The following is a 51191-nucleotide window of genomic DNA, read 5'->3' on the forward strand; positions in this document are numbered from 1 at the left end:
TTACTTTGGGACTACGAAACGATATTCCGGGAGATTCCCCTACACATTTACATTTGGGACTACGAGACGGTATCTCGGGAGATCTCCTGTTGTATTTCTGTGTATTGAGATGCTACATTCTATAAATTCATTCTTGTTAAATTTCAATTTTTATTTTACTGCGATATTTCATTTTTTCCTTGCTTTATTATCATATTCCAGTAAGGCCCGGACCTGACCTCGTCACTACTCTACCGAGGTTAGGTTTGGTACTTACTGGGTACCGATTGTGGTGTACTCATATTACTCTTCTGCACATGTGTTTGTGTGCATATCTAGGTACTTCTTATCAACCCCGCTACTAGCTGACAATGCTTGCTGTTGTACGGAGACTTCAAGGTATGTCTGTCGCGTCCGCATACCTCGGCCCCCCCTATATTCTCTCCTATGTCATTTACCTTCCTTACTTATGTTATTAGACTCTGGTGTATAGAGATACTAGTTTTCTTCTGTAGCTTGTGACTTACAATTTTCCGGGTTTTGGGATTACTGCGTATTTTGAACAGTTAGTTGTTTAATTCATGTTTTCATTTCATTATTCCGTAAATTTTAGGCTTACCTAGTCATAGAGACTAGGTGACGCCACGACGTCATACGGAGGGGAAATTGGGTAGTGACAAGTTGGTATCAGAGCTCTAGGTTCATAGTGTCGTGAGTCACAAGCCGGTTTATTAGAGTCTCGTGGATCGATACGGAGACGTCTGTACTTATCTTCGGGAGGCTATGGAACTGTTAGGAAAATTTCACTACTTTGATTCCTTGTCGTGCGAAAATTGTTGACTTCAAAAGTTCTAAACTTATGTATTTTATTTTCTCACAGATTATGAGGACACGTACAAGCGGATCTGATGACCAGGCACTCGCGACCCTGCTAGAGTCGCGAGAGGCCGGGGTTGGGGTAGAGGCCGAGGAAGTCCACGTGGTGCAGCCAAAGCACTCGCACAAGCTGCTACAGAGGATCCCCCCCAGTAGCTCCAACTGGAGGACAGACACCTGAGGCACTTGTTCCTGCACCAGCCCTCTGGGAGACTCTAGCCCCAGTTTCTAAGCATGTTCAACACCTTAGCTCGGGCTGGTTTGATTCCACTTGCTCCTGCCACATCTCAGGCCGGTGGAGGAGCACAAACTCCAGTCGACGGTACTCCAGAGCAGTGGGTTCAGGTCGACCAGGTTCCAGAGATTGTACCAATGCAGCCGGTAGCTCCAGCTCACCCTGAGGTTAGGGCAGCAGCTTCTGAGGTGGAGCAGCTCAGACTTGAGAGGTACAAGAAGTACCACCCACCTACCTACCTTCAGTGGATTGGCTACAGATGATGCTCAGGGTTTTTTGGAGGAGTGTCATTGTATTCTTCGTACTGTGGGCGTAGCAGAGATGAGCGGGATTTCTTTTACTACATTCCAGCTTAGAGGAGCAGCCTATCATTGGTGGCATACTTATGAGTTGAGTAGTCCGGTTGAGGCAACTTCACTTATATGGACTCAGTTCTCGGACATATTTTTGAGAGAGTATGTCCCTCAGATCCTCAAGGACTCATGGCGCGCGAAGTTTGAGCAATTGCGCCAGGGTGCTATGACTATGTCAGAGTATGCAGTTCGCTTCAGTGATTTGGCCCGACATGCACCGGCCTTGGTTGCCACAGTTCGAGAGAGGGTTCGACGGTTGATTGAGAGACTCCACCCCAACATCCTGATTAGTATGGCTAGGGAGTTGGAGATGGATATTTCTTATCAGCAGGTTGTGAGTATTGCCAGGAGATTGGAGGGCATACTTGCCCGGGATAGAGAGGAGAGGGAGGCAAGGAGGTCTCCAGAGACTGGTTATTATTCTGGAGCTCGTGTCCCAGCAGCTCGCCATGGTAGGGGTTATGTGAGTCGCCCCGTTCATTCAGATCTTCCAGCGGCTAGTGGTGTTCAAGCTCCTTCTAGACCCCAGGAGCCTTATTTCGCATCTCTAGTATCTAGTGTGCCTCCTACATGGGGTTTTCCTAGCGACAAGTCCAGCAGACCTAGCCTGAGCCAATCACAGCAGCCACGCCCTCCCAGAGCTTGTTTTGAGTGTGGCGAGACTTGCCATATGGTGAGGGATTGCCCCAGATTTAGGAGGGGTGCACCTCCACAGACTTCTCAGCCACAATGTGCCCCACCGGGTCCTCAGGCCATGATTACAGCACCAGCTACAACCCCACTTACTCAGCCAACTCAAGGTGGAGGTCGGGGAGGTAGAGGTCGGCCTAGAGGGGGAGGCCAGGCCAGATATTATGCCCTTCCTGCTCGTACAGAGGCAATTGCTTCTGATTCTGTCATTACAGTTATTGTTCTAGTCTGTCATAGAGATGCGTCAGTATTATTTGACCCAGGCTCAACATATTCCTATGTGTCCTCTTATTTTGCCCCGTATTTGGGTGTATCGCGGGATTCTTTGAGTTCCCTTGTTTATGTGTCCACTTCTGTGGGAGATTTTCTTGTTGTGGACCGCGTGTATCGGTCGTGTTTGATTGCTCTTAGTGGTTTTGAGACCAGAGCTGACTTATTATTGCTCAGCATGATAGATTTTAATGTTATCTTGGGCATGGACTGGTTGTCGCCCCATTATGCTATTCTTGATTGTCACGCCAAAATCGTGATATTGGCTATGCCAGGTTTACCGCGATTAGAGTGGAGAGTTACCTTAGAGTATACTCCCAGCAGAGTTATTTCATTTCTTAAAGCTCAACAAATGGTTGAGAAGGGATATGACGCATATCTAGCTTATGTGAATGATGTCAGTATTGATACCCTTGCAGTTGAGTCAGTTCTAGTAGTGAGGGACTTTCCAGAGTGTTTTCCAAGATTGATTTACGTTCCGGCTATCATTAGTTGAAGATTCGGGAGCCAGATATTCCGAAGACTGCCTTTTGGACTCGGTATGGTCACTACGAGTTCCTTGTGATGTCTTTTTGGCTGATCAATGCCCGACAACTTTTATGCACTTGATGCACAATGTGTTCCGGCCTTATCTTGACTCATTCATCATTGTGTTTATTGACGACATTCTGGTATACTCCCGAAGTCGGGAGAATCATGAGCAGCACATGAGGACTGCGCTTCAGACCTTAAGAGAAAATAACGTTATATGCAAAATTTTCAAAGTGTGAGTTTTGACTAGACTCAGTGGCATTTAGGGGTGTTCAAAACCGAACCGAAACTGAAGCTTAATGGCTTATTGGATGTTCAGGCCTTAGCCAGCTAGTTTGTGAGATTGGATATTTATGAGCCGAGTCGAGTATTGGCTTGTGTGGTCTCTCGGTCTTCCCTTTATGATCATATCAGGGAGCGTCAGTATGATGACCCTCATCCGCTTGTCCTTAAGGACACGGTCCAGCACGGTGATGCTAAGGAGGTCACCATTGGAGATGATGGTGTATTGAGGATACAGGGCAGTCTTTGTGTGCCCAATGTAGATGGTTTGCATGAGTTGATTCTCCAGGAGGCTCATAGTTCGCGGTACTCTATTCATACGGGTGCCGCAAAGATGCATCAGGACTTGAAATAACATTTCTGGTGGAGAAGGATGAAGAAAGACATAGTATAGTATGTGGCACGATGTCTAAATTGCCAGCAGGTGAAGTATGAGCATCTGCGACCAGGTGGGTTGCTTCAGAAGTTGGAGATTCCAGAATGAAAATGGGAGCGGATCACTATGGATTTTGTTGTTGGACTCACACAGACTCAGTGGAGGTTTGATGTAGTTTGGGTGATTATGGATAGGCTGACCAAGTTGGCTCATTTTATTCCTGTGATGACTACCTATTCTTCCGAGCAACTAGCTCGAATCTACATCTGTGAGATCATCATGCTTCATGGAGTACCAGTATCTATTATCTCTGACCGGGGTACGCAGTTTACATAACGGTTTTGGAGAGCTGTACAGCATGAGTTGGGTACTCGGGTTGAGTTGAGCACATCATTTCACCCTCAGACGGATGGACAGTCCGAGCGCATTATTCAGATACTGAAGGATATGCTCCGTGTTTGTGTGATAGATTTTGGGGGTGCTTGGGACCAGTTCTTGCCACTTGCGGAGTTTGCTTACAACAACAGTTATCAGTCCAGCATTCTGATGGGACCATATGAGGCTCTGTATGGTAGGCGGTGTCGGTCCCCAGTGGGTTAGTTCGAGCTGGGCGATGCCAGATTATTGGGTACGGACTTGGTTCAGGATGCTTTGGAAAAAGGTTAAGGTGATTTAGGATAGACTTCACACAGCCCAGTCCAGACAGAAGAGTTACACGTACCGAAAGGTTCACAATGTTGCATTCATGGTTAGAGAGCGGGTCTTGCTCCGGGTTTTTGCCTATGAAGGGCGTTATGAGATTCGGAAAGAAGGGCAAGTTATGCCCAAGGTTCATTGGTCCCTTTGAGGTGTTGCGGCGTGTTGGGGAGTTGCTTATGAGCTTGCCTTACCTCCCAGCCTAGCAGGAGTTTATCCGGTATTTCATGTTTCGATGCTCCGAAAGTATCATAGTGATCCGACTCACGTATTGGATTTCAGCTTAGTCCAATTGAACAAGGATCTATCTTATGTTGAAGAGCCAGTGGCTATTTTAGAAAATTACTTCCGTGAAGGTTAAAGAACATTGATTCCGTGAAGGTTCAGTTGAAGGGACAGTCGGTCGATGAGGTCACTTGGGAGACCGAACAAGATATGCGCATCCATTATCCTCATCTTTTCACCACTTCAGGTATGTCTCTATGCTCATTCGAGGACGAATGATTGTTTTAAGAGGGGGAGGATGTAACAACCCGGCCGGTCGTTTTGAGAGTAATAGCCCCGATCCCCTATTTACTGCTTCTCCCATATATATTTCTGCTATTGTGACTTACCGGGAGGTTTCGTTTTGGGTTTTGGAGTGTTTTGGGGAACTTAGTCCATAAATGGAGGTTTAAGGCTTAGAATTTGGACCATAGTCGAACTGTATGAAAGACGACTCCAGAATGGAATTCCGTCGATTCCTTTAGTTCGTTTGGTGATTTTGGACTTAGGGGCGTGTCCGGATTGTGTTTTGGAGGTCCGTAGTTTTTTAGGCTTGAAATGGCGAAAGTCAATATTTTTGGAGATTTTGACCGGTAGTGTACTTTTTGATATCGGGGTTAGATTCTGATTCCGGAAGTTGGAGTAGGTCCGTAATGTTGAATATGACTTGTGTGCAAAATTTGGGGTCAATCGAATGTGGTTTGGTTGGTTTCGGCATCGGTTGTCGAATTTAGAAGTTTCAAGTTCTTTAAGTTTGAATCGGAGGTTTGAGGGCTCGAACAAGTTCGTATGGTATTTTAGGATTGGTTGGTATGTTTGGTTGAGGTCTGGGGGCCTCAGGTGAGTTTCGGGTGGTTAACGGACTTGGAATGGAAGTTAATTTTTTTTTGAAGTTTGGTCTTTTGCTGGAATGATCGCACCTGTGAGGGTATTAGCCGCAGGTGTGAGGCCGCATGTGTGGAAGGTTGAGCGCAAGTGTGGAAGGGGTGGAGATTAGCAAAGGTCACAGGTGTGATGGTTTCTTTGCACCTGCGATAGCGCAGATGCGGACCAGTAGTCGCAGAAGCGGAGGTAGCCAAGGTTAGTCATTTTCGCAGGTGCGCCCACATTTTTGCACCAGCGGGGCGCGCAGGTGCGAGCCCAGGCTCCGCAGGTGCGGAAATGCCTCGGCAGTGTTTAAAACCGAATGGCTTCGTGATTTTTGTCATTTTTGACTTTGCAAACTCGGTTTAGGGCGATTTTTGTGAGCATTTTCGAGGCATTTCTTGAGGTAAGTCCCTTCTGCTTATTTTTTATCATAATCTTGCTTCCCCATTTGTTTTTCCACCTAGTTAGTATGTATTTAAGGTGGAATTTGGGAGTTTGAGGCTAGGGATTTGGAAAGTTTGATTTGTGGATTTGAAGGACCATTTGATGTCGAATTTTAGTAAATTTGATATGGTTAGACTCGTGAGTGAATGAGCTTTCGGATTTTGTGACTTTTACCCAATTCTAAGATGTGGGTCCGGGTCGACTTTTTAGGACGAATTTCAGAATTTTTGTTAAAGTATTGATTTTATTAATTAGATGAGTGTATTGTGGTTGTATTTATGATATGTAATTGCTTTTGGCTAGATTTGGGCCATTCGGAGCCGGATATTCGTGAAAAAGGCATTGTAACCGATTGATTGAGCTTGGTTCGAGGTAAGTGGCTTGCCTAACTTCGTGTGGGGGAAATCCCCTTAAGATTTGGAACTATTGTGATATGTGAGCGTCGTGTACGTGAGGTGACGAGTACGTACACGGGCTAGTTGTGGAAAAAACCCGATTTTCTTACTCAGCAGCAACCTGTTTTCCTTTTATATTGAGTTATACCATTTTAATGAGTATTAATCTATTTTTATTCTTAATTGAGTTATTCCAATATGTGTAGCTATCCTGTTTAGTCTAATACAACATGTCTACGTGTCTTAACTGCTTATGTGAACTCTGTGCAACATGCTTAGTGAATATTCTGCTTCTTCCTTGACTGGTACTTAGTCTAAATCGTAAGATTTCGTGATGTAGTTGTATTTCTATTATTTGCGCTGCATATTTACTTTGGGACTACGGAACGGTATTCCGAGAGATCCTCCTGTACTGCATATTTACTTTGGGACTATGGAACGGTATTCCGGGAGATCCCCATGTACTGCATATTTACTTTGGGACTACGGAACGGTATTCCGGAAGATCCCCCTGCACATTTACGTTTGGGACTACGAGACGGTATCTCGGGAGATCTCCTGTTCTATTTCTGTGTATTGAGCTGTTACCTTCTATAAATTCATTCTTGTTAAATTTCAATCTTTAGTTTACTACGATATTTCATTTTTGCCTTGATTTATTATCATATTCTAGAAGGTCCCGGACGTGACCTCGTCACTACTCTACCAAGGTTAGACTTGAAACTTACTAGGTACCGATTGTGGTGTACTCATGCTACTCTTCTGTACATTTTTTGTGTGCAGATCTAGGTACTTCTTATCAGCCCCGTTACTAGATCAGAGTGCTTGCTGCTGTACGGAGACTTCAGGGTATATCGGCCGCGTCCGCAGACCTATGAGTTTCCCTCTATTACCTCTACGTCATATACCTTCCTTACTTCTGTTATTACACTCTCGTGTAAAAAGATATTGGTTTCCTTTTGTAGCTTGTGACTTACGATGTTCCGGGTTTTGGGATTACTGTGTATTTTGAACAATTAGCTGTTTAATTCATGTTTTCATTTCATTATTCCGCAAATATTTGGCTTACCTAGTCATAGAGACTAGGTGATGTCACGACGTCATACGGAGGGGAAATTAGGTCGTGAAAGATACAAGAAAAAGGCTTATCATGATTTTTGGCCTCCCATCGGCCCTATGACAAATCACGCCATGAGCGGCGAGCGCTCGGCGTATGTAGAGGTCGAAGCCAGGTCCCGTACCCAGTTCTTGAGGTCAGGAACTGTACCGGGCATCCAAGGAACCGCTGCATCACAAAAAGGGGATATTAGTGAGAAAGAAACGAAGAGGAAAAACAATAGGAGATAGTAGCGGAGTTACAGTTACGCTTCATGTTCCACTTCTCAGAAAATGGCATTTTCTCGACCGGTATTAGGTCCGAAGTCTTCACTCAAACGAACCTACCCATCCAGCCTCGATCCTTGTCCTCGTCTATGCTCGAGAACAGAACCTTGGTAGCCCGGCGCTGAAGTTTTATTAACCCACCTCGAAAGAGGCGGGGGCTGTACAATCGAATGAGGTGGTCGAGGGTGAAAGGCTTCCCCTCGATTTTGTTCATAAAGAAATGGATCAAAATAACGATCCGCCAAGAAGAAGGATGAATTTGGCCTAGGGTTATTTGGTATTAACGGCAAAAATCAATGATAACGGGGTCGAGAGAACCTAACGTGAAAGGGTAAGTATACACACTTAAAAACCCTTTCACATGAGTCGTAATATCTTATTCAGGAGACGGGATTACCACTTCTTTGTTCTTCCAGTTGCAATCATATCTTATATTTTCGAGATGCCCCTCGGTTATCGAACACAGATACCTCGATACTGGCTTGCATCGGCCGTGAACCGACTAGCCTTTGTTGACCTTAAAATCGGAGGTAAGAACACACGCCCCGGGAACACACTACTCAGGTTGTGGCTCCACCGGTGTTTTGTCGGTGGCAGGCTATGAAGAAGAAGCTTTTTCTTTTTGAGGAACGATTTTTTATGTTCTTACCATTTTGGTTTTGAAGATCGAGAATAGAAAAGGATGACAAATATGTGGTGTTTTGAACAAAGGTTTTGCAGTGAAAACCACAGAAGGAAGATTTTGCAATAAAAATCACAGGCTTGCAGATAAACTCAGAAGATGTGAGAAAGAGCTTAAAAATTTTGGAAACTGGAGATGTAAAAGTGATAAATGGTAAAAAGAGAAGCTATTTATAGATTGGGGAATGGCGGTTCAATATCAGCAGTGTCCGACCACCGTCTGACACGCATTTAATGCCTTGGTAAACGGAACCGACGGGACAACTATCACGTACGTCATGGTCGGGTTCGATACAAACGTCAGTATATATCTGATCGAGCCATTGGGAAATCATATCGTTTCTCGCCACATCCTTCCCGAGAAATGAGGGGACTATCTGTATACGGTCGAAACCGATTTCGGCCTTTCGTACGACTGATGAGATGGGAACATAATGGACCGAAGAGCGTCTTCATAATTTTGGGATAAGATCCGAAGCCGGGTTACCTAGCTTAGAGTTTCAGGGACCGATCAATACCGAGCTCGAATCCAAATCGAACCATGATGCGAAGCAATGTTACCGAGCTCGAGAGCCAAAGACCGACTAATGTTGAGCCCGAATCAATATCAGGCCCCTAGTCAAAATCGAGCTCGAATCAACATCGAGCTCGATTCAGTATTGAGCTCAAGTCAATATTGAGCCTATAGACAAGAGTCGTTACAGCCGCACTAAAGGAGAGAATCTCAGTAGGAAAAACGGGGAAAGTTGATTTGTCATGGTTCCCACTATGTATTTTTAATTATATCTAAAGTAGGGACCCCACTATAACAGGGATGGCTACTATCTCTGTAAGGGGGCATTGAGACATTAAGACACCATAACTTAGATACTGTGCATAGGCTCCATATTGAGAGATTATCATTTTGAGCTTTATACATTATTTTCATCTTGCTTACTTATAAATCATCCTCTCTTCAACCTTGTTTGTATTTTCATTCTTGATAGTCAATATTCGATATTTTCGCTTATACGATTTGTATCAAGTTATACTGCGTACCCTTAGAACTACATACAAATTCAACTATATCCGTTTTTCGGGTAAACAAAGAGGGCCACCCAGATTTTATTGTCAATCATTCTTTGTGACCACGAATGCACAGGGTAAGCTAGCAGCTATATGGCGATCGCATGACTTAATGTTGCGATCATACAAGAGGGATTGTAGCGGCTTAAATAGCTGAAGCTCAATTTTCAGCAGCCATTTTTACTCTTTTTGGAGACTTTGAGCTAAGATATGGGATATGAAATATAGGAGTTTTAAGCTAAGATTTTAGGTACGAGTTCGTTGAACTAATCTTATTTTTATATGTGATTTTTATACGATTTAAGCCGCTAAAGTATGAGATTCAAAGGCTAAAGTTAAATATTTAAGACCTAGACTAGAAATGAGTAAAATAATACTTTGAGCATGAAGATGATATTAAGATTGAATTTTGATTATCAATTTGAGTTCCATAAGTTATGGGTAACGACATTGTGAACATTATTTGAGATTTGACAAAGTTGACGGGAAATGGTGTTAGTATTGATCAAGAGATGACTTCAAAGCACCCTAAAAATTTTGAGAATAGTTCTCCTAGACTAATTTGGACCCGTCATTCATGATTTTGAATAGATTGGGGTAATTGGAAATTGTTTGAACAAGATTTGGTATTTCAAGTAAAGGTTTCAAGAGAAAGCTTTTTATTTTTCAGGCAAGTGAGACTTTAGCCGTTAATTTGCTTGCTTTTCCTTCAAAAATATGCCATATGTGTTGATTGTATGCATTCAAACTATCTAGATCATGAGTGTAGACAAGTGTGAGATTGATTGACTTGTTTTGAAGTATCTAAAAGTAGACGGGTTCTAACATGTGTTTTTATACTACTTGATACTTCTAGTAGTTCCTAGGCATGTGATATTTTTTTAGCTGTTTAAAAAACTTTACCACTCAGTTAGCTTTCAGCAAATATTTTACTACTTTGTGATACTCGTTTAGTTGTTTAGCAGACTTTGTCACTTAGCCAACTTTTAGTATATGGTTTACTTCTTTTTGATAATTGTAGTTGTTGGCATGCATTATGTAGCGCGGCGCCTTCTTGAGATTCCTTGGAAGGGCGACGTAAGGTTCAGCAACCGATATGCGTGCAGTTACTATCCGCCAACTGGAGTCCCCTCTGTACACTAGACGAGAATGTCAGTGCCATACATGAAAATCAATGTCAAGAGCAATTGGGAGAATAAAAAAGAGAATTGAGAATGAAAGAAAGCTTGATTGCAATAATGAAACCTATTATAGAAAGGCAGCATGATGTCGAGGGAGAGAGACACAAGTACAGAGAATTATTTACTTGCTTGAAAGTTTGATTGTTTGATCCCCCTAATAATGCTTAAAAAAAATAAGTTACAGGACTTGACCTAACTAAGCTAGAGAGGTATAACGGAGATACAGGAAGTAAAACTACTTTATATTTATAACGAAAATGACTTAGATTCCTACAAGATAGAAGCAGGTCCGTTGGCATCAACCTTGTCTTTAGCATCAAATTCTGCGCGTGCGGCACTGTTGGTATCTGTTTGTGGCTGGGCACTGGCAATGGCTATCAGTGGGGCGGCATAGGCACAAGCGTGCTTGTCACTTGGCGCGGTCAAGACCACGGGGTCGTCCATCGAGATAGGTATTGGGAGGCTTGCTAGGACGCCATGGGGCGCGTCCAAAGGGTCATGGGGCATGGCTGGAAAGCCGCCCATGACATTCTCCCCCACCTGAGTTGGCGACGTCCTCGCCTCCTCGGCACCTTACTTGCAAGATAATCATCGATCAGGCTCTTGTAGGATTTGAGGTTTGTTCCCCTCTCAAAGTATTCTCCTCTTTATCACAACTCTGCCATTTCACTAATAACTCTTGGTGATCTTTCCTTGAAGCACGAACCACTCGATCATCGAGAATAGCTTCTACACGCCTTTTCTCGGTTGAATTAGGGCCTCGAATACTGGGTATTGTGAGTTGACTCTGTGAAGGGTCCTCCATGTCTTCCCGAAAAGGTCTCAGAAGCCTGACATGGAAGACTGGATGAATCTTCCACCAGGCTGGGGTATCCACCCGATATGCAACTATCCCAATGCGCTTCTCAATGGTCAGGGGTCCAATGTACTTTTGCAATAGGCGACGGTCATGGACCCATGTAAACAAGTATAGCTTTGGGATTTTTACCATCACTTTGTCTCCTACTTAGTATTCAACAAAGTGACAATTTTGACCAGCATGCCTTTTCATTCCCTTTTAGGCTTTGACAAGATAGCTTCACACTATCTCCAAATTTCGCTTCCATTCCTTTGAGAAGGTAGCAGCTCGAGGATATTTCGAAATATTTGGGGCATTCACAGTGTGTAGGAGTAGCGGTTGATGTCCGATAACAATTTCAAAAGCACTTCTATTTGTACTAGAGCTCTTTTGTGAATTGAAACATAGTTGAGCAACCTCCAAAAGCTTCACCCAATTTTTCTGCAATCCGGTAACAAAGTGGCGGAGGTATTCCTCCAGAATGCCATTGAACCGCTCCGTCTGGCCATCAAATTACGGATGGAAACTTGAACTGTGGCTTAACTTTGACCTGAGGCACTTAAAGAGCTGAGTCCAAAAGTTTCTAGTGAAGCGAGAGTCGCGATCACTAACAATGTCTTTAGGCAGACCCCAATATTTGACAACATGAGAGAAGAAGAGTTGAGGTGTATCTTCTGCTGATATATATTTTGGGGCTTCTATAAATGTAGAATACTTGGAAAATCGATCTACCACAACCAAGATAGTGTAAGATCGCTAACCTTGGGCAATCTGGCGATAAAATCCAATGAAACACTTTCCCAAAGTCTCTTTGGAATAGGCAATGATTTCAAAAGTCCCGCTTGTGTCAAGCAGTCTGACTTGTCTTTCTAGCAGACTAGGTAAGTTTTCATATACTGCGCAACATCATCATCCATTTGACGCCAATAATAAGCACGACACAACAACGCTATAGTGCGTTCTTTACCTGGGTGGCCGACCCACAAAGTATCATGGAATTCCATCAGAAGAGTCCTTTGCAGATCGTCTCCTTTAGGAACATAAATCGATTCTCTTTCACCTTCAGGAATCCATCTTCCACGTAGAACTGGTGAGTCTTACCTTGTCCTACCAAATCGACCAAATACTGTGCAACATGATCCTTGGAGAGTAGATCATGTAACTTGTCTTTTATAGTGGTGACCACCTCGCTCTCCCTTAGGGTGGCAAGTAGGCACACCGATGTTAGATCAACACTCCGACTAAGCGCATCAGCAACTTGGTTGGTCTTCCTAGTTCAGTACTCCATGTTGAAGTGAAATTCCACTAGGAGTTCCTGCCACCTTGCCTGTCGGCCATTCAGCTTTGGTTGGGTCATGAAATGGTTAATAGTTATGTTGTTTGTCTTGACCACGAACAGAGTTCCCACTAGATAGTGGCTCCAAAGGTGTAAGCAAGCCAATAGTTCTTTTTCGTGGGCGTCATAGCCCCGTTCTGCTTCCTTTAACTTCTGGCTCTAGTACGCCACTAGATGCCCCTATTGTAGCTAGATGCCCCTATTGTAGCAAGACTCCGCTTAGAGTATAGTTAGAGGCATCCTTTTGTACTTCGAAAGGCTTGGCCAAATCAGGGAGGGCCAAGACGGGTCTACTAGACATAGCCATTTTCAATGCGTTGAAGGCCTCTGCTCGCCTGGAACCCCGTTCCCAAGGCTTAGCTTTCTTTAGGAGTTTTGTCAACAACACTCCAATGAGAGAGTTATTCTTCATAAGCCGCCGATAAAAATTGCATAGGCCAAGGAACACCCTCAAGACGTGGATATCCTTAGGCGACGACCAATCTGTGACAACCTGAATCTTATGTTGGTCTATCTTTATTCGCCCATCCTTGATGACATCTCCGAGGAAGTCAATCTGTTTTTGGGCGAATGAGCACTTGGATAGCTTCACATATAATTCGTGTTTCCGCAGTCAGGCTAGGACCGTCCACAGGTGCTCCATGTGTTTCTCCAACATTTTGCTATATACCACAATGTCGTCCAAGTAGACCACTACCAATTCATCAATGTACTCTCGGAAGACTTGATTCAATAAGGTGCAAAATATGGCTGGAGCATTAGTCAAGCCGAATGGCATGACCAAGAAGTCGTACGACCCATATCTTGTCACCCAAGTCATCTTATGTTCATCTCCCTCAGCAATCCGGACTTGCCAGTAACCTGTCTTCAGGTCTATTTTTGTGAACACTATAGCACCACCCAGTCTATCGAACAGGTCTGCCATTAGTGGGATAGGGTACTTGTTCTTCACGATGATTTTGTTTAAGGCCCGATAATCCACACAGAGTCGTAAGGTGCCATCTTGTTTCTTTTGGAACAACATAGGGGACCCATTAGGGGACTTCGAGGGCACAATGATCCCCATGTCCAGCATTTCCGTCAGCTTTCTCCGAAGCTAGGTGAGTTCGGGTTGTGACATTCTGTAAGGCGCCCGGGTAGGTAGCTTGACACATGGCACCAACTCAATCTCACGATCCACAGTGCGCCTAAGCGGAAGTTGCTTTGGCATGTCCTGTGGCATTATGTCTTCAAAATCCATTAGCAGCTCTTTCACGGGTGCATGAATGGGACCCGAGAACGTTCAATATACAATAGAGAGGGTATCCAGGAATGTAGATTCATGTATTTTGACTCCCTTATTCAACTGCAAGGCCGAGATATTCTCTGAGGCCATATTTATGGTTGTGCATGGGATAATGCAGGGCTTGACCCCATTTGTTCCCATCATAAGTAGCATGTATGCATAAGGTGCAAAAATAGTGTTGGTTTGCCTCATAAATTCCAATCCAACTATCAACTCGAAGTCATCTATGATCACCACACGTAAGTTGCATTTTCCTTCATAAGGACCAAGCTTACCACCACCATTTTGGCTATTCCACCCATTGGCTAAGGCTGTGAGTTGATAGCATTTACACGACCTCGGCCCTTTTCCACAACTAGACCAAAGTGCTCTACCTGATTTGAGGCTAAGTAGTTGTGAGTAGCACCCGTGTCTATTATCGCCCGAATGGGCTTGCCATTAACTTTTATTTCAATGAACATCAAGGTTTTTTCTTGGTTAAGAGGAGACCCCTCACCCGCCTTCTTTTCCCCTTTCTTGGTGGTTGGGCATATGGTCCTTCTTCTTACGGATACCGGCACTGGTTCCTGCTAAGGCCTCAGAAATAGAACAAACAAGTATGTTGAAGGCACCTATTGGTTCTGTCTGGTCGGCATCATATGTGTCATCATCCGTCCCATCATCAAAAGTTTGATGGGCATTCATTTGTGCATGTGGGCATTCAATGTTCTAATGTGGCCCTCCGCAATGACGGCATCCTGATGGGGGCTTCCTCCCCCGATCATTGTTATGAGATATATCACTATTGTTGCCTAAGGAAGGAGTCTTAGATTTGGTTGAACTCCGATCTCCTCCACTTATGCTAGGGCCACCATTTCTAGGCTGGTCCCCTTTATATCTTCTACAGACATGCGATTGAGGCTTATCCTTCCGAGCTCCCACTTGATAGTCCCCAAGGCATTTCACTACTTGGATCGCCATGGGTAAAATATCAACCCTTTGTCTTTATAGCTATATACGTGCATAAGGTTTCAAACCTTTCGGGAATGTGAAAAGTTTGGCTTTGTCCCCCATATCCCATATGTTTAGCATGAGTGCGAAAAATTCCTACACGTAATCCCGCACTGACTTGGTCTGGCAGAGCTCTCGTAACTTTCTTCGCGCATTGTATTCAACATTTTCGGGGAAGAACTATAAGTGTATGACTGCCTTTAGGTCTGCCCAAGTATCAATAGTATCTTCACCAGCCCTGATGGCTTCGAATTTCACCCGCCACCAGAGTTTAGCATCACTCTGAAGATACATGGCAACAATTGCTAACTTTTTTGCTTCTTCTAACTCTCCCATGATATCGAAATATTGTTCGATGTAGAAGATAAAGTTATCCACTTCCTTAGCTTTCCTAGCCCTATTGTAGGGTTTTGGCTTAGAGGTCTTCAGCTTTTGTGGCACAGGGTCAAGGTTCATAGCACCCCCGATGTGGTTTCTGCCGCCTCAAAGCAGGCGTTGTAAGGCATCGTTGACAACATTGAGTTGGCCTGTCCAGTTGTCTATGGTTTGCTGCATGTAAGTCACTCTGTCTGCCTCTTGTGCCCTATAGGCTAAACCCTCGGTCCTCTCCTATTGGAGGCCCTCGAATTTACCAAAAATTTTATCTACCTTTGTGGTTGCCGCTTACCGGTCTCCTTTAGAGCCACGACTGATGTTTGTGATGTCACATTCGGCATGTTGCATTCTGCGGTCCAGGTCATCCAACCTTTTCACTAGGTAGGGTTCTTAGATCAGGCATCGTATTCATGATAGATTGTAATACGTTAACAGTCTCTTTGAGGGCCGTAATACGGTCCCCATGATTTACCATGGTCAGAAATGGTGGTAATGGCAATGTGTTCCCTCGTACGATGTCGAGCCTAGGCTCTGATACCAACTGTTACGCGACGCCTTCCTGAGATTTCTTGGAAGGGCGACGTAAGGCTAAGCAACCAGTGTCCATGCAGTTACTATCTGCCAACTAGGGTCCCCTCCGTAAGCTAGACGAGACTGTCAATGCCGTACGTGAAAACCAATGTCAAGAGCAATTGATAGAATAGAAAAGAGAATTGAGAATGAAAGAAAACTTGATTGCATTAATGAAAGCTATTACAGAAAGGCAACACGGTGTCGAGGGGGAGAGACACCAGTACAGAGAATTGTTTGCTTTCTTAAAAGTTTGACTGCTTGATCCCTCCTAATGATGCTTAAAAAAATAAACCAAAGTTATAAGACTTGACCTAACTAAGCTAGAGAGACATAATGGAAATACAGGAAGTAAAATTACTTTATATTTACAATGAAAATGACTTAGATTCCTACAAGGTAGAAGCAGGTCCGTTGGCAGCAACCTTGTCTTTAGCATCAAAATCTGTGCGCGCGGCGCTATTGGCATTTGCCTGTAGCTGGGCGCTGGCGAGGACTATCGGTAGGGCGACAAAGCACATGCGCGCTTGTCACTTAGCGCGGCCAAGACCACTGGGTTGTCCATAGCGCTAGGCATTGGTAGGCTTGCTAGGACGCCATGGGGCGCATCCAAGTTCGTGATGGGGCATGGATGGAAAGTCGTCCATGACAATTATTACGTTTCTAATAGTGGGTTGAGTTTGGCCAATGACTCATGGCCTCATAGATAGCAGGTTGAGTTTGATTAGACTTATTCATCATATCATATTTGAGCTTGAGCTTGCGTAAGCATAATTATGGCCTTATAGCATTTTTAGAATTTCTACGGCACGTAGAACCGCCATGTTTACTTATATTATTTGTATTCATGATTTCAGATTCAGTTTCTTTACTTGTATATTATTTATATACCTGGATTGCTTTATTTATGTATTTTAAAAAAACTTGTTTCACAAGTAAGCTAGGGAAGTGAGTTGATGATTTGCTAGGTCTTTTAGACTCTTCGCAGTTCGTGAGCGTATGCTATTGACTAATGAATTCAGCGTTGACCAGTTATATCCAGTTGAAGTGAGTCACTACTAGATTGTGAAAACATCTATTAACATACTTTAGTATAATCTTTGAATCTTTGTTGCGTCCCATATTTTATACTCAAATTTAGTAGCTCTCTGACTTACCCGATTATTGAGTTTATGAGATGTTTGACACTTGTTTTTCATTTTCGCATTCTTATATATATCAGAAAGCTTTAATAGTATCTCTTTGTCCTGTCGCCGCCTAGATGCCAGATTTTAAGTCGTGACAATTGCTAACCAAGTCTTAAGTCCATAATTAAATTATCCAATATTGCTTACTAAGTACTAACATATTACAAGAAAACACAAAAAAGGGATAATATTCCATCTATTAAAAGTCAAAACAAGCTCCTCAAAAGGACCTCAATGCGTTGTAAGTAATCTTTGAGTTTGAACTCCTGTTCTTGTTACTTTTAGTATCTTTCATTGAGTTCAAGCCTCAAAGACCAACAAACTTACTTGGAACGCCTTGATCTTAAACAGGTTCGAAAAATCTTAGTTCAACCTTATCAGATAAAGAGCTAGACAAATTCGGTCGTGCGAACCAATGCCATATTAACTGTTCTAGTCAATAAGTTATATTCCTTGTACCTAAAGCAAAATATCAACCAGAAATAACATAAATAATATAAAATTTTATATCAAAATTATTTTTCCCTCATCAGGAGTCTCCTCAGTCAGAGTTCGTCGCATCGGACTTGCTTAGTGCGGTTTACATTTTCTGTGCGGTTTGCGAGCTATTACACAGTAAGCATGATACCCAATGTGTACTCGAAAGGGTAGCCGCTGCGAGCGTTTTTGGTTTCCAAAAAAAAAAATCAAATTTTATATTAGAATTATTTTCCTAATCTAAAGTAATACTGACAACAAATAAAAAAAGATACAAATAACTCAAATATTAACATTAGTGTTTTAGGATTCTATCCATATCATCTGCTAGTACCTATTGGCTACGGTCTATGCAATTGCAACCTATCACGTGCTGATCTCTCTCTCTCTCAAAATCCTGTCCAAAAACTATACGTACTATACTTATTACTACCGATATCTATAAATAGCAATCTACACAAGTCAAAATCACCCAAAAGCACACTGGGCAAAGATCTGTACACTTTCGCCATAAAAAAAATCCACAAAACCCACTTTACTTCAAATCAATTATTTTACTCATCTATAGGTCATTCATTCTAATTAGTTCACAAAACAAATCAATCAATATTATGAGGAAAAGGGAAAGGGAAAATCCATGTGGTGTTTGTGGGCATTATCACAAATATGAGGAAGGCGAAGTTTGTGGGATCTGTGGGCACCGAATGCCTGCTGTTTCTGAAAAGGGAATTCAAGTCCGTGCGTTCCCTTCTGAGATTTTGCCTGAGTTTCTATTTTTGGGTAGCTATGATAATGCTTCTCGCGCTGAGCTTCTCAAGACTCTTGGGATTTCTCGTATTCTCAATGTTAGTAGTATTCTTTTACTAATTTGTCCTCAATAAATTTGTCACTTTTGGATTTAATTTGTATACACTATACACTGACACTCCACAAATTTGTCACTATTGATTTAAGTTATATACAATGACTAGGCTAATTACCATATTTATTAGATTATCAATTAATGCTTATCAAAAGTCTACCTTATAATAAGTAACCTGAGTACCTGATAGCGTAAGTAATATAGTATTTAAACTCGTTATTTATTATTGTTGGTTTTTTGGGTATTTCTTGGATTCTTGTCATTTGCGAATAGTTGCTTTGAGCCATGGTTAATTCTTTGAGTTGAGTTGCTTTTGGAATGTAACGGACCTAAATAGAGCGGAATGGATGAAAAAGATTCATATAAAAATAACCCAACTAATATGGGGTTGAGGCTTAGTCTGTTGGTTGAATGATTACATTGCTTTGGGAGCAAAAGTTGAAATATTTAACGGTTTTGGGTGAAGTAGCAATCAGTAGACTTGTTCTGCTTAGGCATTTTTTCTCTGATCAAAAGAGTGTGCGTGTGGTTGAGGGATTTGGAGATCTAGTGAGTATTTCATGCATTAGCTTTTTAAGATATGAAATCACTCAAGTCAATGACTTTAATTCCTTAACACTTTGTCTAGAGGGAGCTAGGATATAGGGGTGATTTAAAGGCAGGGTCAGAATTCTTACATATTAAAATTTGGTTAAACTTTTTATACACACATATAGACGGCTTATAAGCAGTGGTTGCATAATGCACCTGCTGCTTATTTGCTGGATCTACTGGATTTGCCTCTAGTAGGACGGCAACTTACTCGAACTTCTTGGTCATTTAGTACCTTTTGCCATGTCTCTCTCTCCCCTTCGGTTTTAAAAATGGGAGAGCTTCTGCCATATTTTGATTAACCAAGAAGCAAACATCACTTAAACTTTCCACGACTCGCTCTCACAGGATCCAGTGATGGGAGAGAAACTGGGAATTGAGTTTATCACTTTTGTTTTTCAATACTTATCAATGCCTTTGTTTGGATCATGTAAGAAATCTTCCTTACTGGTTAATACCGTCTGGATAATCATTCACAAGTTTCAGACCTAGCTTTGCCTTTGGTGCTTTAAAGTTTCAGGGAATTAGGGTAGTGATTTTAATGTTAAAGATGACCTTTCCTTCTTATGAGGATACTTCTTGAAGGAGTAGACAATAGGAATAATGCAAGGGTGGAAAGAATTATCTCATAAGGGACCATTAGGTACAAAGAAACATGCTGTCAGCTAGGTGCAGAAGAGAAGCAAATTGGTCCTCTCTTACTTGAGCATCTAGTTTCTTTTCATTCTTAGCTTTGTGAATTTGCAAATGTACCCTCAACTTAAATGAGGTACTAACTAGCAATGATTTTTTGTCAATACAATTTGTACCAAATATACTTCATTCAGTTATCAGATACTGTAACCCGTTGAAGGAAATGCTAAAAATTGCAGAAATAACCAGGAATTAGTTCTCTTTAACAAAGCACACGTTACATTTGAGTACCAGCCTTTTCTCTAGGAAAGGATCTGTGGATATTTCTGTTTGTAATATTTTATTGCTTACCACTTATATAAAAGATCAAAACTTAATAGTTTTTGCCACTTAGCCAAGGAAGGATGCAAATGTGAGCCGATGACAGCCTGTGCTAGGTGAATGTTTGGGAGTTCTCTTTGTAGGTATATGCTTGTGGGTTTGCATGGGGGCTTGGTTTGATCTGTAATTTATAATTCATAGTTCTTCAAATCCTCAGTTATGAGTAATGATTCTGAAAACCCTTTTTATTGGTTGTCGGTATTTGATGACAGAAAGCTTAATGCTGCTTAATAGGATTACATCTTCTTAAGCTCGTGTCTAAGCATGTGCATGAGAAAACTTCAATGTTTAATGTACTCGTATAATAAAATTTTCTGCTGGACCATCTTCAGATGCATTGTTTGTCTGGTGGCAAAAGGTCATGAGTCAATAATGTGCAAAACATACCAAGGGCTATAGAAGTGATCAAGATAGTATGAACTTTGCTAAAGTTGTCTCTGTAACTTTAGCAGTTATTGTCATGGCTGTCACATGTGAATGTGCTTGTACTTATGGAGTATGGTGACATAGGTCCAATCTTGTAAAAGCGGAATTGCTGTTTATCTCTGAATAGCCAAGAGGGGAAGGGAAATAAAATGCCATCATAATTCATAACATATTAGCTTGGATTTTTTTTGTTGCACTTTCATTTTATTCAATAAGTAAGTTTTAACATACCAAAAAAGGAGAAAACAAAAACCATTTAGAACAATGGAGCAAGTTGTTGTTGTTGCTTGACCGGCTGTAGTGTGTCCTGTTTTTACCCGTACATTATCGATAGGGAACCTTTTTTCTTTTATTTATTTAATTATAGGGTAACCTAGCATCAAAATCTCTACTAGGAGCCTGAGAATGGCCTTTTCCACTTTGCTCACTTGGTTACTCGAACTTCTAGCATATCATGGTTGGAGGGCCCTTGTCATTAGGCAATATCTTCCATGTCATTATTGATTGGGGATCTTGATTAGTTTACATGCGTCACTAGTTAATGAAGGAAAAGGTGAAGTTTGCAGTTCCATTTTTTCATATATATAATGGAGATTCCGAGCCAACTTGCATACACCTCGACTGTTCCACTGAGCACTTGCATCCTCTCAACAATAAAGATATCGAGTAATTGTACCCACCGAGGCTTAGTAGATGCAAAGGAGTCAATTAGCTTTTTCCCCCCTGTTGCTTGTTGGATCCGAATCATGTTCACACCCTTAGGTGCGAAGTCTGCAATTCCTTAGAGAAACTTAGCAGTTGAATATTTATATCACATAATAACGAGAATCTAATAGGTTTTTTATATTCTCAACTGAGTTGAGCTACGTTATCTAGGGATTGGACTGTTAGATGTAATTGAAACGTTACAAAGAGATGTGCATTGCTAATTTACTTCCCTACTCATTCTAGTACGCATGGTTGTTTTTTCTCTAATTTACATCTAGAACAAACTGAAATATTCTAGTTCTCCTCTTGCCATTCTAATGTTCACTTGCAGTTGGTCTTAAAGTTTATGAAGTGGAAAGCATGGTTAGGGATAATGCCTTTGCAATGTGGACGAAATGTTAGAAGACATAGTTATGTTGAATGTTGACAGTACCTGACTTGGAAAGGGTTTCTCTAGCCAAATTCATGTCATTCTTTGGACTAGATCCAAGGGATAGGGGGAGGGCTTTCGAATATTTTGCTAAATGATACTCTACAGTAGGAGATAGAAGCAGTGCGAAAGGAGACCTTGAAAATCCTATCTGGAACTTGTTCAGTGGCTAAAAGGCCTTTTATGGCTATGGATGATCTGTTTCTTTAAAAAATTATGATCTTTCTATTTACCTGGGGGAAGTAACTTTTATTATTTTATTTGTTATTTTTTATTTGATCAGACAACTCCCATCATTTTCTTTAAATTTGATATTAGAAGATGGATGAATAAATGAACAGATGGGTAAACAAAACGAAGCTATTGTACTTTAGACTATCTATAAGAGGAGATCTACGAAAGAATGTGAGGGATTTAAGAACGTGCTCCTTGTGTAGTGGTCATGTTTGTTCTCGTTCTCAAAATAGAAAAGGGAGGGGGGGATGTAAAGGATTCTTTGGCTCGTGATAGAGATACACACATATACACACGCAGGGAGAGATTTTTTCCAGTGGCGGAGGGGCAGGGTTGGGAAGAGTGGATTTTTGTGTTTCCATTTTTTCCTATTTTCTTCTAAAAAAAAACGAATATGGCAAGTCTTTAGTTTTTGGTAATGCCACACATTTGAACCTTTTCCCAAGACAAATGTTGCTGGTCTCACTAAGAACATTTCTTTCTTTCTATATTTATTTGTATGGTATTTTGCTCCTTCATATGGACTCGGCTAAACGAACTAGATATATGTGCTTTTGGCTCCATAAAACCATAGTGGAAAGTATATAGTTTTCTCTTGAATCGTATTAGATGCTTCTTTTTTCTTTATGGTACTTCAGAAATTATTCAATGACAAGACTTTCATGTGCTCTTTGTGGCCCATGTTCTTGATTGTTGACACTGGGTATTCACTTTTGTTTGTCTATGTGCAGACAGTACCTGCTTGTCAGAATCTTTATAAAAATTCCTTCACTTATCATTGTCTTCAAGATGACCAAAATTTGCCATTTGATGATGCTATCCAATTCTTAGGTGAGTATCATTCTCTTTACTTTGTTAAACCTAGTACATCTAAGCTTGATTTGGAGATCTATGAGACATTTCTTTTGTTTTTTTAATGAAAAGGTAGTAATATCTATGAGACCTTTCTCTTTAAAGTAGTTCTTTAGTTTGGTCAATTATTTTGATGTTGCAATCCTCTTTAGGTACCTAGTTGATTGGAAATTATGGGGTGAGGATTGAATTGTGTGAACAACTAATAATGCATACAACTATATCTCAATCCCAAAGTTGGGGTTGGTTATATGAATCATCATTGTCCATGTCATTCCATTTAAGCATGTCTTTGTCCAATATTATTATTAGTTTCTCTAGCTGTCTAACACTAGAAGTTTTCCACATTTTTTTCTGGCACATAAATCGCAGACAAGGCTATAAGACTCTTAGCGAACATTGGACCTAAAGTAATGTACTAAGATGACTAAAATCTTATCCCAAATAATTTGTATCGTCTATATAGATCTTTTCTTTTCATTGTACCCTATTTTTGTTAGCTCTGCATGAATTCCAAGATGTTGTAGGTCTATAGACAATTTCATTCCATGTGATTTTAGGCCTACCTCATTCCCTTTTAACACCTTCAATCTCCAAGATTTTACACGTATGGACCGATGCCAGTGCATATGCAGGTCGACGTAGGACATGACCAAATCATCTTAAGGGACATTCTCTCATTTAATCCATCATTGGTGCTACTTGCACTTTTTGCCGAATATGGTTGTATTTAATCTTGTATGATCACACATCCATTTTAACATTCGCGTTTCCACGACACTTGTCTTGTGGATATGTTGGATTTTGAAGCTCAACATTCACTCACACATGGCATTGCTGGTCTGACAAACTAATAATCTATCACCAAACAATTTTGTTGACATTGTAAAATTTGATTTTTGGGCTGTAATGTTGTCTAATGGAGTGTTCTTCACCATATGAATAAAAATAATACAACAATTATGGTATAAATAATTCCGGCTAATCCCGAAATCAAAAGTAACCAAACACGGGATAAAATAATTCCGTATTTTATCCGGGATTGTTATCCCTTATCCCACAAACCAAACGACCCCACGAAGGTATATCCTCTTGCTTTCCATGAGATTGTGAACCAGCTTCTGGGTTCACTTCCTCATCTATAACCTTCTTCTTTTGTATTTACATCCACTGCTTTGCCTCTTTAGTTCATCTTCCATCTGCCTCTGAAGGTACAAAAAACCACAGTGGGTTAAACTACTATAACTGTATTAGGTTGACTTTTATCCTCTGCTCGACATTGAATAGTAGCTTTCTCTAGTTGAATGTTGAGCCATGTAATGTTTGATCATCACAGATTCTTTTACAACAGGTTCACCTGGAGAGACGATCTTGTTTTTCTTGTTTTTGAACATTCTAGTAAGGTTCTTTATACATGTATTTCCACATGACAGCAATTAATATGTTTCAACTCAAGCCTCCTTTACATGTCTCTAGCTGTTGCATCATTACTAACGTCTGCCTTGACTGCTACAGTAGAAATCATGCTTATGACCTCAAGCTTGTACTCCAGTGATCTTTCATGTTTTTTTGGAGGCATTGTGCTGGCTAATCTGAGAATATTTCTTTTTGTGCAGAACAATGTGAAAAGGATAGGGCTCGTGTTCTTGTGCACTGCATGTTAGGCAAAAACAGGTAAGGAGATTGATTATTAATTTTGCACATAAACCTTTTTACATTTTGCCTTTTTTCTTTCGTGTTGTGCTTTATCCTTTTCTCCTCCATTTTCTTGTTCTCCCTTTGTGGTTTTCCACAATTAAGGTACAGATGTGAAACTTGTGCTCTTTTTTCAGCTTCCTCTCAGAAACTTAAACAACTTTTCGTGCTAAAACATAATATTTTTTCACTGAGAATGATAAATGCATTAAACTTTTATAGCAGTTTTCTGGAGTGGCTTTCAATTGATTGTACTTGCAGAAACCACCATTTTGGTTTGTGCGAGGTTTTTATATGTAAGACTCAATAGACTTGTGCTTTTTTGATAGGTCGGCAGCCATTGTAATTGCTTATTTGATGAAAAGTAAAAGATGGAACCTTGCACAGAGCCTTCAGTGGGTGAAAGAGCGAAGACCTTCTGTTGACCTAACTCAAGGTCTGCTATCTTTATAAGGATTTCTCCTCTTACATTTTACAGTTGAAAAGCTAAAATATTAAGCTACTAACTCTACACATTCTGCGAAATGCATCTGTGAGATGACAAACCCTGGTATGCATATAGTTAAAGAGGTCGGATAGTTGATCTTGATTTTGGATGCTATTTTCATACTCGAATGGTAAATTGAAAAAATAGGGATGGGAAAAACTGCACAACATTAGTGCATAGTTGGTGGAATAAACTGTGACCAAGCTAATGCAGTTAAGTCATTATGAGTGCAAGCGTTGTGACTTCTAGAATTAGAATCAGAGCCCGTTAACCTTTGTGTTGGTGTTTCTTTCTTCACTTGGGCTGTGGCTGCTCTTTGAAGCTGATATTAGTAAAAAAGTTTACTTCCAGCTTTGTGTCTCTCTGACACCTTCTTTTCTTTATGTCTACAGAGGTCTACCAGCAGCTACAGGAGTACGAGCAAAAGATCTTGGCGTCACTTGAGAACCAGCCCTGCCCCGTCATGCCAGCCTTCCCTTCTCCTGTGACATCCTTCAACTTTGGCTTCCCAAAGCCCAGCGACCCCATTCCTGCTCCAGCCTTCAATAATTCTAGTGCTCCTTCACTTTTTGCCCGTCGTGGTTTTGACATTCCTACACAGGAATTCACTTTTGGAGCTGCTCATAATCAGGTTAACGTCTCACAAAGCCCTCTGAGTGCCAACCAAAATCCAAATGGTAGCGACATCACGATGGATGGTTCGTGATACTACGTGCGTTTTGCCTTGTGAAAATCCCTCAACTTCAACGAGTATTCAGAAAGTTATGCCAGCTGCTGATGTCAAGAGACAGTTTTTCAGAAGTTTGGATGTAAAGTGGGAGTAAGTGCTTTATACATCACTAGATGTAGAGTTTGACATCCCTGTAACTTAAGGTGCCATAAAATGGACTCGTTATTCAGGAAATCCAAGTAACTCTTGCCTAATCTGTACGAGATATTAAAGCTTTCGTGTAGAAAATGACTGTTAAATTACGGCAAAGGTAGGTGAAATTTGTTAACATTTTCCTTTTATACCAAGTCTTCTGCTGAGCAGTTGCTTCACATGCTTGTGTTAAGTATAGTTTTAGACTCCAAAAAACCTACTCAACCATTTCTACGCAATACATGTCTATATTTTATCTGCTCAAATCTTTAGAAATACTCTTAGTGTCTCTCATTATTTCCTCCATACAAAGATGTTAGAAAAGAAGTGCTACAATATCAATAGAATGAAAATAATGATATTTAGAGTCTCAAATGCCAAGTTCTTTATTGATAAGAATTAAAAGAATTTCAACTTCCCCTAATATCATTTTTCAGCACAAATTTTTTATATCACTTTGTGATGGCCAGTAGCGGAGGCAGGATATTTTCGACAAGGGGATTCAAAAAAGAGAGAAGTTAAAAAATTTAAAAAGACTGTGGCAAGTGGGAATCAAACCAGTGACCTTACAAAGGTTTAAAACCTTCTTGACCACTAAGCTATGCTTATGAGCTATGTCAAGGAAATTCAAAATACAATATATAAAAGAAAAAAACAAAATTTGCCTTATGGGGGTTCGGGTGAACTCTAAATCCGCCCCGGGTGATGGCATTACACTTTGTTTAAACTATTTAAACATTTTCAGTTCTTCCCATATGTATATCATAGAAGTGTGTATCATTTTCACTTCTTATTTTAAATTGTCGTTTATGGGAATTAACATTTTTCTCGTTCAAGTGTACGTCGACAAAAAAAATGAGATACTTGAAACCAATTCATATTATTTCTCCCTTAGATGTATTTAACTACTTAATTTACTAGGAATCTAATTGGAATTAAGTGACAATAATCATACCCCAATTCCTTCTCTCTTTATTTCCCTTTATGCCGTCCAAATAAACGGAATGACAAACATCATTAAAAATAACAATAATAAACTCAGTATAATTTCATAAGTGAACTCTAATGATGATAGAAATGTTGTTTTTGATATACACTCGGCTCAAGGAAAGATGAAAAGAAATCAGTAATAACAAGCAACGAATGACAAGCACGATTACAATCCGAAAAATTCAATTGGTTATTTATTTCAAAATTTTAATCTATGTTTCACGTCGAAAAAAAAAAGAAAAAAGAAAAGGGAACAACTGAATAAATTAATGACCAGCAACGAAGATCTCTGGTCCAAACTCTTCATTCTCATAGAAATTTCTGTTGAGTGAATCAATCCCAGCATCATCATCATCTTCATGATTTATTTCTCCTCCATCTTTTGTCCCTGACACCACTTTTGGTGTTGGATTTTGGCTTGTTACTGTATTGTTTTTTTGGTCCTGGCCATTAACAAGGAGAGAACAAACCAAGATTGTAAGGACAGAAAATGCAAGAAATTTTCTGTCCATATTTGTCAAACTTTTTATATTTGCTTGACAAGCTGGGGGAGTTTGGAGTTTCTTTCTTTGTTGTTGGTAGTTAATAAAGTTGGAAGAAGTTGGAATATAAAGAGAAAGTTATAACTGTTTTGAGGAAATTAAGGAATGGCATTTGCAACCATTGAAATGAGCCTTTTTAGAGTACTTATCCGCAACAAAAAATTTCAAAGGTATCCATTTGCCACTAGTTTCATTATGTAGAATGATGTCATTTGTGTGGCATACTCTCTCTCTTTTAATTCGTTGTAAAAAATGACATCATTCTACGTAACGAAATACTTTAATTTTAAACTTCTTATTTTATTTGTAATGATATATTTCTATAGTTATAAATTTTTTATTGCACGTTTAAAATTACAAACTGTGAGGGTATTTTTAATATGTATTAGAAGATTTTCTTTATTTCTTAAAATTTATTAAAGTTACCTAAATAACCCCGAAGTTAGAATGTGCAACTTCTTCAAAAATGCATATGAATTGATTCCATATCAATTCCATTTCTTCAATTTAATAACAGTCATATGAATTGATACAAATGACTGATTCAAGGACAGTTTGGTCCAAAATAGTCACTTAACGGTCAAAGTTCAACGCCTCACTTCTTACAATTAAAATTGTTATGAAAGAAGGATATTCTAATATTATAGCGGTACTATTTTAATTGATATTGTCATTGAACATACCCTGTAAAACAATTTTAATTTTTAATCAATATTCTCAAGTATAAAGAGAAATTTTGCAAAATATTTAACTGCTTAGGAGTGCTTTGCCTAAATTAGCTATTTGTTTTTGGCAATAAAAGATAGTTTATTAACAACTAGTTAGAAGAGTAATCGTACATTAGGGGCGGCAAAATGATTAAATGAAAATAATTAACCATTCATATTATCCACTAAAAAATGGGTTGGATAATGAACTATTTAAAAACGGGTCAATTATGGATAAGAACAATATTATCTATTTAGAAAGTGGATAACCAATGAGTCTAACTTTTATATTTGTAAAGCCTCAAATTGGGGGTTGCTCAAGTTAGGAAGACTAAGAATTCTCCCAAAAGTGATCATATGCAAAGAAGTCATGGATAATATGATTACCCATATTATCCGTCGGTTAATCCGTTTTTTATCCGTATAAATAGTGGTGGCAAAATGATTAAAAGAAAATAGTTAACCACCCATATTATCTACTAAAAAATGGGTTGGATAATGAAAATTTTAAAGACGGGTCAAATATGGACAAGAACCATATTATCCATTTAGAAAATGGATAACCAATGGGTAATCAATGGATAACCAATGGGTAATAAATGGATAACCAATGAGTTTAACTTTTATATTTGCAAAGCCTCAAATTGGGGGTTCCTCAAGTTTGAGAGACTAGGAATTCTCCCAAAATTGATCATATTCAAGAACTCATGGATAATATGGTTACCCATATTATCTGCTGGTTAACCCGTTTTTATCCGTATTAAATATGGATCGGATCGGATAATTTATCCATTTTTTCATTACCCATTTTTTATCCGAACCATATCCGGCCCGCCCCGCCCGTTTGCCACTCCTACGTATAAAATATGGGTCTGATCGGATACTTTATCCGTTTTTTCATTACTTATTTTCGATCCAAACCATATTCGACCCAACCCACCCATTTACCACTCTTACCGTACATTGTCCTCCCATTGGGAGCAGACTTATTTGTACTAGTACTAGCACTATTACAGCCAAAAGATGTCATAGCAGAGTTTTCAACATAGCCAAATTATTTGAAACAACAACGTTGGTGGTATTGATCCTAGTAGTAGTGATGCCTTCCTTATCAGCTTGGATTGCATCCATTAGAAATTCTGGTACGGATGAATATACTTGAGAATAGTAGACGTTAGCTTGCTTGACTCCTTGTTGTGCTAGTTTATGTGCTACTTTGTTTCCTTTTAGGAAGTTATGTTGGATAAGTGGATTCCCCAATCTCCTCAACCAGTACCTGCAATCAGAGATTAGTGCATTATAGGGTGGATAATTTGAAGTTTCAAGTAGGATTGGTACGGATGTAGAGTTCGTTTCAATTTGAAGGTTGGTCAAGTTATGATCGTTTGCTAGTTGCAATCCATAGCATAATGCCTGTAGTTCCATGGATAGTGGAGATGGACCATAACTGATTTTACTAAATCTCATTATCCAATCCCCATTATTATCTCTAAATACTCTCACTTGCTTAAACTTACCTGCAAAAGCCCTGTCAATACTAAGCTTTATTTGGTTCATGGAAGGAGGGTCCCACTTAGGTAGTACTGTTAGGGGTCTGTCTAGGTTACGACAAGTGATGTTACTACAATGGAGGTATTCAAGGCTTCTAGAGATTACAAGGTTTCGATTAAGAGGTTGGCAAAGACTATGGAAAGTGTTCATATTCCTATTTAACCACAAGTGCCAAATTGCAAAGGAGAAGAGGCAGTTCCAAGTTAAGGAGTGATAATTAACCTGCGGGTCACTTTTATAGAGAGCTTCAAGCCAATGGGTATTTTGTATGTCTAGTGATTGTGTGTTAATGCCCAACTCTTGCCATAAGGAGGTGGCCATGGGGCAGAAGAGAAATATATGTTGGGGCGATTCTTCTACTAAGTTACAAATGGAGCATTATATTGATATACTAATACCAATATGACTTAGGTAGCTATACCAATTGGCAATTCAATAATTTTAACAATTTTTTATAGGATAGTCAAATCATTTTCAAAAAGTAGTAATGCAAATAGACATATCACTTGCAACTCAAGAAGTAACTAGATTAAAATGTGTAAATTATCGATTTTTTCCATAACATATATTCTAGTGATTTGGTCCATTGAATTTAGGGTAAATAGAAAATATAAATTAAATTAATAACTAAATTAGTAATTAACTTAAATGTTAGTATTTTAAATAAATAAACTCATGACAATATAAGGTTTAATAGGTTAGAAATAATGTCGTAAAAGTTAAATTAGAAACTAATTTTAAAATTGCAAAATTAATGTAAAATCTTACAACAACTTTTATTTACATAATTTTACTTTTATTAGAAAAAAATGTATGCACATTGCTTCATATTGAATGAGCCGGCGCCAAAATAATTGTACTATTTGAAAGCACTATAAACTACTTAAATTATAAAATGTTATAGTATTGTATTTACTTTATTTCATGAATTTATAATGTTTAAAGTTTTAGATGAATATGAATATTAATTATTAATATTGACATAGGTTGAACTTCAACCTAACATTTATTTATATGTAAACATTATTTTTTATTTAGTAAATTTATTATGCTATGCTTTTTCGTTATTTAGTGAGTATATTCTGCTACGATTTAACTTGTCAATTTTATTTATTCAAGCATAACTGTTGATTTACCATATTTGCTATTCAAACTCAGCAATTAGTTATTTATTAGATCCTAATTGCATAAAACTTATATATATTTAATTGAATTCAAATACATATTCCTTTTCAAATAAATGAGCTGCCAAATATACTTGATTTAGAAAGTCTTAGATTTGGTTAAAATATTTGTATTATGTGCTTATAAAATATGCTACTTTCAAGAAATAGTGGTCTAACAATTTTTACTATGCACATGTGGGCAAGTCTTGAGTAAATAAGTGGTCTAACAATTTGTACTATGCACATGTGTGGTCTAACAATTTGTACTATGCGGGAGTTCTTGGAGGGAGGGAGCCGAGGGTCTATCAAAAAACAGTCTCTCTAATCTAGGGTAGGGGTAATATTTGCGTACACATTACTCTCCCCATATCTCATTAGTGAAATTATACTGGATTGTGGACAAGTCTTGAGTAAATATGTGGTCTAACAATTTATACTATGCACATGTGGACAAGTCTTTGAGTAAATATGTGGTCTAACAATTTGTACTATCGATATGTGGACAAGTCTAACGACGTAAGCGTAAGTTGTTCCAGCGATGAACACTCTCCACCTTGAGTAAATATGTTTTGTATGTGTGGACAAGTCTTGAGTAAATATGTGGTCTAACAATTTGTACTTCTATCACAGCGTAGGGGTAAGGTCTGCGTACACATTATTCTACCAAACCTCACTAGTGGGATTATACTGAGCGGTTGTTTTGTATGTGTGGACAAGTCTTGAGTAAATATGTGGTCTAACAATTTGTACTTCTACCCCAGCGTAGGGGTAAGGTCTGCGTACACATTATTCTACCAAACCTCACTAGTGGGATTATACTGAGCAGTTGTTTTGTATGTGTGGACAAGTCTTGAGTAAATATGTGGTCTAATAATTTGTACTTCTACCCCAGCGTAGGAGTAAGGTCTCCGTACACATTATTCTACCAAACTTCATTAGTGAGATTATACTGAGCGGTTGTTTTGTATGTGTGGACAAGTCTTGAGTAAATATGTGGTCTAACAATTTGTACTTCTACCCCAGCGTAGGGGTAAGGTTTGCGTACATATTATTCTACCAAACCTCACTGGTGAGATTATACTGAGCGGTTGTTTTGTATGTGTGGACAAGTCTTGAGTAAATATGTGGTCTAACAATTTGTACTATGCACATGTCTGATCTAACAATTTGTACTATGCACATGCGGACAAGTCTTGAGTAAATATATGGTCTAACAATTTGTACTATGCATCTGTGGAAATTTCTCCAAAATTTTCTATTCACTAAATTGTACTATGCATTTGTGGAGACAAATTAGGCTTTGAAAATGCCTCAAAAGTTCCTTTATTTACAAAATTGTGTGATGGCAGTCAATGTAATAATATTGAAAAACAGGGGTAAATGAAGCTGGCATCATGTCAACGAAGGCCACTCTGTTCTTACACTTATATAGGAGAAAGAATGAAGCTTCTACTTGTTGCATTTCCCCTCTTGCTGTTGCTGGTACGTTACCTTCTGTATTTTTTCCACAGCCGCCACTACTATCAGGTCTCCGCTTTCCCAATATTTACTGTTATAGTTTTCTAATATTGGGGCTGTATTTAATTTTTGTAACTTTTTAGACGATTTTTGACATTATAAGTTGTATTATTATGTTAATGATATTTTTTTCGAGGTTATAAACTCATGTTTAAGATGAAGTGACTTTAAATGGAGTAACATCGTCGGTTAGAATTCATATAGTCTACCTCAACTCGTAGCTAGAGTGTGACGTAATGCTAGATTCTGTATTTGTACGGTCAGACATTTATATAACAACATACCTTATATAACAATAATTCACTGTAGAAGCCAAAAAAAATTTGGAACCGATTTTTATATTATGTTACAATATATATTCTCTATAACAACACTTTACTATAGAGAGGTTTGACAGTATTAGGAAATTCATTAAATATGTATAAATATTTAATTGCGAACCAGTAACTAAGACATGCTATAGGTTCTTTTGGCAAATTTAGAACTCATAAACTTCAAATCTTGGCTCCGTATCTGTCTGAGGCCTAGTTGTTTTTGTAAAGTAGTGGTAGACTGATAGTTTGTTTAATGTAATTTTCTAAGGAAGAAGAAATGGCTTATGCTGCTCTGACTTCTGCTGTATGCTCACTCGAGCTGTTCCTGCAATGCAATCATCCATTACTGAATAATCTCCAGAGGAAAGAACAGATCTTATCACTATGCAAAAGAATTTTATCTTTTCAAGAGTTCTTGACGGATTATGAAAAAATAATGCATAAGCATGGAGGGCTAAAATTATTGGAAGAAAAGATCAAAGAGAAAACATATCAAGTTGAAGATATTGTTGACTCAAAGTTGAGAAAATATTTTTTGGCCAAAAATGCAAAGGACCGAAAAAAGGCCTACTCAGTTCTATGTAGGAGGTTACAGGTAGCAATTGAAGAAATGGAATTGGTCAAAAAAGAAGCAATGACAATTAAGGGTGACAAGATTAGGACAAGGAATTTTCATACACGAGTTTCACCAGCTAGGAGGGATGTATCAACTAGTAGTCCAAATTTGCAACAACAAACACCGGTTGGTTTCCAGGACGATTTGAAGAAAATAATTGATAGGCTCAGAGGTGATTCTTCTGAACTAGATATTATCACTATAGTCGGGATGGCTGGTATTGGTAAAACAACTCTTGCAAAAAGAGCATTTAACGATCCTTCTGTTGTTTACCGGTTTGATGTTCGTGCTTGGACCACTATTTCTCAAGAGTATAGAGAAAGAGACACATTACATGACCTCTTTTATTCAGTTGTTCCTCCAGCTAGTGGATCCAATCAAGAGAGCGACAAAGAAGCTGCTGATCGACTGTATGGTAGGCTAACGACTCAACCTTCAAAAGAAACGTACGAAGGTAGAAACCAAGAAATGGCTGACCGATTGTACAAAAGTTTAAAGGGTAAGAGATTTCTCATTGTCGTCGATGACATGTGGAGCACTGATGCTTGGGACAATGTGAAAATGTTGCTTCCTGATGATGACAATAAAAGTCGTGTCATACTAACAAGTAGGCTCATTGATGTCGCAACTTATGCTATTGCTAATCCAGATAGGCAACCTCACCGACTGAATTTTCTAAACAAAGATGAAGGTTGGGAGCTACTCCGTGAGAAACTTTTCGGGAAAAGAGGATGCCCTTTTGAGTTGGAAGTGATTGGGAAAAGTATTGCAGAAAAATGCCAAGGACTACCTCTAGCAATTGTTGTGGTTGCAGGGCATCTCTCCAAAATGAGCAAGACTCCGGATAGCTGGAACACTGTTGCTGAAAGTGTGGACTCCGTTGTAAATCGTGAGCCAGGGCAGTGTTTAGACATACTTGCTCTAAGTTACAACTACTTGCCTCAACATTTAAAAGCCTGCTTCTTGTACATGGGAGCATTTCCTGAAGATTTTGAGATTCCCGTGTGGAAGCTAATTAGGTTGTGGGTTGCTGAGGGCTTCCTTAATGCAACAGAACATACGACCATGGAAGAGATAGCAGAGGATTGTTTGGAGGATCTTATTGATAGATGTTTGGTTTTAGCTGGAAAGCGGTCTAATGGAAAACTCAAAACATGTAAAGTCCATGACATCATGCGAGAGTTTTGCTTAGAAGAAGCTAGAAGAAAAAACTTTCTACATGTCTTGAAGAGTTCCCTTGATGTTCTATCAGAAAGCATAACAACTCTACGTCGGGTTAGTATCAATTGTAGCACCATCTTCTCAAGTTACTCTATTCAACCGACGGATTCTACTGTTTCTGTTTCTCGTTCCATCTTGGGATTCAATATTTCGGAAAGTTCAATTTTTTCATACATAGACTTCAAATTGCTCAGGGTTCTAGATATCACTTTCCAACATTTCCCTCAGTTTCCCAGTGAGATAATGCAACTTGTTAATTTGCGTTACCTTGCAGTTGCCACTGGTAGCGAATTCCCTCCACTAGTATCACAGTTTTGGAGTTTGCAGACTTTAATCCTTCATCTGTATTCTAGAAGCTCAACTTTGCCTTGGGAGATTTGGACGATGCCAAACCTCAGACATCTCCATGTTAAACCAAGCATCTGTTTGCAGAGTCCAACCAAAGTAGAATGTAATAGATACAGTTCCTGGGTTCTAAATAACCTACAAACACTTGTCAATATTACCCTTGCAGATTGTACAAAGGATGTCTTCTCAAGCACTCCTAAGTTGAAGAAATTGGGGATATGTGAATCGATCGATTATACTTACCCAGTCCAAATTCCCTGGAGTGATTTTCTTTACACATCTGAAAAACTGTGGCCTTATTCTAGTGATACAATGTCAGACTTGTGGTCAGATTGCTTTAGAAATCTTGCTCTTCTGCCTCAACTCGAGGCATTAAAGATTTTTGGGTTGAAACCACCTGTACAAGAACCAAAATTAGCTCGTCATCTTGATGCACTTCCGGAGAATCTTAAGAAATTGACTTTGAGCTTCACCTACTTGCCGTGGGAGAGTATGACGTCTCTTTGTAGATTGCCAAATCTTGAGGTACTCAAACTAAAAAATTATGCCTTCACAGGACCAAAGTGGGAACAAGTTGAAGAGGGGTTCTGTTCTTTAAAACTGTTGCTAATCGAGATGTCTGACTTAGAGCAATGGAGCGCCTCAAATGATCATTTTCCATGCCTGGAACATCTAGTTCTAAAGGGTTGCCTTCATTTGGACAGCATCCCTCGCGATTTGGGCTTTATTCCAACATTACAGATAATTGAGTTGGATAATTCAAGCCAATCCGCTGTGCTTTCAGCTAAAGAGATTCAAGAAGAGCAGCAGAGTTGTGGTAATGATGCTCTACAAGTGCGAATAGAGAGAAATTTCGGGAGAATAGTTGCTGTTGCAACTCCTTATTCCACCAGGCAAGTAGAGAAATGAATTTACTACACAAGTTTTGATTATTGAACGTTGGAAGTAACAAAATTAGTAATTCCTACTACTAGCTATTTTCATTTGTTAACACCAATAATAACTTATTTGCTTGTTTGGCTTCATATCTGGATGCTCGCTTGTGTAGCTTATTATTGTCATTGTTTGTATGAATAAACCAAGGCGACGGGCAACTCTTGTAAAAAGTAGACGGTTTCTCAGTGTAGAAGTCGAAGTAGTACCATTCCTGAAATCTAGTCTTTGCACATTGTTTATACTTTGTGTCACTCTTAAGTTACCAGAAATGTATTAGATAGAAAGTTTCATGGTGACGCCTATCGGATGAAGAAGTTCTGTTGTGGCTAAGAGCGTGTTTGGATTGGCTTTTAAGCTCTTTTTAGCATTTGGCAACTTAAAAAAGTGCTTAAAACAAGCCTAAAGCCATAAGCTGGGCAACCCGAGCTGCTTGAAGGATTTCTTGAAATGCAGTCAAACCTCAGGAATAGAGAGAATGTTGCAGCTATCTTTTAATTTTGAGAAGGAAAAGTTGGCAGTTCACACCCTCATATACAGCCCAAATGTAGCATCTTTTACCTTATCATCTGTTCCTTGAATTCCTGAAATAAGCAACAGAAGGATATAGTATAGCTATTAAGACACAACAGATAGATGTTAAAGCCAAGAATTGAGTAGAAATCTATAAACTTGGGATATAGCTTGGTATTGAATTTGTATTGAAAGCTTTACTTCTCTCTTTTTACATTTAAAAATTAAAAGTAACTTATATTTATAAAAATTATCACATAATAATATTAAGAAACTTTTGGAACAAAAAAATTAATGTAAAAAACATTATGTCTAGGCAAGTTACGTCATAAAAAATGCTAATAACTTCAGGAAAGAGGTTTCATTTCATGATTTTGAATTACCTCAGAGATTATTCTATGAAGGAAGTACTGTGGAAATTTTTTGTACACTTTGTAAGCGTTTGGTATAGTAGAAATTAAAATTGAAGAAAAGTTTGAGGGAATTTGAATTGTGTTTGAGCATTAATTTCATTTAGAAAAAAAAGTTTATAAAATATAAAGATTTGCGAGTACGTAGAAATCAATAGAATATACCTTTATATTATTATTTTAATATTTAGCTTGATATTTAAATACTGCGCTTCAATATTTACAAATCACCACAAATATTTACAAATATAGAAATTCAGTATTTGAAAGTACTCAAAGTATGTTGTTACAAAACGAATTTTTAGTTTAAGAGTATGCCTTCATTCTTAGAAAACTTGAACTCATGCATTTGTCATTTTGAAATTTCAATTTAATCACCTAAACAATATTTAGATTTTAAAAAGATAAATACCGACATCACGATAATTATTTTAGAGAGTTGCATTGATTGTTCTAGTCATCTCTTGACTATATTTCTCACTCATGAAGATGTCTATTGTTGCAATTTGCATTAATCACAAAAATCTCGTCCTTAAGGGGTCGTTTGGTTTAGAAATAAATTATACAGAGACAGTAAGACATTGATTAATAATGTAGAAATTGTAATAAAGAGATAGTAATATTTTATCATTATTCATCTCACCTTTTTAATCAATGAGTTTTCTAGGAGTCTTAATTTTGAAGCAAAGAATTTTAGGAAAATGATAGAGAGAAAGAAGAGCTCACAGTAGTTGGTGGCACTGGCTATTTTTTGCCTTGCTGCTTTTGCACAAATAGAAAGGCAAAGTCCTTATTTTGGATGCAAAGTATCATATAAAGCTTCAATTAAAATTCCCCAATAGATCGCATAAAATGTGGGTTATGTCGTTGAAAAACAATAAAATGTGCCCTTTACATAAAATTCATCATTTAGAGTGTGTTTGGTATTTTGGAAAAATATTTTCATGGAATATGAGTGATTTTATTACTTATTTTTTCTTATTTGGTTAGTGAGAGAGGATTTTTTTCCGTAAAATATTTTCTAGTATTTGGTTAGAGAGTAGAAAATATTTTTTAGAAAAATATTTTTTATGCTATTCTCCTCACCCCCCTTCCCCCAAGTCCCTATGTTTCCTGTGCTTTCCCCTCCTCCCCCCACCCCCATCCCAAATACCCAATATTTTTATGACTCTATTTTCTTCAAGAATTATTCTTCTAAAAATTCACACAAACTCAAAGGAACTAATGTGTTGCTTTACTTTTTTACATAAAAACAACGTTGAAATTTGTGCTCCATAACTAAAAATACTCTTTTTTTTGGTTGAAAAAGAAAGCACTATTTGTACAATATGAAAATAAAGTACTTATTTTGTAGAAATGAAAGAAATTAACTTTTCTACATCATGAAAAGAAAAATACTCATTTTGTTGAAATGAAAGAAAATATTTTTTTTTATTGAAATAAAAGAAAATATTTTTTACTACATCATTTTGTTGAAACGAAAGAAAATACTTTTTACTACATCATTTTGTTGAAATGAAGAAAATACTCCTTTGTTGAAATGAAAAAATTACTCTTTTTATAACATGAAAAGGAAGTACTGTTAATAATATTTCTATTTAGGGTGGGGTGGGAGTGGGTGTAGTTGGGGTGGGTAGGGGTGTAGGGGCGGGTTGGTGGGGATGGGGAATGAGAGGAAGGTTGGAAAAGAATTTTGGAAAATATTTTTCCTTCTCTTGATAGGGAAAATATTTTCCTGAGTTCATGAGAAAAATATTTTCCAAAACATTTAAGCCAACCAAACATGAAAAATTGGATAGCTTCTTTGACAGAGCTTCAAGCAAGAAGGTCATACCAAACACACCCTAAGTCATGGTTAATAATCCCTTACTTTGCAACTAATACATTCTTTTACAGTTTTACTATTTTAATCCAAACACAAAGGCTTCATTTATTTGCACTCAATGAAGGTTTGAATCTTAATTATTCAAATTTCAGACATTAAGTACGTTTGTTTTTTAAAGTCTGAATCTTAATCATTCAAATCTTAATCATTAAGTATATTTTTTACTTCACAACCACTTAACGAGTTTGAATAGGTCTGTATGATTAAGATTTATAACAATGACTTGATTTCATTAAGATGTCATCATCCACATTCATTACTAACTGCCGCAATCACCTACCATTATGAACTACTACCATCGCCACCACCATCTTCAACCATAGTCGCATCACTACCACCACCCATCACCTCCACCACCATCGTCCTCAACCATAACCACATACTCACCCACCTCAACTATCACAACTGTTGGGTCCAAACACACACATAAGTATATGCGATTGACAAGTAATATAGTGATGAGAAAGTATCGTTCCCACGAGAATTTATGATTAACTATTGTCCAATCTAAACTATTTATAAATTTAATTCTCAAGTGAGTGTGAAGAAAATGATTGTGATTTTTGTAACTAAATCACTACGAAACTAATAAGCAAACAAGAAAATACGATCGCAAGTAGAGAAAACAAACACTTAGAAAGAATTCAATGAGATAGGGATATTCCAAGGTTATGGGATTAACACGTCTCCTATTGTGTTTTTCCGGTTGATATAATCACTTGACTTATCTAATCTATTGATTAGCATGGTTTATTATGCTCGCGAAGTTCTTTCGACGCTCCGCTCGCCTATTCAAGACAACCTAAGACTATATGTCTATAGAATCAAAATTGACAAGAACGCATGTATATCTCCTGCAAAAATAACCAAGTAAGACAACTAGAATATGTCTATCCTAATCGCGAATCTATTCTCTGATGCCCCACTTCAAGAACTTACTTTACTCAATCTTATATGCAATCTATAGTTTCCACTTTCGAGTTCAACTTTAAATTTGTAGATAGTACTCTATCGTTAGCTACGCAATAGAATAATTAAGTGCAAGATTGAATAGCAAATTAATATGATAGAGTCAAGCAACACAATCAACCGTTAAACTACAATAGTCAATAACAACCCATAATCCCAGAATAATAAGATTTTTAGCCACTCATGTTCATGATAATAATCAAAAGATTGTTTTTAAACATAAAAGTAATGAATACTAGATGAATGATGGAAGAATCAATGAATTTCGTGCTCCCGAGTGTTATGTGCTTGTGTTTTTCCTCTCAAAGTGGCGTCTCCCCCTCCAAAATAGGTTTAGACTTGCTTTTATATGAGTTGTGGGCATCTTGGGTCAAAATAACCTTGTCCCGAACTAAGTACGACAATTTTCCGTCACCCAGCGCCCAAGGTAGCGTGGGGTGCTTGCCATGCCCCGAACTCGAGGAGCGCGACCGGCGCTCAACCGAGTAAACCCAGTCAAGCAAGCCTAATTTACATCAACCTCTTATCATTATTCGTGCATGATTTACCATAACATAATTAGATCTTGACTTTCATATTGAATACAATTGGCTCAATGGCCCATATTTTCTTTCTCATGATGGTTACACAACGTTATAAATAGCTGTAAATACTGTGAACATAAATACATGACAAAACTCAAATCTTTAATTACATGACCCACAGTGTACATGGAACTTCTATGACAATAGATACCTATATACATAAAATGAACTAGACCCAAACACCCACTAAAATTGTAGCGGGCTCACCATAAGATGAGTAGCGAAGAAGATCCCTTTCAAAGATCCATATCATCCTGTAGAAGTATACCTGCATCCATTAAAAGATGCAGCGCCCCCGGCAAAAGGGACGTGAGTACATGTAGAATAGTACTCGTATGTAAGGCAGTCAAAACAACATATGAAAATATGGTAACTCAAATAAGAGGCAAATAAAGTACATCAAGAGACTACGAAATATCCCATAGAATAATATTTCAAGTCTTATTATACTTACATCATTCTAAACTTCTTTTAGGATCAACTGAGCCATATGAACTATATGTGAAATACATAATATAATGTTATTGTAACAACATGTATAAACAAGGCCAATGAAAGTGGCACCTTCCTCCCTTATTTTACACATATACATTTCATAGACCGTCCTTATTGTTCACATATCGTATTATACACCTATGCGTCTCATAGACCGTTCACAGTGTCACCTATACAATACACATGTGCGTTTCATAGACTGTTCACAGTGTTCACTTACACAATACAAATTCACCTATTCAAGGGCTTGGAAATACAACATGAATATGATGAATCATGGTAACAATAAAAGGACTTAGATAGTCGTTAACGTCAAGCAAATTTATCAAGAGCTTCCATTCAAATTTATAGATATTAAGTCGGGGATCCTCTATAACCACCATCACACAAAGCGGCCCTGCCGCCTCACCCCAACATATGCGGTGGAGGTGTATCATAATACTACAATACTTACACAAAGCGGACCTACCGCCTCACCCAAATATATATGCGGGTGTAGGTGTATCACAATACCACAATCCCTACACAAAGCGGCCATACCGCCTTACCCCAATATATGCGGGTGGAGGTATGTCACAATACCACAATCCCTACACAAAGCGGTCATGTCGCCTCGCCCCAATATATGCGGGTGAAGGTGTATCACAATACCACAATCCCTACACAAAGCGGTCATGCCGCCTCACCCCAATATATGCGGGTGGAGGTGTATTCCACAATACCACAATCCCTACACAAAGCGGTCCTGCCGCCTCACCCTAATGTACGCGGGTGGAGGTGTAATCCTAATCACAATACCATATATAAACTCAAAGCGACATAGTTTGTCATTACATTTAAGGTCGTAAATTCTCATATCATTAGAATACTTCTTGTTCATACTCATCATGGAGAAACACAACTAATTACATTAGCACATGCATGGAAAATCAATAAGTTGATTTCAATGGCACATGAGCCCAATTTATTTCCTTAAGGTTCATCATCATTTAGCATATGACATCTCTCTTTCATCTCATTATTCAAGACTTATGATACGAATATTATATGATTCAAATACCTTAAAACACAACATCCTTCGCATATTAAGAACCTCTAGTTTTACCCGAAAATACGGGTTACAACATCCTTGATTCATTTAACTTCTAATACTTGTTAACAACTCTTATACACCTTTATATCATTTAAGACCAATAGGATTAGATTCTTATCATTTCAAAGATAATCGCTTCCCCAATTTACGTCGACTAACTTACGGCATGATCTAACGTACACGAATATGTGTTGTAACCCTCCCCCCCCTAGGAACATTCGTCCTCGACTATGGGGCGTCTAACTCATCATGGATTCCGACGAAAATTTACAGCCGAGTTTCCCCTATAAAATGGACACTCACCAAACTTGCAAGCAGTTAAACCAAAGCTTCGACCTCACAAGGCTATGCAAAGCATTATAGATATGTACATTAACTGCATATCACCACTTTGTATTAAGGAAGAGTATTTTGAAGCTATTATTTACCTCATATAGCCGTTTCAGCTTCCATTGTGTCCTGCGTTCCCCCATCATCCTCGTTATCTTCAATCCAGAATAGGTAAGTGTATTTAGACTTTATCTCCTCTTTCGATTCACATGTCATTTCTTCCGTATTCTTGTTCCTCTATAATACTTTGACAGAAGTTACATCCTTTGTTCTCAGCTTGCAGACTTGTCGATCTAATATAGCCACTGACACTATTTCATATGATAGATCCTCTTTAACTTGTACATATTTGATAGGGATGACCCGAGAAGGGTCTCCAATACATTTCCTCAACATAGATACATGGAATACCGAGTGGACAAATTCCAATTCAGATGGCAATTCTAACTCATAAGCAACATATCCAATTCGTCGAAGAATCTTGTACAACCCAATATACCGCGGACTCAACTTACCCTTCTTCTCAAAATACATAACACCCTTCATCCGTGAGATCCTCAGGAAAACCAAATCACCAACTTCAAACTCCAGATCACAATGTCAGACATCAGAATAAGACTTTTGCCTACTTTGCATCGTCCTCAGTCGTTCTTGTATCACTTTCACCTTCTCAATGGCTTGGTAAATCAAATATGGCCTATATAATTCTGTTTCGCCGACTTCGAACCATCCAACTAGTGATCTACATCTCCTCCCGTACAATGCCTCGTACGGGGCCATTTTAATACTGGAATGGTAGCTATTATTGTAGGTGATAAGTGGGGATTTTGACTGCTTATTAGCACCTTTTAGCTTTTATTTTAGTCCGAAAGTATTGAATTGTGTTCCCAAAACTAATGAAATTGTGCAAAATTATAGGAATGCTGGAAGTTTGATTTTCCGAGATAAAATCCGACTCAAAAATGAGTGTTCCAAAGCACATGGCAATAAAGGGCGCAGAAGCACAAATATGCGGTCCGCAGAAGGAATTCTGCTTCTATAAAAGAAATTGTGGACCGCAGAATTCCATCTGCAGCCGCAAAAGAAATCGCCGACCGCAAAATTCCATCTGCGGCCGCAAACCAAGAAGAAAAATCTAACAAAACTTTCAGTAATGTGCAGATTGCATATGAATTGTGCGGCCGCAGAACTGGGCTAAGAGTCAAAGATTAGAAAGTATACAAAAAGACCAAGTCCAGGAGCCTTTGTGAAATGCGGACCGCACAAGAATTGTGCGACCACAGAAGACTGTCTCGCAACCGCAGTGCAGAAATGTGCAGCCACAGAAGATTGCCTCACAGCCACAATTCAGAAATGTGCGGTCGCAGAACTCCACTTCTTGCCAGCTTAAGAAATCTGCGGACCGCACATGGAATTGTGCGGTCGCAGAACCTCCCAAGGGGCATTTTTTTCCGTGATTTTAGGCCCGGTATAAATAGACAAGTTTCACAAAATTAGGGTAAATTTGAACATCTGAAGCTGTTGTAGCCGTTTTTCTTTACTATTTTAGGAAGTTTTACATTTTTTTGGTGTTTTAGCATTAGATTTCATCATTTTAATCTTCCATTATGAGTTTAATTAGTTTTTCTTCTCTATTTTCTGCAATTTCCATTATGAGTAGCTAGACTTTTACTCGAGTTGTGACCCAACCCTAGTGTGTAAACCTTATGGGTATCTAATTTAGTACTTGTTTATGATTGGGTGTTGATTATTTAGCTTAGTTCATGCTTCAATTTTAGAATTAATGGTTGCAAATATTGATTCATGCCTATTTGACTTAGTCTCTACTTGATAAAGAGGGACCTAGTCTAGGCTAACTTAGCTAACAAGGAATTGGGTTAATTGAGAGATTGATTAACCTAATTAAAGGGTTCAAGTTCTTGGAGACGTTCGGATAGTTATATGTATCTGTGATCTCCAAAAAAACTATGTATATGCCTTTGGGGATCTTCACTCGACAAAACCATAAATAACCATATGGATTAAATCAATTGCACCATGTACTGCTTCAGCTCGAAGTACCCAGTTATATTAGGCTTCACGATAGCCGGAGTCATGTTCACAAGATTAGGCCTTGTGGCCTCAATCACCGGTCTCTCATCATTCTCTGCCATCTCGATTGGCTGCGGTTGGAATACAATGCCCAACTCTGCAGTTCCTGCTCTTGCTTCCGACTCCCTCTTTAACCTGTGGAAGAGTCTTTCGGGTTCAGGATCAAAAGGCGAAAGATTGTTCAAACTGTCACGTCTTCTAAGCATTCAATGTGAACACCTGTAGAGTCAGAAACAGTAAAGCAAATTAAATCTCGAACAAAAACAAATAAAAGCTTTATTCAAATAAGTAGATATTTTCTAGTGCCAAAAACTTGTTGGGTCCAAATGCACACGCAAGTATACACGATCTATAAGTAATAAAGTGATGAGAAAGTATCAATCCCACGAGAATTTATGATCAACTATTGTATAATCTAAACTATTTATAAATTTAATGCTCAAGTGAATGTGAAGAAAATGATTGTGATTTTTGTAACTAAATTATAACGAAACTAATAAGCGAACAAGAAAATACGATCGCAAGTAGAGCTAACAAACACTTAGAAAGAATTCAATGAGATGGGGATATTCTAGGGTTATGGGATTAACACCTCTCCTATTGCATTTTTTGGTTGATGTAATCACTTGATTTATCTAATCTGTTGATTAGAAGGGTTTATTATGCTCGCGAAATTCTTTCGACACTAGGTTACCTAGGTTTCACGATTCACGAGCAAGCTTAGTAGAGTCTGGAGGATCGGTACAGAGACGTGTGGACTTATCTTCTAGAGGCTATTAGGTTTAGGAACAATTTCACTTTTATTCTTCTCTGTCGTGCGATTTTTTCTATCATTGATGATTGAACTCTTCTATTCTTGTTCTCTCGCATATGGCGAGAACACGTAATGCATCTACAGCTGAACAACATCCAGAGCCCCAGTGGTAGCTTCTACTAGGGGTAGAGGTCGAGGCCGAGGTCGCGCCAGAGGCAGAGCTCAGCCTAGAGCTCGAGCAGCAGCACCAATAGTGGAGCCTCAGGTAGATTTTGATGAGGTGGTTCCAGCTTAGACTGTACCTGTTGGACCAGCTCAGGTCCCGGAGGGGTTAATAGTCTTTCCATTGCTTCAGGACGCTCTAGTCCGTTCGATGGGACTTATGGTGAGTATGGCCCAGGCCGGTACATTCCCGGTGGAACCAATTGTCTCTCACGTTGGGGGAGGAGCACACACTCCCGCTACTCACACCCCGGAGCATATGGCTCCCCAGTATCAGACTCCAGCAGCCTCGTCAATTGGGGTAGTTCAGCCGGGTGTTGCGGAACATGTCGGTGATAGGCCTGCCATGTCTTCTGAGGCTTTATTGAGATTGGACAAGTTTACTAAGATATTTCCAGTTCACTTCAGTGGTACATCTTCTGAGGACCCACATGACTATCTTGATCGTTGCCATGAGGTGCTGCGGAAATATGGGTACAATTGAGACCAATGTGGTCGAATTTGCTGTGTTTCAGATGGCGGGTTCTGCCAAGAGGTGGTGGAGAGATTTTATGTTGACCAGACCAGCTGGGTCGCCTGCACTTACTTGGGATCAGTTCTCACAGCTATTTCTAGAGAAGTTCATCCATGTCACCCTGAGAGAAGAGTACCGCATGCAGTTTGAGCATCTTCAGTAGGGGAGTATGTCTGTCTCGGGCCATTTCATTCAGCACTTCAGGCATTTCACAGTGCTTCAGGGATTTGTGGTTCTTATGTGCCTTATTTTAGGCAGCCAGCCTACAGTGCGCCTCCAATTCAAAGCTATCACTGTGGTTATCCAGCCCATTCGGGTCAACTTCAGTTTCAGTAGCCACAATATCATGATGGGTATTTTATGTGTGGTGGTATGGGGAACATCAGGAGGTCCTGCCCGAGGTTATTGGGCGGCATGCCAGAGTAGAGTTCTCGTGCCATGGTTCCGGCACCGGTTGCTCCACCGCCCGCTCAGCCATCCAGGGGCAGGCAGCTAGAGGTGGGGGTGAGGCTGTTAGAGGTGGAGGTAAGGCCGCTAGAGGTGGAGGCCATCCAGCTAGAGGTCGTCCCGGAGATGTAGTTAGAGTGGTTGGGCCCAGCCCCGATGTTATGCTTTCCTAGCTACGAATGAGGCATAGTCATCTGACACCGTTATCACAGGTATTGTTCTAGTTTGCCATAGAGATGCATCAATTTTATTTGATCCGGAATCTATTTACTCCTATGTGTCATCCTATTTTGCTACATATCTGGTTATGCCCCGTGATTCTTTGAGTGCTCTTGTGTATGTGTCCAAGCTTGTGGGAGATTCTATTATTGTAGATCTTGTCTATCGCTCGTGTGTGCTCATAATTGGGAGTCTTGAGACTAGTGTAGATCTTCTACTACTTGATATGGTATATTTTGATGTTATCTTGGGTATGTATTGGTTGTGACCTTATCATGCTATATTGGACTGTCACGCCAAGACAATGGCCTTAGCCATGTTGGGGTTGCCTCGATTAGAGTGGAGAAAGACCCTTGACCACTCTACCACTAGAGTTATTTCTTATGTGAAGGCTTGACGTATGGTCTAGAATGGATGTTTGGCTTATTTGGCCTATGTCCATGATTCTAGTACGGAGGTCCCTTCCATGGATTCAGTGCCAGTTTTTTGTGAGTTTTCAGAGGTCTTTCCTGCAGATCTGCAGGGGATGCCACCCGACATGGATATTGATTTCTGTATTGATTTGGCTCCATGCACTCAGCCTATTTCTATTCTGCCATATCGTATGGCCCCACCGGAGTTGAATGAGTTGAAGGAGCATTTGCAAGATTTTCTTGATAAGGGCTTCATTAGACCTAGTGTCTCGCCCTGGGGTGCGCCCGTGTTGTTCGTGAAGAAGAAAGATGGGTCGATGCTAATGTGTATAGACTATCGGCAGTTGAACAAAGTCACTATCAAGAACAAGTATCCGTTGCCGAGGATTGATGACTTGTTTGATCAGTTTCAAGGTGCCAAAGTGTTTTTGAAGATTGATTTGAGGTCTAGCTACCATCCATTGAGGATTAGGGCATCCGATGTCCCTAAGACGGCTTTTCGGACTCGGTATGGGCATTATGAGTTCCTAGTGATGTCATTTGGGTTGAATAATGCCCCAACAACATTTATGGATTTGATGAACCGAGTGTTCAAACCCTACTTGGATTCTTTTGTGATTGTATTCATTGATGATATCTTGATTTATACTAGCAGTCGAGAGGAGCATGAGAAACATCTTCGGATTGTATCTGAGATATAGCCAGTTATATGCCAAGTTTTCAAAGTGTGAGTTTTGGTTAGACTCAGTCGCCTTTTGGGGGCATGTTGCATCAGCATAAGGCATAAAGGTGGATCCTAAGAAGATTGAGTCAGATTATAACTGGACTAGACCTACTTCAGCTACAGAGATCCGGAGTTTCCTTGGTTTGGCGGGTTATTACAGCCAGTTTGTGGAGGGGTTTTCATCCATAGCAGCCCCATTGACCAGATTGACCTAGAAGGGTGCCCCGTTTAGATGGTCAGACGAGTGTGAGTTGAGCTTTCGGAAGCTCAAGACTGCTTTGACTAAGGTGTCAGTGTTAGTGTTGCCCACCGGTCCAGGATCTTATATAATGTATTGTGATGCATCCCGTATTAGGCTCGGTGCAATATTTATGCAGGATGGCAGGGTGATTGCATATGCATCGCGACAGTTAAAGGTTCATGAGAAGAATTACCCTGTTCATGACTTAGAGTTACCCTCAATTGTTCATGCGCTAAGATTTGAAGGCACTATCTTTACAACATGTCGTGTGAGGTATTCATGGATCATCAGAGTCTACAGTACTTGTTCAAGCAAAAGAATCTCAACTTGAGGCAGATGAGGTGGTTGGAGCTGTTGAAAGACTATCATATCACCATTTTGTATCATCCCACGAAGGCTAATGTGGTGGCCGATGCCCTGAGTAGAAAGACAGTGAGTATGGGTAGCCTCGCGTATATCCTAGTTAGTGAGAGACCGCTTGCAGCAGATGTTCAGGCTTTGGTCAATCAGTTCGTGAGGTTTAGATGTTCAGAGCTCTGTCGTGTTCTAGCTTGCACATTCGCTCGGTCTTCCTTGTATGAGCGCATCAGAGAGCGTCAGTATGATGATCCCCATTTGCTTGTCCTTAACGATACGGTGCAGCACGGTGGTGCCAAGCAGGTTACTATTGGAGATGATGAAGTTTTGGGATGCAAGGTCGTATTTGTGTGCCCAATGTAGATGGACTTCGTGAGTTGATTCTTGATGAGGCCCATAGTTCCCGGTATTCTATTCATCCAGGCGCCGCCAAGATGTATCAGGACTTGCGGCAGCATTATTGGTGGAGAAGGATGAAGAAGGATATAGATGCATATGTATCTTGGTGTCTAAATAGTCAGTAGGTTAAGTACGAGCATCATAGGCCTGATGGTTTGCTTCAGAAGTTAGAGATTCCTGAGTGGAAGTGGGAGCATATCGCTATGGATTTTGTTGTTGGACTCCTACGGACTCAGAGGAAGACGGGGTATGGGTCATTGTGGACATGTTGACCAAGTCAGCATATTTTATTCTAGTGGTAGTTACATATTCTTCAGAGGGGTTAGCTGAGATCTACATCCGCGAGACCGTCCGTCTTCACGGAGTGCCCGTATATATGGACAAGGAAGTATCACGATGTTCCATGTGTCCATCCGGTGTTCTATGTGTCCATGCTCCGGAAGTATCACGATGATCTATCCCATATGTTAGATTTTAGCTCAGTCCAATTGGACAAGGATTTGACTTATGAGGAGGAGTCGGTGGCTATTCTAGCCTGGCAGGTCCGGCAGCTGAGGTCTAAGAGTTATCCTTTAGTTCGAGTGCAGTGGAGAGGTCAGCCGACCGAGGTAGCCTCTTGGGAGTCCGAGTCGGACATGCGATGTAGATATCCCCACCTTTTTACCAGTCCAGGTATTTTTCTATGTTCGTTCGAGGATGAACGTTTATTTTAGAGGTGGAGAATGTGACGATCCGATAGGTCATTTATAGCTTTAACCCTTAATTTTGTGTTTTGAAACCTTAAATAGATTCGTTTAGCCTTCCTCAATTTACGTGCATAGTCCGTGACTTTTTCCGAAAGGTTTTTCTATGAAAAATTGACTAAAATATGAAACCGTGCCTTAAAACTCATTTGAGTTAACGCCGGTCAATGTTTTGAGCAAATGGACCCGGATTAGTGATTTAACCATCCCGATGAATCTGTATCGTGATTTGATACTTGGGCGTATGCCCGGAATCAAATTCGAAAGTCCCTACCATTAATTGTCATAATTTGGTAAAATTTTGAAGTTTAAAGGTTTATAGAAATTTCAAGTTTGACCGTAATTTGACTTTATTGCTATCGGGTCCGGATTTGGGTTCCGAAACTTGGTAAAAGTTCATTACTATATTTATGACTTGTCTGCAAAATTTAATGTAAAATGGAGTTGATTTGACGTGATTCGAACGTCCGGTTGAAAACTTTCATGTTCTTAAGTTTCATTGAAAATTTTCCTTAGTTTTGGTTTCCTATTCGTAGTTCTAGGTGTTATTTCAGTGTTTTGATCGCGCGAACGAGTTCGTATGATATTTTTAGACTTGTGTACAAGTTTGGTTTGGAGCCCTGAGGGCTCGGATGAGTTTCAGATAGGCTACAGGTGTTTTGAACTTAAGGAAAATTTCTGATTTTGGCTTCTGTTGGTTTCTGGTGCGTGCTTCTTCGCGATCGCGAAGGGTTATCGGGACTGGGTGGATTTTCTTAACCACGAACGCGATAACTGGGTTGCGAATGCGGAGCGATGAGGGATTTACCCTTCGCGAATGCGTAGGGGTTGGACCTCGGAAGGGGGATCAATGTTTTACTCTATGTGAACGCGAGCATTGGCTCGCGAACGCGAAGGCCTGAGGGCAGCAGCCTTCGCGAACGCGTGAGTGAACTCACGAGCGCATAGATATTTGGGCCATTGTGTATCGCGATCGCGGCAGGCCCTCCGCGAACGCGAAGAAGGCCTGACGCCCAGACCTTAAAACATTTCAAATACGGGATTTCACCTATTTTCCACTATCTTTTCATTGGAGCTCGACCTAGAGGCGATTTAGAAGAGAAAGTTCATCATCCTTTCATACGTTAGTATACTTTAACTTATATTCTTCCATTTTCATCATCACCCATTAATTTCTAGCCTTAATCTTTGTTCTCCCATGGTTGAAAACTAGGGATTTGGGAAGAATTTGGGGGGAGGGGTTGCAAATTTGAGATTTAGACCTCAATTTGTGGTCGGATTTCGAATCTAATTACATAATCGGGCTCCGAGGTGAATGTGTAATGGCTTTTGGTCCGAATCTCGGGTTTTGACCAAGCAAGCCCGGGGTTGAGTTTTTTTGATTTTTTGGGAAAAGTGTAAAAATCTTAACTCTGTATTGTAATTGACTTCCCTAGCATTATTTGAGGAAATTGGGAACTTTTGAGCTATGTGCTTTGTCAAAGCGTATATGCGACGTGACGAGTGCATATACGCCGTCAAATTACTTGTTTCACTGGTTTTTCTGTATTACATTAATTATTTCATTCCATGTCTTAACCGTTACATGCTTTAAATTCTTCTCATGCCTTTATTTGCTACTTGTCATTTATTACTCTCGTGTTAAAAATGTTAGATTCTTTCATGCTTTCATGATTAATTACCGCTACTTGCCTTAATTGACTTACTTGCACCCTTTAGTTGTCATTTATCTCGCTTGTCTTACTGCCTAGTATTAATTATAGTGAATTCTTAATTTGAGACGAGATTTCCTTTCTGGTTCTGCTTCATATCCATTAAACGTAGAAAATTCTTGTGATTCGAGTTGTTAAATTGATTGTATTTATTGATTTATTCATATTGTATGGTAGGATCGGGTTGCGTGCCGCAACAAGTGAAATAAGGATGGATTAATATGGCAAAATAAGGGTGAATTAATATTGATACGGTGGGATCAGGTTGCGCGCCGCAACATGTGAAATAAGGGTGGATTGATATGGTGAAATAAGGGTGAATTATGATATTGATTATGATAATATGGTGGGATTGGATTGCGCGCTGCAACATATATTTACTT

General features: G+C 39.4%; 2 protein-coding genes across 2 annotated transcripts; both read left to right on the forward strand.

The window, feature by feature from the left end:
* The first annotated feature begins 17976 nt into the window (after positions 1–17976).
* On the forward strand, positions 17977–25966 carry LOC104100537 (protein-tyrosine-phosphatase IBR5-like). The gene is made up of 5 exons (XM_009607790.3): positions 17977–18471; positions 22623–22722; positions 24360–24417; positions 24768–24874; positions 25318–25966. Exons 1-5 carry the CDS (start codon positions 18238–18240, stop codon positions 25629–25631), a joined length of 813 nt encoding a protein of 270 aa, XP_009606085.1. The 5' UTR covers positions 17977–18237; the 3' UTR covers positions 25632–25966.
* Positions 25967–32108: 6142 nt separating this feature from the next.
* On the forward strand, positions 32109–35935 carry LOC104100538 (putative late blight resistance protein homolog R1A-3). Its single transcript, XM_009607791.4, has 2 exons — positions 32109–32270; positions 32844–35935. The coding sequence occupies exons 1-2, from the start codon at positions 32124–32126 to the stop codon at positions 35667–35669; spliced, it is 2973 nt and encodes a 990-aa protein (XP_009606086.1). The 5' UTR covers positions 32109–32123; the 3' UTR covers positions 35670–35935.
* Positions 35936–51191: the final 15256 nt, after the last annotated feature.

This window comes from Nicotiana tomentosiformis, chromosome 6 (assembly GCF_000390325.3).
Source record: "Nicotiana tomentosiformis chromosome 6, ASM39032v3, whole genome shotgun sequence".
In the NCBI taxonomy this organism is placed as follows: domain Eukaryota; kingdom Viridiplantae; phylum Streptophyta; class Magnoliopsida; order Solanales; family Solanaceae; genus Nicotiana; species Nicotiana tomentosiformis.

Coding starts and splice junctions, on each gene's coding strand:
- LOC104100537 (XM_009607790.3), top strand. CDS start 18,238: ATGAGGAAAAGGGAAAGGGAAAATCCATGTGGTGTTTGTGGGCATTAT. Junction 22,723..24,359: donor TGATGCTATCCAATTCTTAG/GTGAGTATCATT, acceptor CTTTTTGTGCAG/AACAATGTGAAAAGGATAGG. Junction 24,418..24,767: donor TGCATGTTAGGCAAAAACAG/GTAAGGAGATTG, acceptor CTTTTTTGATAG/GTCGGCAGCCATTGTAATTG.
- LOC104100538 (XM_009607791.4), top strand. CDS start 32,124: ATGAAGCTGGCATCATGTCAACGAAGGCCACTCTGTTCTTACACTTAT. Junction 32,271..32,843: donor ACAGCCGCCACTACTATCAG/GTCTCCGCTTTC, acceptor TAATTTTCTAAG/GAAGAAGAAATGGCTTATGC.